Consider the following 70,070-nt stretch of genomic DNA (forward strand, 5'->3'; position numbering starts at 1 on the left):
AACATATGATTATCAGCAGCAGAATTACTTTTGATAAATGTCTGTTAAAAAACTGAAAGGTGTTTCCTCCTCCTCCATGTTTCTGCTTCTTTCAGTGCTTAAACCATTCCTATCCACATAAAAAATTAAGCTTATTTTTGGAAATGGAGCCTGATAGGGATGGGTGTCGAAAACCGGTTCTTGTTGAGAACCGGTTCCCACTGTTTCAATTCCTTGGAATTGTTTGCCATTTTTGCAAACGATTCCCTTAGCGATTCCAGTCACCCCGAATGACGTCACCACGTTGCGGAGCATCATTTATCTGGCACGGCGCCTAAGCAGCTCACACGCTCAAAAGTGTGATTATACTTTACGAGAACGGATGACAACAGGGCAACTTGCAATACTTGCAAAGTAGATATTTCATTTAAGGGAGGAAACACTACGAATATGCAAAAGCATTTGCTCACAAAACACACGATAACCTCAAATGAATGTCATGTTTTTAATTCCGCTCCGGACTCGTGAATCACAACCCAGCAGCAGCGGTAACGTTTGCACGTCCTCTCCCGTTAATGCGGCAGGTAAATAATCAAATAACAGTGCATATTATGTTAGCGCGATCGGCGTTATTACAAAATCTGCCATTACTGTGCGCTGCATTTGGGTGGCCATGATGAGAGAGACAGACAGAGTCTGGCTCAGATGCTGGCAGTTCTCGCTGCAGTCTACCGTTAGCGTCTCCTTTCAGGCCAGGATAGACGAATGTCACCGAGCAGTGACTAAGTTTGTGGTCAAAGGCTTGCACCCATTTGCCACAGCAGATGCCCCCAATTTTCGGTAAGTGAATGTGTTTAATTGTAGGCAGGGACATTACTGGATATTCTTGTGTAATTGCTACTGAATAATTTATGTTATACTTTGTTATTGCTACAGAAGAATATTTATTTTATTATTTTACAATTTTTTTTTGCTGGGGACCCTGTGACACCCCATTGAAGAGCCGTAGGCTGTAGATCTCTTAAGATCTCACTGTTGGGTTTGTAAGGCCATGTTACTCCTAAATTTCTATCTTGTTCAAAGAGAAGATATAAAACAAAGTTCTAAGCTAATCGACCTTAGTGTTCTCCTTTTTTAAAAAGAATCGATAAGAGAATCGAATCGTTAAACAGAATCAAAAATGGAATCGGAATCGTGAAAATCTTATCAATACCCAACCCTAGAGCCTGATGAGTTAACACTTTGCATCTCATACAAATACAATGCTCAAACTGATCGCCACACCCCCAAAAGAGGGTGGAGCTTTGGGTGCCAGAAACAGCATTTGTTCCTGTCACCTTCCCCTCACTGCCGTTGATTCCCCATTATCAGAACTTAACAGTGAGGCTCAGGAAGTGAAAATCCCATTCATATTGCCCATTAAGGATTTTGGATATGATCCATAATGCTGTGACCACTCGGAGGAGACTTAATGATGAGAGAATGTGAGAGAATATTTGCATGGCATTCATTTTCATTCAGGCTTTCTTACTCAGATAAAATTGTTCGAGGCATCTACACAGATGAGCTTCCCGGTTACGGAACAGTAGTAGCAACACTTGTGGTGCACAAAGACTGAGCATAAAATGTATGGCACTCTTGCAAGACGTGCATATATGACACTGCTGGTTTGGAATCATTGTGCATTGCCAGCACCTGCAGGCATTAGTAAAAGAATTGATGAGCTCAGACAAGTACAATTCCGATTCTTTGGAATATTTTTATCTACTTCTCAATTTGAAGGGATGAGGTATAACAATGCAGAGGCATTAACAATATAGATGGCACCATCAAAAACAATGGTTTGAAATCACAATTATTATTAAACCACATTATTAATTCAATATCATGAGAAACCAGTCAGTTAGCTAGATTTAGGCAATAAAAAACTTCTCATTAGGTTTGGTTTAACTCCACAGGTTAACATACATTTCAGTCTTTCCGCAGTCCTCTTAAATATTTTAGTTTCACAGTCATGCTGACTGTCAGGAAAGATGGAACAAATTAAGTCGATGAACATAAACAAGCATATATGGTATGAAGGTTGGGCTTTTATTGTGGAAGGAAGAAACCCATTTCGCACATGCATGCAACAGATTGATGTGTGATAAAGAAGGGACGGCTGCGAGATGTGATTTTCGACTTCTGCATATGCTTTGTCTTTATGTTTTTCACTACCTGACTCTTTATTAAAGACTCTCTATTAAAGAACAAACTGGAAAATGACCTGGTTATGGAGTATCTAGCGATACAATCAGTTTATCTAGTTTTAATTATTAAAGTGTAATATTTGAAGATTTTTGGCTAAAACTCAAAATAACTGAATTAACTGAATGTATGGTGAGCTTTGGGTTCGGTTTGTAAAAGCTCTTTAAAAACATGCATCAGAACCTTTGTGTCTATGCTTATAGAAGCTCCAGGTCGAAGAGTGATGCTTCAGTAAACACTCTTTACACTCCTCTTTTTCCTCTTCCTCCTCTGCTCCTCCATCACGTCTCTGCGCACAAACATGATCAAATACAGTCCTTTGTCCCATCTGTCTGCTCTTATGAATATCTTCCCCTCTCCTCACAGCCGTCTTGTTGTTCAGGAAGGTTTTAATGTAATGGAACGCCGCCGTGAATCAGGCGCATGAATGCTGCTGCCGCCAGCGCCGCGCGGCCTCCACCTCCATCAATCTGCTGATGCATTCTGGGAGCTGCTTCCCTTTCACTTGTCTGCAGGCTGTTTGCTCAGGGTTATAATTTACCTCTGCGTTAACAGCCACAAAGGGAAGCAGTTTGGATTTATCTGCGGCTGCCCGGCGTCATGACAACGTCACGACCAGAAAACACAGCACCTGAAAAGAGTCACCGGGTTGGACACCAACTCATCATGGAGCCTCCAATACAGAGTGTGAAGACTGCAGGTTTCCATAAAGAGAAGCCTTCATTTAGCATCCCAGCATCAATCAAACAGAAACACGTGAAAGAGATGTCTAATGGGTCAAACCGAAGCTCTGACGGTTATTTATAAAACCCAGTCTGCACCACACACATTATTCAAAGATGCACGCCAACACTCAGACGTCACCCTTTGGTTTGCGAAGCTTCAGTGGGAATATTTAAGCTGCACCCATGTTGGTTTTTTTCTGAAGCCAGAAGGGACCATAAGTAGAAAAGAGTGCAGACTGCTAAGTTAGCCCCACAATTACCTGTGATATATTATTTTAGCATGGGAGTCTAGGTGGACTGACTCACTCCTGGAGCCTCTAGTGGACATTTGAGGAATTGCAGTGTTTTACAAACGTGTTAATAAATTCTCAATGTCAAATTGTTTTCTCCAAAGTTTGAGTCAGTATGTTGAAATTTTGAGATAATAACCTGAAATTTCTAATTATGGATGGCAAAAAAATCCACAGTTTTGATTTTTTTATCCATTTGCACAATACTATGTCACTTTTAGAATCATCTGCACTGATAGCTAAGCTAAGCTATTTATTTCTCAGGATAGTTATATTGTTACTTGTTACAGTTATTTGATATTATATTTTGCACTATCCTACTGTATATTACTGTATACTTGTATTCTATTGTACATATTGTATATCTTATTCCTCTGCTCCTCTGTCTCTCTTGCTGCATTGAGCATGTGTATGACAAAAGAATTTGCCTCGGGATAAATAAAGTTCTTTTTATCTTATCTTATCTAATCTTATCTTTACCCTTTTTCATTTTTCATATTTATTTCCTATCTTATTCATAGCCTTTTCCTTTTTTGTTTTCTTTAGGTCACGAGCAGTTGTCCAAGCATTTCACTACATATCGTACTGTGTATGACTGTGTACGTGACAAATAAAATTTGAATTTGAATTTATCATGTGAAGTTAAAATGGATGAATCCAGTTGTAACTATAGCTGATAAAGTAATCTTACAATGGACAGCTAAGTGACTAAAACAGTTCCGGAGTTCTGAATGTTTACGCCAACCCTCATACACTCAAGATAACATTTTACTAATAAAACCTAATAAAATCTTACAGTTTGACCATGTTAGCAGGCAGGCTAGCATTAGCTTAGTTTAGCAAGAAGAAATATTCTTTCTTTGATCCTGAAAACAGAATAATTCCTCCACGACTTCAGTGTCCTGCTGATGTTGAACCCCGATGTACGGTCAGATGGTTTCACTGGATAGAACAACTTTTTCGTATTATTTCTGCTGCACAATTAATTAAATTTAAATCTTGATTATGATTTTCACTTGACACAGTTAAATTAGCATGACTGTGCAATATTTAAAGTGTGTGTTTTACCAATTAACACGCAAAGAAAAGCAAATCAACCGCTCCCCAAATCAATGCTTGATGGTGTGCCTGCATGAGCCAATCACAGCTGTTCTCTGCAAAAGTTTTATTTCCGGCATAGCTTTGATTTCGTTTTGGGTTTAGGTGCAATTTTTTTTTCAAATAACGTCTTTTAAAACCACAGCAGGTAGCTTCCCATACTGGAGTTGTCAGATTTTCTTAGGCCCATTTACCCTAAAAGAGATTTGTTTTTCCTTCCTTTTGCTCATTGGATGATTTAGGTGAATGAGGATGACCGATAATAAATGGAGTTAACATGAGCACTGAGCATCGCAATGTGCCGTCACTAGAGTCTTTCAAGAAACTTCTCAAAAGTCACCTCTGTGTATTCAGTACTCGTGCTCATTTTAAACTTCAAGTGCACTTGTTGTCAAATGCAGTGACCTGATTGGTCCGAAAAAGGTGAAAAATATTTTTAACGCATTAAATATTCTCAGGAATTTTAGGCGTCCGGTGTGTGAAGGCTATAAGAGTAATTGGAAAGCATGTAACATGAAAAAAGTAACTTAAACCATGTTTCAGTCTGGTCCACTAAAGTTTGATCTGTTTCGTGTTTTGGCTTTTTTGTGGCCCAGATCTGGAATGAGAACCACTCCTTCCATGCGGCGAAAAGGATCACGTCCAACGAATGTAAGAAAAGGTCTCATCGGGTGTTTCTTTGACCAAACCCAACCGCCACGGTTCCTGAACCTGAACCTTCGTCTCGGAGGTGAAGAACAAGCAGCATGATGTTCAGACTCCTCCTCCTCTTCTACCAGAGGAACAATGAGCCTCTGTTGAGGACTCCCAGTCGGACGCTCCGATGGAGATGATGCTGAAGGTGATCACATGCAGATGGATGGGTGGGGATTGGGCGTCCTGACACCAACACAGGGGTCATGACCTCGCAGCACTTTGCAGACATCTGTGCCTGTTGCACATTCCCCAACATCTCCCTCTGACCAATCAGCACTCGGCGAGAATGTGTGACCTGCCACCCCTGAGGCCACGCCTCCTTTGATACACACACCCTCATCAGCATGCATGGCTGCAGTCCTGGTCTGTATCTGACCTGTCGGGCAACAATGGGGGGCTGCGGCTGATCTATGGCCGCCGCTGCTTTGTGCCTCTGTCACAGAAGAAGAGAGAGCAGAGCAAGCAGGAGGAACTTCCTGTCAGATAAATTAGTCCTCGCTCTAAATTCCTGCTCAGAAAGCAGCTCAGGAGGTTAGAAACCCTGCTGAGGGCCTACAGGCTGGGCAGACTGTGTCGCCCCCTGCAGGTAGAGCTGCAAAACTCCCTTAAAACACAAGTTTTTAACTTTCAGTGAACTATTTGAGGTCAAGTGTCTAGCATATAAATAAAATATGTATATTTATTTTTAAAAATTAGTATTTAACAATTTTAAAGAACATTCTAAAAAACGTAAAAAATTATATATTTCTTACTTTATAAATGACCATACTTACATAAATCATATACTGCATCTCCATGTATGTTTATGTTTCGCTTGATCGCTGCACTTTTGGGGTGGTTCAAGACTTTTACCCAGTCCTTTTTGCTCTCCTAGCTGTGTGGATGCTTTTTATTAACAGACAAACACTTTTTTTTTCCTTTCATAAACATTTATTTCAAGTAGTATAAGAAAAAATAGATTTTTTTTACATTGTTTTTGTTTATATGACTTTTTATACAGTACTTTCTGTGCATTTAGAAAAAAAGTCAACACGAGTTATTTGATGTAGGCAGCAGAGCGAAGACAAGTCAGAGCTGACAGAAACGCCAAGGATGCTGGGAAAAAGAGCAAGAAACAGCAGAACAGCCAGCTAAACAAACCACGACCGGAAAAGTGCTTTTAGACGCCACGAGGCGGCGAAGGCGACCCTCTGAACAGGAAGTCGAATTAAAAAAAAAACCAAAAAAAAAACAAAGCCAAAAAAAACAAAACCAAAAAAAAAAAAAACAAGCACACAGTTTGATTTCAGGTTTTATAAAAGTGCCCCAAATAATAATTAAAGTGGAGACAGGAAGCAGTTTGTTCTGATTTAGAGTCATACAAACACTCCTCTCAGCTGATGTACATTCAGAGAGTTCACACACACACACACACACACACACACACACACACACACACACACACACACACACACACACACACCTGTAACTGTGAAGACATGCGAGCGCAGAACTTTGGCAACACGTCAGGCTGAAGGTCGAGTGGCAGCTGGAAAATACAGCAGACATCTTGGTGATGATGTCACAGTGCGGACTAGGGTTGGGGGGAGGGAGGAGCCTAGCCGGGTCACATGGCATGTTTCTGGATGCCTGGGGTGAACTCCTTGGCATTGGGGTTCAAGCTGCTGGTCACCTGAAGGAGAGAAGAAGAAAATCCGTCATTGTTATTTCTGTGAAGAAAATAAAGAAACAGCCACCTCTGCTGGACAGATGAGGGTCAACAGTCAGAGACTAATTTAATAATCAACTAATTGGGAAGAAAAAAAACCTGAGAAACCAATCAGTGTGGAGATTTTATCAGACACGTTCAGGCACTGTGCTGTGTCTCACTCAGCAGCTCTTTCTGTATTATTGATTTCATCCTTTTTTATTGCACTATTGTTGTATCATATTCAGCTTTACATTCAGATTAAACGTGTTTCAGTGTTTCAGATTTTTACTGAATTAAAGGTCCTTTGTCTTTTTCCATTTGGCTATACTAATTATTTGTGTAGTTTTTATTCTATTTTTCAAACTTTATTTTATTTTATTAGTGGTTGTTTTTAATGTTTTGGCTTTGGAGTATATTTGCTGTAATCCTACATTTTTTTTATAATGTGTTGGAATAATGTCAGCTGACAGGACGCCATCTTCTGTATGGAACGCCAGGACTGCCATAATGAATTAATTAAATACACCATTAAATAATTAATTAAATGTGTCAATAATTAATTAAAATTGGAATTAATTAATTAAATAAATAGTTATGACACATGTAATTAATTAATTATTGACACATTTAATTAATTATTTATGTATTTCACATTTTAATTAATTATTGACACATTTAATTAATTAATTATTGACACATTTAATTAATTATTTATGTATTTCACATTTTAATTAATTATTGACACATTTAATTAATTAATTTTTGACACATTTAATTAATTATTTAATGATATATTTATTTATTTCATTTTGGCAGTCCTGGCGCCTGGCTCTCGTCATGAAATAATTTTATCTGTCAGCCTCACCCATCAAACTCAGGGGGCGGGGTTAACGCTGCCCATGCAGCTTCTCTAACATTTGATTGGTTGCCGTGCAAAGTAAGTCAAAACAGGTCGATCCTAGATAATCGATTGCTTGTGTAGACTTGGGGCAGCCAGGTATCCCAGAATGCAGATCAAATCACAGGCAGCAATGGTGGTGGTGTAGTTTTAAAATACCCCGTTTTTCTGTCACCAGCTACACTTTTAACAGTGTTTTAGCCGCGAATGTCGCGCCGTATGTCTGGTCAGGTTGTCAACACAGAACATGTTTGCAAAAGTGCTCAGATGTTTTCAGAGATTTCACTAGCTCTGCTAACAATTAGCATGCAGAGTGCACCGAGGGGGTTACGTTAACCGGTTTGTTTACATATTCCACTCTCCGTGTTCCACATGTTGCATTCGCAGATTCTCATTTTCACCGAACGATCGTCTCTTTCCGCCTGGTCTTGTGTCTCTGTGCTTCTGTAACATAAAGAACGAGCTGACATTTTTCTCACGAAACCAGCGATCAGCTCAACAGACCCTCAGTTTACCTGCATGCATCCTCCTCCTCATCTGTCAGCTGTTTAACACCTGCTGCTAATTCAAGAAACACGCCTACGTTACCTGGTGATAGTCACAGTTTAACTGGGCAGCCGGTGCTCGATATAACGCAATGTCAGCGCATTTTTCTGCACAAGATAAGTAAATATAGTGTTTTCCCCGAGCGCAGAGCTGCTGGAGCTTGTTTCCTTACAGAGCACTTTATAGGCGAACCAGCTTCATCAGCGGCTGATGTCCAATCACCGGCACACAGCTTTCAAACCTCAGCTGAGTTTTAGCTCTCAGTGGTTAAACGCTGGACTTCATTCACTCAGGTTCTGTCTGTCGGGTCACGTTTACTTCGCTGTTTTATTTACAACTGAGCAAATCGGTTTGGCTGAGGTTAAAGTTACGTTTCATAACTGCATAGTTTCACAGACGTTTAATGGTTCACTGGCACATGTGTTAGACTGAACTATCATCTAAATATCATCTGTTTTTAATAGTTATTCAACTGTATTCTAAGCACCAGCTGTCTGTTAGAATGTGATTTTTTTTTTTCTCTCTCTGTTGGCAGAGGTATAAAAATGCGCAGGAAAATCTGACGTGCATGGCAAACTTCACCGACGATATTTAGGGAGGAATAAACACACATCAAACATAAATGAACCATTTGTCTGTCTCCATAATTGAGAGCATTTTCTCTTCTTATGTCAACACTCTCTCTCTCTCTCTCTTTTTTTTTTTTTTTTTGCTTTTTCGGTCATGTTATGTTTACCTGTCAAAGGCTTGTTACAAACTATGAAACACATCGTGCAGACTTCTGGATGTTAGAAGAAAACTAATACTGCTCATGAATGAGACTAAAGGCAGGAAGGTGTCCTTTAAAACTAAACATGTTAATAGGACCTCCCTATTTATATCATAGTTTATGATATAGCACGTGTATTTCAGTAATAGCCTGCTGAGGCCACTATACGTGCTGGCCTCATATCAAATGTGAAGGCAGACTGAGTCTATGTTTGACGTTTGTTTATATCTAATCTTCCTTTTCAAACATTTAAACAGCAGCGAGTCTGCAGCTGAGGGAATACAAACTCAAATTGTCGGAACAGGTTTGCTCGTTTCTTGGATTCATTTGGTGATTTATTAAATGTATAACTGTTATTCTAATCTGCTGCTGAGTCTCTTACACTTTTCTTTATGCAGTGATTATTACGGCTGTTGCAGTGATTATTACGGCTGTTTACATACCCCCACAAGCCGACACTGACCGTGCACTCAGGGAACTGTACAGCGCGATCAGCAGTGAGGAAACCGCACACCCAGAGGCAGCGTTTATCACAGCCGGAGACTTTAATAAGGGAAACCTGAAGAAAGTCTCACCAAAACTCCATCAACACATCCTTTTTAACACACGTGGAAACCGGCTACTCGACCACTGTTACACCTCTTTCCGGGATGCGTACAAAGCCCTCCCCCGCGCCCCATTCGGCCAATCAGATCACTGCTCCATCCTGCTCCTGCCCGCCTACAGGCAGAAGCTGAAACAGGAAGCTCCAACCCGGAGGGCGGTGCACTGTTGGACGGACCAATCGGAGTCTGCGCTGCGGGACTGTTTTGATCACGCGGACTGGGAAATGTTTCACGTGGCCGCCAGAGACATTGATGAGTACACAGACTCAGTCTGTGGATTTATCAGGAAATGCGTGGAAGATGTCGTCCCATCCAGAACAGTCAAATCCTTCCCAAATCAAAAACCCTGGATTAACGGAGATGTTCGCGCGGCACTGGCGGCACGGAACACCGCCTTTGTCTCCGCGAACACATCGGACTACAAACACACGCACATTACCAACTCCGGAAGACGATCAAAGCAGCCAAACGTGAGTACAGGGACAGGGTGGAACAACAGTTTGACAACCCTCGGAGTATGTGGCAGGGACTAAACACGATCACAGACTTTAGAGGGAAAACCAGCACACCGCAGACCACGGCCTCTCTGTGTGAGGATCTAAACGTATTCTACGCTAGATTCGACGCAGCGAACACCATGAGACCGGACAGTGTGCGCACCGCGGATGACGTCAGTGCGCACACTGTGTCTGAGGAGGATGTGCGGAAGTGCTTCAGGAAGGTGAACGCGCGCAAAGCTACTGGTCCGGACGGGATTCCCGGCCGCGTCCTCAAGTCATGCGCGGCTCAGCTGGCTGGAGTGTTCACGCACATCTTCAACCTTTCCCTCTCTCTGTCTGTAGTCCCAGCCTGCTTCAAAATGGCCACCGTCGTCCCTGTACCCAAATCCTCCACCATCTCCTCATTGAACGACTGGCGACCTGTAGCCCTGACCCCCATCGTAAGCAAATGCTTCGAGAAGCTGGTCAGGGACTTCATCTGCTCTGCACTACCCGACTCACTGGACCCTCTACAGTTCGCATACCGCCACAACAGGTCCACTGATGATGCCATATCCCTGACACTACACACTGCCCTGTCACACCTGGAGAAGAGAGACACGTATGTGAGAATGCTGTTTGTAGATTACAGCTCAGCATTCAATACCATCGTTCCCTCGAAGCTGGACAGGAAACTGCAGGATCTAGGACTGAGCAGCTCCCTCTGCAGCTGGATCCTTAGCTTCCTGTCTGACAGACGCCAGGTGGTCAGACTGGGCAGCATCACCTCATCCCCCATCACACTGAACACTGGTGCTCCACAGGGGTGTGTACTGAGCCCTCTCCTGTACTCACTCTACACCTACGACTGCACGGCCACTAACAGCTCCAACATCATTGTGAAGTTTGCGGACGACACTACAGTGGTGGGTCTTATCACCAACGGTGATGAGACGGCTTACAGGGAGGAGGTCAGCGCCCTGACCCACTGGTGTCAAGACAACCATCTCACCCTCAACGTCGCAAAGACAAAGGAGTTGATAGTGGACTTCCGGAGGTGCAGAGAAGTACACACCCCCATCACCATCAACGGCGCTGCTGTGGAGAGAGTGAGCAGCTTCCGGTTCCTTGGAGTACATCTGGCTGAGGATCTTACGTGGTCAGTACACACAAACAAAACAGTGAAGAAGGCGCAGTAGCGCCTCTTCTTTCTCAGGAGACTAAAAAGATTCGGCATGAGCCCCCGCATCCTCAGGACCTTCTATCGCTGTGCCATTGAGAGCATCCTCACTGGATGCATCACCACCTGGTATGGCAACAGCACCGCCTACAACTGCAAAGCTCTCCAGCGAGTAGTGCGGTGCTCTGAACGGATAATTGGAGGTGAGCTTCCCTCCCTCCAAGACATCTACAGGAAGCGCTGCCTGAGGAAAGCGGGGAGGATCATCAAGGACTCCAGTCACCCCAGCCATAAACTGTTCAGACTACTTCCATCAGGAAGGAGGTTCTGCAGCATCCGGTCCCGTACCAGCAGACTGAGAGACAGCTTTTTCCATCAGGCCATCAGACTGCTGAACACGTCATAGACACCTCAGCTTCACTACTGGAACTTCAACATTATGCACTCCATACTGTACAGTAATGCCACTTGTTTTGCACATATTCAACTCTGTATATTTTATATATTTTTTTATTATTATTATTATTATTATTATTATTATTATTATTATTATTATTATTTTTTTTTTTTTTTTTACTATTTAATTTGTAAAAATGTGTATACACACACACACACACACACACACACACACACACACACACACACACACACACGTAGGAAAATATTTAGTATACACATCCAGAAATGCATACACTATTATATATTGTACATATATTTATTAGTTTCAGGTTGGCCATTCTTGTATTTTGCTCGTTTGTGTTGTTGTGTTTGCACATCTCTGTTGCTTGTGGGGCTCGCACACAAGAATTTCACTCGCATGTGCTGTGCCAGTGTGCCTGCACATGTGATGTGACAATAAAAGTGATTTGATTTGATATATTTTCACGTCTCTGGAATAGTTGGAAGTTAGATAGTCAGCTGGGAAACTTTGTGTTAACTCATGGAGCTGAGGATATCGTGGATATCGTGGCTATGCTGACCTCGCTCCGTGGTGTACAGGGCCGTTTACCCTCATGATTAATATTCACAATAAAAATATTAGCCGAACATCATGAAGTCTGTATGTGTTTCATAGTGTCGAACAACCTTTGTACAGTTAAAGCCAGCAGTTACTACATGACGGAAACACCAACGTTATCTCTTTTATGTGTTTATACACAGGTCACGCTGATACTGAACAAAAACCCAAAGATCAGATGTTAAACAGATTTATTTGCTCTCTCTCCTCCTTAAACATGTTTTTAATGTTAGTTAGAATTCAGAATTGGCGACTGAAACACGTAGGACACATAAGAACATCAGGAAATAAAACACCGATAAATATAACCTCAGTAAAAGAACTCAGCGGGGGTTACTACAGCTGTGTACCGGGGTCTGCGCTTTGTCGGTGGGATTGCTTGCGAGGCGAGCGGGTCTATCCCACGCTTTGCCGTGAGACTGGGCAGACATCTCCGAAATCATCGAAACACTTTTGCAAAGAGGCTGTATCTTGACAAAACGACCAGACACATGAAGATTAAACCACTACATTCTCGGCTAAAAAAATATTAAAACGGTATTTGGTGACACACAAACAGGGTTTTTCAAAGCTCAGTTCTGTTAGCTTCCACATGCCGGTTGTTGTGTGCTAGAAACAATGGCCACCAGGCCAAAGCAATGGTTTTGACTCGATCAGCGTTAACCCCGCCCCCTGAGTTTGATGGGTGAGGCTGACAGATAAAATTATTTCATGATGAGAGCCAGGCGCAGGACTTTAAATAATTAATTAAATGTGTCAAAAATTAATTAAATGTGTCAATAATTAATTAAAATGTGAAATACATAAATAATTAATTAAATGTGTCAATAATTAATTAATTACATGTGTCATAACTATTTATTTAATTAATTAATTCCAATTTTAATTAATTATTGCCACATTTAATTAATTATTTAATGGTGTATTTAATTAATTCATTATGGCAGTCCTGGCGTTCCATACTTCTGGTGTCCTTTTATTCTTATGGCCAAAACACGAGTTTTCTCTGTAACCAATGGTAAAGGTGATAAACTCACCACCACATCCAGGTCTTTGTCGCCATCGAGGACCAGGAGGCTGATCTGCTCTTGCAGCTGGCTGACGCTTTGAGAAGGGAGATCTCTGGACGGGATGAACCACTCCCACTCCTCCTCCTCATCCAGCATCTCCTGGAAACAGCGCTCGATGAACTCCTCCTCCCACAGCTCCTCCTCCACCTGCCGAAAACACAGGCAGAGAAGCAGCAGTCACACTTTTGTTGGACCAACGAAGAACCAAAACTTTTAACATGTCGTCCAACCTGAGAGCGAACATCACACAGATAACACTTTAAGGAGAGATGCTACAATGTTCTTCGGGTGAATCTGCTCTGCACCCCCTTCTACTAATCCAGTTATCCTTGTTTCCTTCTCTGCCTAAGATGATGCTGGTTAGCAGCTCAATAAGTAAGCCCAGGCTTTCCTAATCTAGCAATGAGCGTGTTCACATGTCAGAGGCGGGGTTTGCAGCACCTGACCAATCACAACGAGACGACTACTCGAAACAGAGCGGCTGATTTTACAAATATAAATCGGAAACATTGAAAAGAGTTTAACACAGAACAGAGTTAAAGTAACACAGCAGCTGCAGTCCTCCTTCCTTTGTGAAACGTAACGCTCTCTAAAACACAGCTCCACAGACTGTTTCCTTTTTCCAAACAAAACATCCTTATGGAAATTTCCAACCGGACGCCTCCCACCTACTCCTCTGTTAACCGACTCCACACGCTGTCAGCTGATTGCATAATCAGGCCACTGCCTGACCTGAATTCCAGCTCAAGGAGCCACTGCTTTGTGGTGCACACAGGCTTCAGCTGCTCAGTGTAATTTTCCTTCAAACTGTAAATTTCCACCTTAAAATCACAGCTACTTTTAAGAATGCACAATTTCCAAATGTTAACCTTCCTTTAACCTGTAAACAAACCCCTAGATTTCCACCTTAAAAACGTGAATCTGTAGGCAATGACCTTTGTTTTCAGTTGAACAACACAGGTGTTGGAAATATTCTATTTAATCATACTTTCACCTTAAAGTGCACATTTTTTGCTGTAAAAATCACAATTTTTGACAAACAGATTTCCACCTTAAAAACCAAAATCAGCTGAGTTTGTACGTAAACATACAAAGTTTCTTTTTATCTTCAACTTAGAAGTCCAGATTTTTACCTTAAGATTTGTCATCTGTATATACAAGATGTACAACAGCACAATTTCTGGATTTAGCCTGTAAAGATAATTACAGATATCCACTTTAAAAAGTCACCCATCATGCTTTTGGATACTTTCCCTGCCTTCAAATCAAATCAACCTAATTTCACTTTATCTCTCTTAATCTCAATAAACTACAATTTAAAATTCACATTACCACCTTAAAAATATGTTTCTAGATACTTCTCAAATAAACAAGTCCAAGTTAAGGCTATTTTTTCTTGTAACATAAACCCCAGATTTGCACTTTAAAAGTCTATCTATGGAAACTGATCTTCCAAGCAAAGCAGATTGGAATTATACTGCAACACTATGACTAAAACAACAAAATTCTGACATGTAGTTTCCCTTAAACCTCCAATTCCAACCAGGAAAGTCTGTCTGCAGAAATCTACACCATAACATACTGCTTTATCCGCATATGGGAGCTTCACATTAGAGCAACGTGAGTGTAATCTATAAAAAAAAGAACAAATTTCCTCCTTAGAAGTTGACTGAGTCTGTTTGAAAATACTGATCTTTGCTTACAACTAAAAACAACCGTTTAGGTACAACTTATCTTAATCTGCAGATTTCCACCTTAGAAACAGAGCTCACTGAGCTCATATAAAAATGAACAAATCTGCAACTTCATGTGTTTATTCCCACCTTAAAAATTAATCTTGGAGTGTTTTTCAGATGCCTTGTCTGACTCCCAAAATAAATCACCCTCAAGTCAAACCTTAAAGCAGTCAGAGGAGATGTGCAGATGCTGATCTTTCATTTTAAGTAGACGAATACAGACTTGAGGTGTAATCTGTCTGGAAAATGACAGATTTCAATCTTAAAGGAGAAAGCTATATTTGTCTGCATACACAAGTTTTAGAGAACAATTTCTGGGTGTAAGGTGAAAAACAGATTTCCACCTTAAAAGTTATCTGAGTCCACCTTACATTGGACATAATGTATCTATAAAACAATAGTTAATAAAAAGATAATTAGTCTGTAATCTCAGGCAATAATTACTCTTTCAACATATTATTCAAACATTAGATTTCCACCTTAATAGTCAACTGAGTCTTTCTGTAGCTACTGATTTGAGGTATAACTTCTCTTTAAATGTGTTCTACCTGAAAAGATCAACCTGCTTTGTTTTGGATGACTTTTCCTCCTCCATAATAAACTTAATTTCAGACTCTTTAACCATTTTTCCGCCCTAAACGCAGATTTTTTCACTTGCAGTCCAGGTCATCCTCGTCCCAGCTCCTCACCTGCCTGTTGAACTCCTCCTCGTTCTCCATCCACATATACTCGGCGAACGGGTCGTCCTCGGCGTTGAACTGGCTGGTGAGGATCAACTCGGTGCCGGTGGTCATGTTCGGGCCCCCGCTGCTGATGCTCGGGTCTTTCATGTCTACAAGGAGAACCAGAGGACACAGTGAGGGAGAGGGACAGGGGTCAGCGGGAACAAACACGTAGCTTCGGCCGTTATAATGCTCGCTGTCATGGCCGCTGTCTGACGGACAACAATAGCAAGCAGCTAGCGAATAATTTTTGGCGAGAACACAACAGAAACAGAAAAATATCACCGCGAAAACACCACCGCGAGCACCCAGCCGCGTTAGAGGAGCACGGGGGGACGGGCATCTGTGTTCTTATGAAGCACAATACCTTCGGGGGTGATTTATTCGACGACAGAGAAGACAAACAGTCAACTCGCTGGAACTCGGTTGTTGCTGTAATGGCCGCGCTGCTTCTGTTTGTTTACATCTCCACCGTAACCGTCACCGTGCGCTCGCTCCTCATTGGTCGTTGACGTGTTGCCTTCACGGGCCTCGTGGTTTAACATCGGAAAATAGGAATCTGACAAGAGGACCACATAAGGTAAACGTTATTTATACCAGAGGTTAAGAATCTCCTCTGGGTCTCTGTTTCATTTTTTTATTCATTCACTAAATATCACAGTTGGGTACAGAACCTTATGTCTGGATACACATTATAATTGACGCTACACTTTAGCTTGTTATTTTTTTTTATATTTAGTCATCAATGTAAGTAGATCACTGGACATCATGAATAAATATCAGCTTAGGTATTTCTCTAAATTGATGTAGCTACAGTTTCCATTCGAGAGAACAGTCATGGGTCTCTGTTGATTATTATGTTTACAGATGACATTGTGAACTGCAGTGAGAGCAGAGAGCAGGTGGAGGAGAGGTAGTCTCTGGAGAGAAGAGAAGTAAAAGTCAGTAGAAGCAAGACAGAATACATGCATGTAAATGAGAAGGAAACAGGTGAAAAGGTGTACATGAAAAGAGCTCAGGTTGAAGGTTGATGAGTTTAATTAATTGGAGTCAACAATCTAAAGCAATAAACATTGCACAAGGGGAAGAAGAGCATGCACACTGGGTGAAGTGGAGTGGTTGGAGACGAGTGTTGCGGTGACCCATAAGGGGAGCAGCCAAAGTATAAAGGTTCAGTAGGTGTAGGTGTTGTGATTCTTTTATGTAGAACGGTTTCAGTGTTGTCTGGATTAAAAAGCAAACAGTGAGATAACTATTTTGTGTGGGTTTACAAGTAGAGTAAAATGTTTGTAGATCTTTTACACAACTATAATCTGCCTAGGATAAGAAAGTCCATGTTTGAGCAGTCCTTGTGTAGTTGTTTTTTATCTGGAAATCCACTCACACCCAGCATATTTGTTTGTTTTGTAAATTGATCTAATTCTTTCAATTTGAGAAGGGCTTTCATCACGTTAGGTGCTGGCACCTTTTCTGACCTTGAATGCAGCACTGTAGTCCAAACTGTAGTCCAAACTCTGAAAGCCCGCCTTCCTCCGAAAGTTTATAAAATCCACTGATTTAACAAGCCTAAACCCATTTTTTAAACCAAATACATATCCTCTATAGTGATAAGAGAACCTGAGAGAAATTATTAATATAGAGGAGCTAAGTGTGTGTTGTGTTAATAGCTATTTTCATAGAAAACGTTTAAGCAGCGAACAGAAACAAAAACACCGCCTGATGCAGGAGGAGAGGAAACATCGCGATACTTCACATGCTGTAGTTTGGTCACCCGTCTCGTGCTATTTACTAATCAGCTGCGATCGGGTGTTGGAGAAAGGGTAAGAGTGTCCGTAATTACAGATAAATCATATTATACACGTAAATGCACAGTTAACAGCTTCATCCACAGTTTGCACGTTAAATATCAGATAACTTAAGGCTGTTAGCTATGCCAGTGTTGGCAGGTAGGAGGACATGTATGTTAGCAAAGTTAGCTGCGCAGCTTATCTGAGTCGTTTTTGGTTTCATTTTTCTCATTAATGACAGCGTACTTAATCTTTTAGTTAACATGTCAGGTTAAACAACGTAGACATCATAGCGCTGTTAGCTCGACCCGTAAAGCGTGTTTGGTACACCTTTCCTTCTCCTCTCACTGTACCTGCAAAGATGTTACTCCTGGTCTGTGTCAGGCTGTGATTCACTCAGAGGCTCGTTGTAATCTCGCCTCTTGTCGATGTTTTCGTGGACTCAGAGTTTCTCTTCCTCAGTGAGGCGGTCTCCATCACTCTGTTTGCATCAGGTCATGTTCCTCCTGCTGGGCTGAGGTGAATCTTTCTCTCTCTCCTCCTTTAACCGCCTCCTATGTTCCCTTTGCAGTAAAGATCAGAGTCGTGCTCCTCCGTCTGTTGCTCAGGGCCTCCACTGGCTCCTGTTTTCTTAGGAGAGGCTTTGTTTGAAGCTTTTTCTACCTCATTGTGTCTCAGCAGAAATAAGACTTGCCACCACAGAAGAAAAGGAGCTCCTGCTCTCTTTGACCACATTAAGTTCCTGTCATCTTTGAAGACCTTTCCAGCGCCTGTTTCCTTCTTTATCTTGGCTCTCTGTGCTGAATCCAGAGAGCGGGACAGAATTTTTGATATCATGTCTCAGAAGACGCAGGCTGACGGCGCTCAGAAACACTTCGCTGTGGGTCGGGGGCTCCTGGCCACTGCAGAAACCTTGAACTTCAACATGAACGAGCAGCGTCCCAACAGACCAATGGGTGTGGGTGTGGGCATGGGCATGGAGGGCCAGGACGGCAGCGGGCAGATGCCCCGACGTGGCGGTGGCGGCAGCACCAGCAATCTTGGCAGCACCATGAAGCTGTTTGCCAGTTTGGGGCTGTCGCCCTCTGACCTGGACGCTCTGGCTGAAATCCCTGAGGAGGAGATCAGTGTGGAGACGCTGCCACACATCCTCAGACAGCTGAAGAGTCGCAAGGGGGAAGCAGGAGAGCGGCGGGCGGCCATGTCCTCTGATGCTGCGTATCGAGGAGGAAGCTGGGAAGAGGGACACGTGGGGAGGATGGGTGGTTCTTCTCTGGGACAAGGTTCAGCCAAGTCCTCCACAGACTTTGGGTACAGCTCCCTGCAGGACGTCTCCTCCGGCCGGGGCTACGGCTTAAATTACAGCGGTGGAGGTGGGAGCAGAGAGAGGCCATACTCTGAGCTTTCCCACCGCAGTGGGCTCGGCATGGGCCCGTCTGAGCCAGTCTTTATGCAGAGGAGGATGGGCTCCCCGTCAAACGGAAAAGTCCAAGACTTCTTGGGAGTCATGCCCCCCATGTTCCCCCACGTGTGTTCTCTTTGTGACTTTGACGTTCATTCCACCATGGTGAGTACGTCCAACCTGCTTCCTCTTTTCTTCTCGGACTAACTGTAATTGTTTGAGCTCCAGTCTTCCTTCAGTCAGTGACAGGCGCTGATTCAGGTCCGGTTTACTTCATATAATTTCCTTGTTGTATCTCCTCACAGCATGTTCCCTGTCTCCATTTTCTCAGCTGAAGCTCTCCAGCATTGACCAGTTAGATTTGGATCTTTCCAGCGGTCATCCAATTAAACCAAAAATCTCTTTTTATAATTAGTATCTGTTCACATGAGCTGGTAAAGCTGTTCATGTTACACATTCAGTCTGATATACTTGATCTTTTCACTTTTCACACTCACACATTCATGGACTTATCGAATTGGCGGCTTTTAAACCTGTGAGACTTTTGGCAGCAGGGGTCTTGTGTTTGTTTTTCTTTAGTTTGTGGTGTCAGGAGTGAGAAAGAAGGATTTAATCGATTATCACTCGAATTTGGAAATTTAAATTCTCTCTGAGAAGAAATGTACACTTTTTGGCTTTAAAGCAAAAATTTTTAACATGGTTCTTTTCAATGCTGACAAAAACATAATTTACCAAAAATCAACAGGAAGTTCGTAATCTACTGACCAAAGTCACACAGTGAGCAGGTTTGAAGATATGCGGGTGAGCTCTTCTTGCCTGTATGACTGTCACTGATGGCTTAAGAAAGCATCAAATACTGTCTGTTATAGTGATTATTGCACACAAAATATAATGAATTATTTGTTTTTGTAGGTCTTAAAAAGATCTTAATCATGAATTTTTGGTTTTAAAATGGAAACCTGATGAAGTGCATTTAAATTCTTAGTAAATCTGGTCCTAAGTGATTGTCTGGGTGACGCTATGAAGGTTAATAACTGTGTGAACTGTTCCTTTAATATACAGGTTGTATTTTAGGAGAAACGGCCTGTTGAGTGTCAGTAATGCTCTGTTTGTGTTTGTAGGAGTGGAACCAACACGTTAATGGACTCCGCCATGCTGAAAACAGACGGCACCTTCTGGACATGTGAGTTGCTCTTAATACACAACAGTGAGCCAAAACAGATTAAGTTATAAATCTGTTAACAGCATGTTCACATCAGAAGAAATTAGGTTGGTTTTTAGAGTTTCAGTACCCAAACCAACGCAAACGTGCTCCTGTGCAGCCCTCCAAAATCCCAGCGCTGGACGGGGATGACTCTGGCGTTAGTCAGATTCGTTTATGACGTACCTGGTACGAAGTAAACCGACCTTTGTAGTACAGAAAATTTAAGGTTAACCCTGAAGTTACACGAATGAGATGAAATCCTGTTCCGTAGTACCGATCTCTCTTTGACCTCAGCAGGAGGTTGTAATCATTCAGCTCATCGTTGTTGACTAAATGTTCCTTTGAGGTCTGTTCCTCTTTATCAGATGTGTAACACTGAATGTTGTTTTTCAGGTATCCAGAGTGGGACCCTGGTATGGGCCCAGGCAGAGGGTAAGAGATGCTAACATTAAGCTCCTCATTTAGTGTTTGAGATGTTAGATTTAGAGTCCTAAAGGACCTCGACCTAACCTCGGAAAAGTGTTATTACTGACAGCTGTGCCCAAACAGATTGTCCTGCACTGATTTGTCTTTCTGTTGTTTGCATTGTATGTCATGTATGGGCCACAGCAGCAGAGAGAGCAGCAAGCATACTGTACACCTGACAGGCAACTTCCTGTTTGGTCAGATGGGCTTCATTAGATTAGATAAAGATTCAGAAACTCTCCTGCCTCCAGAGGGTTCACACACTGTCTCTGTGGCCTGGTGTTAACAAAGCTTTGTGTTGTGTGTTAATAATCCAGGTGTCTGATAACTGACGATCTCATGTTTTTAATTCCAGTGGTCGTCCTTGGGAGACCCCCAACCTGTCTGCAGGACTGCTGGGACCAGCCCCCATGTCTTCAGGACCAATGGCAGGGATGTCCTCGAGCTGGGGTGGAGGTGAGGGACCCACAGATGTCTTATTTTATCACTATTAATACTATTAGTATTATTTTAAGTCATTTGTCACTTTCTCTCTGTGCGGGGAGTCACTATTTTATTCATAAAGATGGTTTCAGACAGCTGACGTCAAGTCTTTAACTTCCAACTGATCAAGTCTGGTTCTCCTGTGAGCTCAGTGTTACATTTATGTGCCACGCTTGCTGACTTTGGGATAAAAATGGTTAAAAAGCTCAGGTACAGTAAATACAGAGAGCCATTAGAAAGAGTGGGTGAGGGTTAAGAGACCCAGCTGTTTAGTGCCCTCAGAAAGCTGCAGACACCTTTTGAAATCTGTCTTTGGTCATGTGCGAACATCGGTGTGTTTGTGTGTCAGGAGTAGGTGGAGGACGTGGTTCCGGTTCATTGGGACAGAATAAGGTGAGTCTGACCTCCTCTGTCTCTCTGCTGTGTCTTCCTGTGGATCAGCTCATTTCTGCAGAGCTCAGCTCGTTTCAGTAAAGACTATGTGTCGTGTCCTCAGCTGAGGAGCAGGGTGGTGGTGGTGAAATATGAAAAGAAGCCTCTCAGCGACAAGACCCTGTTCGCCCTCGTTGAGCGCTTCGGCTGCCTGAGGGAGCACCTCATCCTCAAGAACAAGGTAGGAAAACTCACCTCGCTGTTTCCACCTCAGTTACTTCTAACTTAGATGTAGACATTAGTTAAACTTTCTTCTTCATAAATGTAACTGAACAATACAATCAGCTGCCTCACACTCTTTCATCCTGCACATGAACTTCATCTCCTCAATCTGAAACTGCAGCTGGTAGTACTCATTCTCCTTCGCAGCCTCGCTGAGCTGAACCCACTCACAGAGGATCTCCACACCAGGAGGAGGACTGCTGGCACCAGCTGCAGTCCAAGATGGTAGAAATGGAGTCAGACTGAGCTTGTGATAAGAGACTATAGATAGCTGGGGATTAAAGAAGTCTAAATATAATCCAGTAATAACAACATTAAATACGTGGTTGTGAAACTTAAAGCAAACCTCTCTGAGGAAAACTGAATTTCAGCATTGAAGTCTAATCTTTGTGACCATCAGGCTTTTCTGGAGATGAGCACACATGAAGAAGCTCTGGACGTGGTAAACTACTACCAGCAGCATCCACCGTTGTCGTACGGCAAACCCGTCACCCTGTACCTGTCCCAGACCCTCATGTTCATTGAGGTAACATCCCCTCGCTTGCTAAATAAAACTCACCGCTTCCCCACAGACTCAGATCCTCAGAAGTTTCTGTTTCTAACCTGCAGAAGGACGAGCGACCAATGGATCGACTGATGGACCGACTGACAAAGCGGCCGGTAGACCGACCAGGGGACCAACCGATGACCCGGCGGGTGGAGCGGCCGATAGACAAACCTGAGAAAGAGGTCAAAAGTCAAGGCAGCAAGGTGGTCTTCTTCTACCATCTGCCCCGAGAGGACGAGAAGAAACAGGAGCTGCTGACCCTCGCCGAATGCTTCGGTGTGGTTGAGAAACACCTCTTCTTAACCGACCGGGTAAATAAACCAGAGCAGGAAACTCCAAAAGTTGATTTTGTTCATCTGGACGTAGCGTTTTGAGGGAGAAACATTTCGTCACTCATCCAAGTGATTTCTTCAGTCTCAGCTGACTGCAGGTTTCCCCAGCCTTATAAACAGCCTTATACATCAGGGGAACCAAACAACCTCTGGCGAAGTGGATGGCACATCACAGAAGAGCTACCTCGTCAGGTCAGGACTCTGCAGTCTATTTACACCTACAGGCCATTGGACACTCTTTCAATGATGAGGATGTACACATCCTGGACAGGGAGGAACGCTGGTTTGAGTGCGGAGTCAAGGAGGCCATTTACGTGAAAAGGGAAAAACCATCTCTGAATCGAGGAGGGGGCCTAAGGGTACATCTTTCACCATCTTACAATGCTGTGATTGCAGCCATTCCCCAACTCTCTGTGAATGGTACTCATGGCCATTGATCAGTGGTCTTTGATCAGTGAGCTTTGGTCAGTGGTTGTAGATCAATGGTCATGAGAATTTGCATAATTAAGATTAAGGAACTGACCTCCCAGCCCATTGTTCCTTAAGTGGCCTGGTTTCAGTCATTATGCAAATGTACTGTTTATAAGACTGGGGAAACCTGCAGTCAGCTGAGACTGAAGAAGTCACTTGGATGAGTGACGAAACGTTTCTCCCACAAAACGCTACGTCCAGATGAACAGAATCAACTTTTGGAGATTTACTTACCTGGATGATTGACCATCATCAAGACAGAGCAAGAAACACTGCTACTCTTTGAGTGCTCATGTGATGCCAGCATTACTACAGAAAGTGTGGAGATCAGATTTGGCTGAGTATAGTCTGTGATAAGGTGAATAAGTTTGAATGATGGCTGCTTTTGTGTTCGTCTGTGTGTCCAGGCGTTTATTCAGCTGGCAACTGTGGAGGACGCAGAGATGCTGGTGAATCATTACACCGAGAACCCCCTCGTCTTCAATGGGAGAATAGTTCGTCTCAACATCTGCACCAAATACAAAACCCTCAAGTGAGTGCCCGGCTTCAGACACTGCTACCATGACATGGTGTAGGAACTGTAAACACATACATGAATGAAATGCAGTGAAAGGGACAGATACACCCTTTGACTGGAGGTTGTGGGAAATAAATGACATAAAAGACAGTTACCTGACCAGAACTCTCCTTTCTGCCGATGTGCAGAACCATAACTATGTATCTAATCCATGAGATATTTTAATATAAGAAAAATGGACGGGTATGGGGAGCATCTGTATCAGTAGTTAAAGCTGCAAAACTTATGAAAAGACACTTAAAGATCTTCCTCCAGATGTTCCAAAGCCATCCAGTGGGCCAGATTGGAGTGTTTGCCAGGCTGATTCTGGCCCCCAGGCCATATGTTTGACACCCCTGCTCTAAATTGTGGTGATACGAGCTGTGAAAATGTACCCAGAATGCATTTTTTCAAGTTCTGTCAAGTCAATTATAAGAAAACATGCAGGGTACCAATGGTTGTTCCTGTTCCTCTGTGTCACAGACTTTAAACTGGTGCAGCACAGCTGATCCATGATATTTCAGCTTTCGTAGATCATAGCAGACGTCATGTTGAAAACAGCAGGGTGTCAGCAGAAGTAGCTCCAGATTAGCCAGTGAGCAAACCCGACTCTTTATTAAAAGTTAGAAATTGAACATCATCTCTGACCTCGTTATGAGAGGTGGTGTTAGCTGGCTAACTGCTAACACAGTGTATATATGTCAGGATACACATGGAAGCTTAAACTCATACACACTCGTTCATACAGTGTGAAGCACAAACAGGGCGGAGGAGACAGTTCGAGCCAGAAGAATGGCAGAGCCGAGTCCTCCAACTCCAAAACCTCCTCATCCAGCTCCAGGAGCAGACAGGAAAATAAGGAAGAGAAGGACAAAGTGAAGATGGTAACAGAGGAGGAGGACGAGGAAGTGTCAGGAGTGATGGAAGGAAGGGAGGACGGAGAAGAGCAGCAGGCACCTGATGGCGAGGAGGAGGAGGAGCAGGCACCTGATGGCGAGGAGAAGGAGGAGCAGGTACCTGATGGCGAGGAGGAGCAGGAGCAGGCACCTGATGGCAAGGAGGAGCAGGAGCAGGCACCTGATGGCGAGGAGGAGCAGGAGCAGGCACCTGATGGCGAGGAGAAGCAGGAGCAGGTACCTGATGGCGAGGAGAAGGAGGATCAGGTACCTGATGGCGAGGAGAAGGAGGAGCAGGTACCTGATGGCAAGGAGAAGGAGGAGCAGGTACCTGATGGCAAGGAGAAGGAGGAGCAGGTACCTGATGGCAAGGAGAAGCAGGAGCAGGTACCTGATGGCAAGGAGAAGCAGGAGCAGGTACCTGATGGCAAGGAGAAGGACGACGAGCCTAAGGGAGAAGAGTCTGTGAAGGAGACGGTAGAGGAGTCTGAGGATGCTCGACAGGAGGAGGAGAAGGTGAGAAAACAAAAAAGTTGAAACAAATATTAAAGCCAAAAGTGATTCCTGGAATTAAACCGAACTGCACACAGGTTACCGATGATGTCACTAATGACACACCTGGAGACACGGGTGAGGTAAAGCAGGAGGCCGAGTCAGAGCCACAAGCAGAAACCTTGGCCGAGGAGCACAAGGGCAAAGGGGAGATGAACATGGAGGCGGCAGAGAGCTCGGAGGCTCCAGAGGCAGCGGAGGGAGATCTACCCGAAGAAGAGGTGATGCACCTGCTCTGTCCTTCAGTCTGTAATCCAGGAGTGGCACAGGTGTGTTAATGATGTCTCTTCCAGCAGGACTTCCCAGAGAACATGGAGGACTTTGTGACGCTGGACGAGCTGGAGGAAGACAACGACGAAGCCCATGGAGAGTCGGACAATATCGGTACCTGATCAGATCAATATTTAGAGATCAAAGTTAACACTTGTACCTGTAATGTGCTGCAGCACCAGCTTTTCCTTAAAAAAGTCATTTTCCTTCATGGATGTGAGGACGATGTCTTCAATCAACAAAAAGGTGTTTGAAATTAACGCACATCTTCCTCTCTGTTTGTGTCTCCTCTTCTCTGCAGACAACACGAGGCGAGGGGTACGTACCCGAGCGCCGTCGCTCTGATACCTTTAATATTTGACTTCATGTTTCTGTGGATCACTGCATCTCAAGAATCTCAGTTTTTCACTTTATTAATACATTTGAAATATTTTGACCTTTTCTGTGGTCTATTGTTTTACAACTGAAGGGTGGAGAGCTCATTGGTGAATTAATGACTCCCTCAAGTTGAATAGTTCAAATAGTTTGTGAGTGAGGGGAGATTGACAAAGTTCAACTGCAATTGAACTTTTGATTCACAATAACTTTAGTTTTATATGAAATTGCACTACTTTCGACATTTTATGAGATTTCCAACATAATCTGTGTTCAGAAACCTGTTTTCATTCACTCTGTTTCACTGGAATTCCTCAATTCTTGCTCCTCCCATCAGGGTATGAGGGTGGTGAACATCGTCGGCTTCAGGCGAGGGTACCAGTACCTCAACGAGCTGCTGAAACTCGCCCAGCCTTTCGGGAAGGTGGTCAAACACCTGGTGCTGGACCTGAGACCCGAGGTACTCTGTTCAGTGTTAAGTGAAAGTTTAATCCTGGACATTTGTATCACACCAGTAAAGCAACTTTTTCAAACATCAGTTGAAAAATGTTCCAAATGCAAATTTGGAGAAGTGGTAAATATAGAAGTGGTAAACGAACCTGCATCCAATTGAAGTAGTTGGATATTTCCTGAAAAGTATTTTTGAATATCGCATTGTCTCCTCTCCCTCGTCAGGCGTTCCTTCAGTTTGCCACAGAAGAAGAAGCACGGGCGATGGCCAACTTCTACAACGGGAACATCACGGCGTCAGTGTGCGGGCGGACGGTGAAGATCAGTCACTCCATGAGCTACCCCACCATCCAGGTGATTTATTTAAAATTTTTTTAACCTCCATGTTATGTTTTCATCTGATTTATTAATTTCTACAAAATTTGAAACCTGAGAATAAGGTTTGTGTCTAAAATGTTCTAAATACATACACCTTAGCCAGACTGCAGTGGTCATTGGTTAAAGCTAAAATATAAAAAATAAATAAGTAAAATTATCTTTGAGCAGTCATTTAAAACAAACCCCAGATTCAGCTGTTCCAATGTTTACGAGCTACAACCTCGAAGTGTGATCGGCTCTGGATTTACAATAAGATCATGGATCAATTAAAAGATTCTGATCAGATGATCAAACTGCTGTTTTAAGGTTTCAGCAGGTCTGCTACATAAGCAGATGCCTGGCTGTGTTGGGCTTTATGTTTATAGTAAAACTAAAATGAATTGTGACTTACACTGGAAATCGGTGACAGGAAGCAGGATCAGAGAAGATGTGGATGTTATTGTGGGCCAGTAAAAATGTGATATTTGTGACATTTGTCAGATAAAAGAAACACGACCGTATGAGGACAGTCGGTGTTTGTTTTCTTCTTTGTGGGCTCATTTTCTCTGTGTTTGCTGTTCAGTCCGGTTCCAGCAAGGTGGTGTACATCGGGCAGATCCCCAACAGCAAATACACGGACGAGGAGGTCCTGAAGCTCGCCGAACCATATGGGATGGTCAAGAAGTACTTCCTGAACAGGATCCGGAGAGAGGTACGGAACTGGGACAAATGCACGTCCTACCTGAATCCACATAACTCCTGCTGCTTTAAAGCCGTCTGATGCTTGTCCTCAGTGTTTCCTCGAGATGTGTAATGCCGAGGACGCAGAGAAGATGGCTGCCGATTATAAAGCGAAGCCACTGAGATTCAGCGGGAAGCGCCTGACCCTCTACGTGAGCAGGAAGTACAAGCAGCTCAAACACGGGTGAGTTTCTTCTTTTACTTCTTGTGTGCTCGCTGCACGAGTCTGATTTATTAGTTTCTCTTCACAGCAGCAGTCGTCTTCAGGCCTTTTATCTAAATGTAAACCTGGAGATGACACCTGTCTTTTACAGCTTGTGGATGTACTTTGCTTTAAGCTGAAGCCTCTGAACCCCTCAATCACGTCTGTCCATTAAGCCATAGAGTGCCGAACACCAAGAAGAGAGCGAGCGAGAGCCCGCCACTAAAATCCTCCCATGACAGCGAGGAGCCTCCAGGGAAGAAGCCCAAAGAGGAGGTCAAACAAGAGGAAGAGGAGAAAAAGGAGGAGGAAGTGCAGAGCTGTGAAGTCAGTGGTGAAGAGACGGTGATGGATGAAAATTTGGGTGCTGAGAAGCTGAAGGACAGCGAGGACGTGAGTCGTTTGTACAGCTCGTTATTGAAACGTTCAATCAAAGACGACTTCGGTGACATCGAATTCATTTAAACATCTTTCCATCAACTGACCAGAGATTTGAGCTAATTGCTAACATGCTAACAATGGGGAAACTTTGTTTTTAAATTTTGATTTGAAATAAAACAGGTAAACAAGACGAATCTTTTGTTTTTCTCTTTTATTTTCGCAGATGGAGACATCGACTAATCAGAATGAGCAGACAGAGGCTGTTCCTGTCGCTGCGAACAAAGCCAGCACAGCGTCTCTGCCCCTGCCGCTGTACGATCCCTCCACACCCATCGGTGAGAAAGCTTCGCCAGGTCATCGTCAGGTTCACGTAAAAAAAAACTTGCCGTCATCATCGTCATTGTTACTATTTCAGGTATCGAACACGTGAAGGCGGGGTTTTACTGCCGCATCTGTTTCCTGTTTTACTCCAACGAAGACACGGCGAAGAAGATGCACTGCAGCAGCCAAGCTCACTACAACAAGCTGCAGGTGCCCACATAATGATACACCTTAGACCTAGCCACATTATAACATACCTGAAGTACATATGCGACACTGCCCCGCCCACATTACAGCATATGTTTGTTTTCAGAAACACCTGGAGAAGGAGCAGAGCAAAGCAGAGAAGAAGGCGCTGCCGACCTGAGAACACCTGAAGCTGAGGAAGAGACGTGAATGTCAGATTTTTTTTTTAAGGTTTTAATTTTGTTTCTTTAGCCATGTGTGAAACACACATCTGAGTGACTTCCTGCTGCTGCTCTGTGGGCTTAAAGCCTCAAAGACTCTGTTATTGATTAGTTATGTTATTGATTAGACAAAACAAAATGTTGACCAAACAGTATAAAAACATTTTGCCTGTGCAGGTTTTTCCTTTGATTTTTGAAACATCTGGTTTTTCAAACTAACATCTGAACAATAAATTATTTTTTTAAGACTCATAGATGTGAATATTTGTTTAACGTCTGAAACGGACTTGATTTTGTTCTTGGTTTCTCAATAAAATGTGTTAGAATTTTGTTAAAATAGACATTTTTATCTTGTATTTTTATTTATTTAGGGTTAGCTTTTTGTAGTTTTTTGTTCCAAAAATAATAAAAAGATTTTTTTTTTTTTTTTCAAAGACATCAGTTTTTCTTTGATAATTTTCAGTTTCAGTACCACATAAAGGGCAAAAAATTTTACTTCTGCATGAGGCAGCATGTGGTTGGCTGGGCTTCCACTGTAATTTACCCGGTTGATCAGGTGATCCATCTACCTGGATTATTTTCTGCCAGGTAATCAACCTCATTCTCTCAACAGTTTTCCTCACTACCTTCCTCTAGTTTGACTGATGCTGCTGTTCAGAAAAACAAGATGTTTAAGCAAAAATAAGTAAACCTGTGAAGCTAAAATAAATGTGAACGAAGGAGATTTATTTCCTTTCTCCTCTTATTTTTTTATTATCCTAAAATTACAAAAAGATGACATTCAAGATGATGTATTTAAATGATGTATTTAAAACTGGCTGCAGATTTTTGAGCTTTCATACAAACTGAACAGACACCTTTTGTTTGATCGTTACATTCAGACACGTGATCGTACTGAGACGTACCATTAAACGGAGCACGGGGGGAGAGTCCATTGTTTAAACTTTATTCACAAGCCCTAACTGTCCTTCCAGCTCTTCGGTCTTGCTGATGATAAGAGTAGTTTAATTAACTAGTAATAAAGACAGAAGAACTTGCCGAGCCCTCTATTTGCACTAGAAAGAAGAAAAAGAACCGCGAAGAGCGGAGAAACCTCAGTAAAACCCGCTGTGAGTTGAGACGAAATATCGCGATACTTCGTAGTGTGCGGTTGTCTCTCACGCAGGCTCATAAATAACTGATCTAAAAGGTTTTGGAGAAAGGGTAAGAGCGTCTGTGTCTACAGATTAATCCTCATTATACACGTTATATATCAACAGCTTCATGTACAGTTTGCACGTTAAATATCAGATAATTGAAGGGTTTTACCTATTCTAGTGTTAGCATGTAGCAGGCGACGTGTGTTAGCAATGTTAGCTACCTTAGCTACACAGCTTGTCTGAGTCATTGTCGGTCTGCTTTTACTCACTTTTGGACGCCTAGTTTTAATTATCTATGCTTTTAGTTAAAACATGTCAGGCTAAACAGAGTAGTGTTTATGGATGATATTAGCGCATTTAGCTTAGTTTAGCTGTTAGCCCCTCCCCCGTAGGCGTGTTTGCTGCAGCTTTCCTTCTCCTCTCACTGTACCTGCACAGATGTTACTCCTGGTCTGTGTCAGGCTGTGATTCACTCAGAGGCTCGTTGTAATCTCGCCTCTTGTCGATGTTTTCGTGGACTCAGAGTTTCTCTTCCTCAGTGAGGCGGTCTCCATCACTCTGTTTGCATCAGGTCATGTTCCTCCTGCTGGGCTGAGGTGAATCTTTCTCTCTCTCCTCCTTTAACCGCCTCCTATGTTCCCTTTGCAGTAAAGATCAGAGTCGTGCTCCTCCGTCTGTTGCTCAGGGCCTCCACTGGCTCCTGTTTTCTTAGGAGAGGCTTTGTTTGAAGCTTTTTCTACCTCATTGTGTCTCAGCAGAAATAAGACTTGCCACCACAGAAGAAAAGGAGCTCCTGCTCTCTTTGACCACATTAAGTTCCTGTCATCTTTGAAGAACTTTCCAGCGCCTGTTTCCTTCTTTATCTTGGCTCTCTGTGCTGAATCCAGAGAGCGGGACAGACTTTTTGATATCATGTCTCAGAAGACGCAGGCTGACGGTGCTCAGAAACACTTCGCTGTGGGTCGGGGGCTCCTGGCCGCTGCAGAAACCTTGAACTTCAACATGAACGAGCAGCGTCCCAACAGACCAATGGGTGTGGGTGTGGGCATGGGCATGGAGGGCCAGGACGGCAGCGGGCAGATGTCCCGACGTGGCAGCGGCGGTGGCGGCAGCACCAGCAATCTTGGCAGCACCATGAAGCTGTTTGCCAGTTTGGGGCTGTCGCCCTCTGACCTGGACGCTCTGGCTGAAATCCCTGAGGAGGAGATCAGTGTGGAGACGCTGCCACACATCCTCAGACAGCTGAAGAGTCGCAAGGGGGAAGCAGGAGAGCGGCGGGCGGCCATGTCCTCTGATGCTGCGTATCGAGGAGGAAGCTGGGAAGAGGGACACGTGGGGAGGATGGGCGGTTCTTCTCTGGGACAAGGTTCAGCCAAGTCCTCCACAGACTTTGGGTACAGCTCCCTGCAGGACGTCTCCTCCGGCCGGAGCTACGGCTTAAATTACAGCGGTGGAGGTGGGAGCAGAGAGAGGCCATACTCTGAGCTTTCCCACCGCAGTGGGCTCGGCATGGGCCCGTCTGAGCCAGTCTTTATGCAGAGGAGGATGGGCTCCCCGTCAAACGGAAAAGTCCAAGACTTCTTGGGAGTCATGCCCCCCATGTTCCCCCACGTGTGTTCTCTTTGTGACTTTGACGTTCATTCCACCATGGTGAGTACGTCCAACCTGCTTCCTCTTTTCTTCTCGGACTAACTGTAATTGTTTGAGCTCCAGTCTTCCTTCAGTCAGTGACAGGCGCTGATTCAGGTCCGGTTTACTTCATATAATTTCCTTGTTGTATCTCCTCACAGCATGTTCCCTGTCTCCATTTTCTCAGCTGAAGCTCTCCAGCATTGACCAGTTAGATTTGGATCTTTCCAGCGGTCATCCAATTAAACCAAAAATCTCTTTTTATAATTAGTATCTGTTCACATGAGCTGGTAAAGCTGTTCATGTTACACATTCAGTCTGATATACTTGATCTTTTCACTTCATTAGCTTTAACAAAGTCCTGGGAGGATCTTGATTTGCTCCTTGTGTCTCCAACATGAAACATTTAAAGCTCCTCACACATTCATGGACTTATCGAATTGGCAGCTTTTAAACCTGTGAGACTTTTGGCAGCTGGGGTCTTGTGTTTGTTTTTCTTTAGTTTGTGGTGTCAGGGTTTCTTCTGGGGCATTAAGTATGAACTTTTAAAAAAGGAATTAAAATGGTCTTAAAATGTTCTATTTCCCAAGCCTTTGCTAAAGATTTGAGAAATATACACATGGTATTTTATAACCTTCTTAAAATCAGTGACTGTTACTGTTTTGTCTAGCCAGTTTAGAATCCAAAAAGATCCACATTACCCTTTTCTTTTCTTGGAAAAAAGGCATCAAATGCTGTTTTTCATTTCTTTTTTTAAGTCATTTCTAAAAGATCTTAAAAAGCACTCCTTTAATTTTTAAAACGGTACAGGAACCATTTTATCATACCCTTTAAGTAACAGGTGATAATATATATATATTTTTTACTTAGTTTAAAAAACAAAATAAAAACAATTCCCTGGGTGCTTTTCTGAATGAACCACTTAAGGTTAATAACTGTTTGAACTGGACCTTTAATATAGAGGTTCCATGTTAGGAAATGAAAGTGTTTGAGCGTCACTCATTCTCTAGATGTGTTTGTAGGAGTGGAATCAACACATTAATGGACTCCGCCATGCTGAAAACAGACGGCAGCTTCTTGACATGTGAGTCGCTCTTAATACACAACAGTGAGCCAAAACATTGAAACCATCTGCAGTCAGTCAAGATGTGTCACCTACTTGGTTTATGCTGGATTGAACTCGGAGGTCTTTCCCTCTTTAATAGATGTTTAATATTGTGTGAATGTTTTTTTGTTTGTTTGTTTTTTCTTTTAGGTATCCTGAGTGGGATCCCGGTATGGGCTCAGGCAGAGGGTAAGAGACACTGATACTGTTAGCAAAACAGTAATTATAGTGTAGAAAATAATTCATCTGCTGCTCTCTGTAATCATGACTGAATTGTGGACTCCATTTCTAAGCTAAGTGATAGCAATGATAGCACTAGCATTTCTAAGTTAGCTTGTGCTGTCATTGAAGAACTCAGAAGTGAAATCATGACATGGACTAGCAGAGTCGGCCCACATGCTGCTACAGGCAACTGAGGGGGACATTACACTTCAGTCTGTTCACACACTGGAAGTAAAAATACTTTAATACTTCAAATTAAAGTAAAATCTGTGATAGACTGCAGTTGAGAATCAGACATCATATCATAAAAAATCAAATTCTGGGGTTCACAGACTCTTTGCAGCTTCTATAGCTTGTTTGTGCTAATTGAGTAATTTTTATATTGTATTACATCATATTATATTTTGTTCTAATAATCCAGATGTTTGATAACTGACTCACACCCTAGTTCATTTATTTCCAGTGGAGGTCTGTCAGAGACCCCCAACCTGTCTGCAGGGCTGCTGGGTCCCGCCCCCATGTCTTCAGGACCAATGGGAGGGATGTCCTCGAGCTGGGGTAAGATACATGCAGATGCCTTTTTCTTCTTCTAATTATTACTGTTATCATTATTGCTGGAGGTTTTAGTCCACTCCAGGACATAAATCGTCTTAACTTGTCCTTATGTATTTTTTAAAATTCTAAAGGGCCGATCGTGATATTTTAAATCCATCATTTTTTTTAATATAATGAACATTTATTTGTTCATTTAATGTACTGACTTCACTTGCATCCTTAGCTTAGTCTTTTTACTCAATTTAATTTAGTTACTTTAGCTTATTATAATATACTCATTTAATTACTATACTTATGTAATTAAAGGAATTAAGTAAATTATCTTTAATTTTGTTTCAATACTTAGTTGTCTGTCTTATTTACTTTACTTATCTTACTGTACATACTGTACTTACTTTACTTACTTACCTAGTTCTTATTTTCCCTCATTTACTAGCGGTACTTGTTTTACATATCTTACTTTACCTTCTTTACTTACGCACATTCTTTTCTTACTACACCTAGTTTTGTTACCTACTTTACTTATCTGAATGAATCAGCCAGAGCTTTCTTATTTTTCTCATGGACTTGACTTAGGTTTGAACAATTTGAGAACAAGGTGATGCAGGATTTTGAAATTCATACCATAGGTGCATCTACTAGGAGGCTGAGAGGTGGCAGAGGCTGCTGCCAGTATTTTCTTTAATGTAGTTTTACTCTTACCGTCCTTTACTTACTGACTTATTTAACTCTCTGTACTTTGTTAACTTTACTTTCTTTGCTTACTTTTTTCAATGTACTCAGTGTACTCCTTTGTTTATTTAGTTTACTTGTCTTACTTAATGACTTCATTATTTAACTTTACTTTTACTATTTCTGTTTATTTACTGACTGTACATACTTACTCTATTTAAGTAAGATAAGTAGCAAAACTAAACATGTTTTACTTTTGCTTTTCTTCCTGTAATTTGTTTTCTTCCTTGTCAGACTTTACTCACTTTATTAGCTGTACTTACTTTACCATATTTTCTTTACTCTTCTCACTTCATTTACTGTTTATTGTACTCACTGTATTTAGTGTACTTTACTTACTGTGATCACTTTAGTGAGTAAAATAAATAAACTATAGTTGCTCTACTTGGCTTACTTTACTCAGCTTTCTTACTTTACTTGTTATACTTACCTTATTAATTTGGTTAGTGTACTTACTATACTTTTGTTACTGTACTTACTTATCTTACTTTATTTACTTGCTGACTTACATTACTTATTAAATAATTGCTCTGAAAATGTTCGGGCACAAAAACCATCACAGATAAAAAAGAGAAGTCAGGTGCTCAAAATAATCTTTAGACTCAAACATTAGAACAGGCTTTTCCCAGCAGCACGCCATGTAATAAATACTCACAATGAAAATGGCAGGCATTACAGCTTCTATCTAAAAATGTATAGATTCAGGCGTCGTGTGCTCCAGGTATACTTCACGCAAATCGAGTTGCCCGAGATTCACAGCATTTACAGAAAATGCGCTATTTTGTGATATAAAGTGTTATCAGGATGGGAAATGTTTTTGCGATATTTTGGTCATATCGCACAACCCTAATTTAATGTAATCAGAGCCTTTAAAAAGTTTATTTCTGTATAAAATAAAAACCCTGCATGGTCATTTTGGTCACTTAAAAGATCCTAAATTGGTGGCCTAAACATTGTGTTTTTCTGTGTCAGGTGGAGGTGGAGGTCCTGGACAGCTGGGTCTGAATAAGGTCAGTCTGAACGCTTGTGTCACCTGCTGTGTCTCTGACCCTGTGGATTTCAGAGGGTTTCAGTAAACATATTTCCTCCCTCTGTGCCAAACACATTGTTTAAAAGTTCACGTCATCCAGAATATCTTTGAAAAGCTTTGTGGTGCTTCAGTGACGGTGCAGCAGTGTTAAATGTCGTGTCCTCAGCTGAGGAGCAGGGTGGTGGTGGTGAAATACGACAGGAAGCCTCTCAGCAACAAGACCCTGTTCGCCTTCGCTGAGCGCTTCGGCTGCCTGAGGGAGCACCTCATCCTCAAGAACAAGGTAGGACAGCTCACCTCGCTGTTTCCACTTCATTCATTTCAAATCTGAGGAAGGGAAAAAATACCTTTTAATAATTTTTAAAAATCATAGGGAACAAAAAAACAAACAGATTTTGGCTTTAGATTGGGACACTCACATGAATTTGATGTGGAAACCAGCTGTACTCATGAAATTAAAGTAAAAATAATAACACAAATTAAAAGTGCAAAATTCTGAGCACCCCTATGAACTCTGAGGGCTGTAACTGGAAATATTCATTGTGTGAAGGTAAGATTTTGCTGGGCTTTGCGAGGTTAGCTGATTCTGTCGGGATTGGGTCGGAGGTAGCGATTGATTTTAAATGTGACGACTCATGTAATTTAATATAAATCAGAAAGGGAAGACTAATGAGTCATAGGAAGGTCAGTCAGTCGAAGATGTGTCAGATGTCTGGACTTTTTCTTTTTTCTTCTTCTTTTTAAGAAAATACAAATAATTTTTTTGATGTGTTGTTTGAAGTATTTGTGTTTTGCTCTGACTCAGAAGAACAATTTTCAAAATGTTTTTTAAAAAGGAGAGAAAAAGAAATATCACGTTAGCGCATCTTAAATAAAATGGTGTAATATAATAATAATAATAATAATAATAATAATATATGCTTCAATAAAACAAAGTGAGCTTAATAAAAATCAAACTAAAATTCAGTATAAGTTAATAACGTACTGACTGCAGCAAGTTAAAATCTACATAAATGGCAAAAAATGATGTCTGGATCAAATATAATCAAAGTTTAAAAAAGAACAAAATGTTAACTACAAATTTTATTTAAATTAAGCTGAATATGTCACATAACTCATAAAGTTAAACGGGTCAAATAAGGGTTGATTTTTCAGAAGGATTTTTAAACAAGCGCACCAAATAAACCAAAAAAGAGAAGGGTGACTTGAACTTAAGGAAAAACTTCCCCAGAAAGTCTGTATAGAGGAAAAACTTTGACCATCGCTCAGTCCAAGCCCTCACACTTTACAGAAACGAGCCAAGCTTCAGTATCGTCGTCCTAAAGATCACAAACCACAGGATCTGACCTGTTTCCTGTTTCACAGTAAGACCTGAAGTCTAATATCTGTGTCCATCAGGCTTTTCTGGAGATGAGCACTCATGAAGAAGCTCTGGATGTGGTGAACTACTACAAACAGCACCCGGCATCTCTGTACGGCAAATCCATCTCCTTCTACCTGTCCCAGACCCTCATGTTCATCGAGGTAATGTTGCCCTCGCCGGTTAAATAAAACTCACTGCTTTCTGACACACTCAGACCCTCACAGGTTTCCGTTTTTGACCCTCAGAAAGACGAGCGATCGATGGACCGACCGATGGATCGACTGATGGACAGACCTGTGAGGGAGGTCAAAGGTCAAGCCAGCAAGGTAGTTTTTTTCTCCAACCTGCCCCGCGAGGATGAGAAGAAGAAGGAGCTGCTGACCATTGCTGAGCGCTTTGGTGTTGTGGAGAAACACCTCTTCTTAACAGACCAGGTACTGGTGCCATCGCTGACTTTAAGCTTTAGCAAAAAGGAAAGTTTGAAGCCTTAAAAGTCGAGCAGGGATCTGTCTGGATCCAAACTTCTCATCCCTCGACCACCACCCCAAAATTTTTCAGACACCAGTGTTGCTTAAACCTGGCATGTCAGCCATGTGGTCTGGTAGTTCTAACTAACATTCAGTTATTCATTAATGTTTTTTTAATGCTGCTTTTCGTGATTGTGGATAGTGTGGAAAGTGTGTTTTTTTTTTTTTGTTTTTTTTTTATTGGTCACAAAATTGGCCTGTACGCCCTCCATGAGCTAAAATGAGTCTGACTTTCCATGTGTGCAGGCATTTATCCAGCTGGGAACTGCAGAGGATGCAGAGATGCTGGTGAAGTATTACACTGTGAACCCCCTCACCATCCGAGGAAGACGGATCCGCCTCAATGTCTGCACCAAGTACAAAACCCTCAAGTGAGTACCTCAGACGCGTGATGGCCGTGACATTGTCTGTGACCTGGTGCAGGACTCTTTCCTCTTCTGTGCAGTAGGAAACACTAACAGAATTTTGTAACTTGGATTAAGTTAACAAAAAGCAAGTAAAGAAAATAAAGTAAATTTGACCAAAAAAAAGTAATTATAGAAAGTAAATAAGTAATAAAGCTAACTTGAGTAAGAAAAGTTAAGTCAGTAATGCATTAATGCTTCTGTGCTTCACGCAGTGTGAACGCAAGGAAGGGCGGAGGAGACGCTTCGAACAGGAAGAGTGGCAAAGCCAACTCCACCTCCTCCGGCACTGGAACCAGGACCTCCTCCAAAACCACCTTATCCAAATCATCCACCTCCAGGTCCAAAGAAGACAAGAAGAGGGAGGAGAAGGAGGAGGAGAAGAAGGAGGAGGAAGAGAAAGAGGAGAAGAAAGTGAAGGCAGAGCCAGAGGAGGAGGAGGAAGAGGAGGAGGAGAAGGAAGTCTCAGGTGTGATGGAAGGAGGGGAGGATGGGGAGGGGGGGGAGCAGGCAGCAACTGATGGAGAGGGGGAGGAGTCAGAGGGAGCAGAGTCTGTGAATTTGACGGTAGAGGAGTCTGAGGATGCTCGACAGGAGGAGGAGGAGGAGAAGAAAGAGGAGGAGAAGGTGAGAAAACAAAAAAGATGAAGAAAAATATATTAAAGCCAAAAGTGATTCCTGGAATTAAACCGAACTGCACACAGGTTACTGATGATGTCACTGATGACACACCTGGAGACACGAGTGAGGTCAAGCAGGAGGCGGAGTCAGAGCCACAAACGGAAGCGGCAGAAACAGAAACTTCGGCCGAGGAGCACGAGAGCAAAGAGGAGGCGAACATGGAGGCGGCAGAGAGCTCAGAGGCGCCGGAGGCAGCGGAGGGAGATCTACCCGAAGAAGAGGTGATGCACCTGCTCTGTCCTTCAGTCTGTAATCCAGGAGTGGCACAGGTGTGTTAATGATGTCTCTTCCAGCAGGACTTCCCAGAGAACATGGAGGACTTTGTGACGCTGGACGAGCTGGAGGAAGACAACGACGAAGCCCATGGAGAGTCGGACAATATCGGTACCTGATCAGATCAATATTTAGAGATCAAAGTTAACACTTGTACCTGTAATGTGCTGCAGCACCAGCTTTTCCTTAAAAAGTCATTTTCCTTCATGGATGTGAGGACGATGTCTTCAATCAACAAAAAGGTGTTTGAAATTAACGCACATCTTCCTCTCTGTTTGTGTCTCCTCTTCTCTGCAGACAACACGAGGCGAGGGGTACGTACCCGAGCGCCGTCGCTCTGATACCTTTAATATTTGACTTCATGTTTCCGTGGATCACTGCATCTCAGCTGCATGACACTCCCTCTAAATCTGATCCTCTGAGGTCACACTGTCACTCTAACTCTATTTAGTGCTTCGTCAGACGCGTTTACTTTGATAAATACTCTGAGTTTATAATAATCAATATGTTTATAATGGTGTTTGCTCAAACCTCCACACAGAGGAAAATTTTGCATTAATAATGGTTTTTGATCCATAATATCCTTGCTTTTGTATGTAATTGCGCTAGCTTCAGACATTTTGAGATTTCCAACATAACTTTTGTTCAGAAACCTGTTTTCATTCACTCTGTTTCACTGGAATTCCTCAATTCTTGCTCCTCCCATCAGGGTATGAGGGTGGTGAACATCGTCGGCTTCAGGCGAGGGTACCAGTACCTCAACGAGCTGCTGAAACTCGCCCAGCCTTTCGGGAAGGTGGTCAAACACCTGGTGCTGGACCTGAGACCCGAGGTACTCCAGAACTCACTCACAGTATTTAAAATATTTAAAATTAGAGATTAATTTTGAAAATCAGTAAAACTGAGAGCTCCTTTCAGTCACTTGTGAAGCATCTTTTAAGGTTAAGGCGTACGCGTTACAGACATTTGTTCTGTGCCGTTTAAACCCCTCTTTGTTTGTCTCCTCTCCCTTGTAAGGCGTTCCTTCAGTTCGCCACAGAAGAAGAAGCACGGGCGATGGCCAACTTCTACAACGGGAACATCACGGCGTCGGTGTGCGGGCGGCCGGTGAGGATCAGTCACTCCATGAGCTACCCCACCATCCAGGTGAGCATTCGGCTGGTTTTATTTCATTACACCACGCGACTTTGTTTGACTTTGTCAGACATGTTTGAAACCTCTATTCATGTGTCTGAGTCTGCTCTGTCACAGAACTGAGCCACGAACAAATGAAATGCACCACGTGAAACATCGGCCATCTAAAATCCAAAAAACTGGTGAAGATAAAGGCAGCCCCCAGTTTTAATCTCCAGCGTATATTTCTGAGCTTCTCGTAGGGCTGTGCGATATGGCCAAAATCTCATATCCCCACAGAAGACAAAGGCTGTTAATGGTCCCACAATCTCCTTTTAACCCCAGATTGTGGAATGCCTTACCTCCATCTTTGCACTGTCTTGATTTTGTTGATTGTTTAAAGAAGCAGCGGAAGACTCATTTGCTCAGAGTCTCTTTTAACCAGTTTTAAACTACAAAAGCAGGCTGATGATCTGACTGTAACATGTTAGACTTTTAGTATGGAGTGAGAAAGTATTTAAGGGAACTGAACTCCTCATCTTGAGTTTTAAGGTCATTTCTGATCCCTGTAAATACAGACGAGGTCTGAAACATTGTGAACATCGAAGCGAGATGTTTGACCTTCTGCACGAGAGTCTGTATATTTCACACTCTTTCCCTCATAACATTTGAAACATGACAGCAACTACTCCAGTTTAGAAAAGGGCTTCAAGGATTACTCCCAGTATGCTTCATGTTGGTAACGATGGACAACAGGGCAGTGGATGAATAGTCAGTTTTGCTTAGGAAGTGTCTGAAGTTAAATTCTCCACATATCAAAAAAATAGCTTCAATGCTTCCTCAATAAATCTACGGTCACTCTGGATTAAGAGATTTATATAAATACTCTTAATCCAGATTATGAGCTAGATTAACTGATTCAGAGTGTATTTAAGGTTCTATAAAGCTCAGTTTGCATCAGTAACGTCTGTTTTACGGCAGCCTTTAGGATTATAATGAATTAATTTTGAGACCTTTTGAATTTCCCCCACTCCTTTCTTTGATTTGATCACGTTTTCTTTTCTGCTTGCTGTTCAGTCCGGTTCCAGCAAGGTGGTGTACATCGGTCAGCTCCCCAACAGCAAATACACAGACGAGGAAATCCTGAAGTTCGCCGAGCCATTTGGCAAGGTCAAAAAGTACTTCCTGAACAGGATCCGGAGAGAGGTACAGAACCAGGGCAACCGCACGCCTGAACTGAATCCGTTTAATTACTGCTGCTTTAAAACTGTCCAACATTTTTCCTCAGTGTTTCCTCGAGATGTACAATGCCGAGGATGCCGAGAAGATGGCTGCCGATTATAAAGCGAAGTCGCCAAAGTTAAACGGGAAGCGCCTGACCATCTACGTGAGCAGGAAGTACAAGCAACTGAAACACGGGTGAGCGTCATCGTCGTCTTCTGTGGCCCCTGGGTGCATGAGTCACCACTAACGGCTGTTCGACTGGCGACCAAATAAAAACTACAACCAATCTAGAAACACTCTTTTACCACAAGCAGCAGGAACTGTCGCTGGAACATGTTTCTGCCATTAACTGCTGGAAAATCCTGTATTTCCAGAATGATCTCCAGGCTGACATCTGAGTGCATGATGTCATCACTGTGCAGGAAACAAAAAAAATTATCACAAAACTTAAAAAACAATTCAGTCATGAAAACTTCGACTTGTTTAAACTTTAAATACTGTTTTTATGTTGAAGTGTCCCGAGAGCCTGCCCTCTAATGTCGGCCAGGGATTTTCACTCTTTGGTTTGCTAATTTTGAGAAAAACATTCGATGGTGAAAAGTCAAACAACTCTTTCTGATGTTTTATAAGCTTTGTTGAGGTTCTATGAAAGCCTTGGGACCAGCTGACTGTCGGGTCAGACGACTATTCTGTAGTGTTGATGAAACATCACATTTTAAAGCTTTGACCAAGGGTCACACCTTGTTAGTCCAAAGGTTCTGTTCAGTTTTATCTGCAGTCCTGTTTTTGAGGCTGTGGTGAAGAGCATACTGAGGTGCATGCTGGGAGTTTGTGTTTGTGTCACATTAAACGCTCTGTCTCATCTCACTGTGTTCACTCAGCCATCGAACGCCGAACACCGTGAAGAGAGCGAGTGACGACTCGCCACAAAAGTTCTCGAAAGATGCCGAGGAACCACCAGCCAAGAAACCTAAAGAGGAGGCCCAACCAGAGGTGGAGGAGGAGAAAAAGGAGGATGTGGAGAATCAGAAGGAGGAGAAGCAGCAGGAGGAGGAAATGGAGACCCCTGATGTGAGCGAAGAGACAGCGGTGGAAGAAAAGTCGGCCGCGGAGAAAGTTCCTGAAGTTTCTGCTGAGAGGAGCAGCGAGGACGTGAGTCGTTTCTGAAGATCTTTAATGACCGATAACGGCGTGATTATTGATTACTTAAAATACAGTTGGATTAAACAAATTCTCTCCTCTCAGGAGAAACAGGAGGAGCTGGTGGAGCAGATGGAGACATCGACCAATCAGAGCGGGGAGACCGAGGCTCCTCCTCCTGCTGAGAACAAACCCAGCGTGGCGTCTATGCCGCTTCCACCGTACGACCCCAACACGCCCATTGGTGAGGACACTTTCTGATCACCAGGCAGTTGGCTGGTTTATGTTTTAAAAAAAAAAAAAAAAAAAAAAAGGCGTCATCATCAATACGATTGTTGTTTTCCTGCAGGTGTCGAACATGTGAAAGCAGGTTTTTACTGCCGCATCTGTTTCCTGTTTTACTCCAACGAAGACACAGCGAAGAAGACGCACTGCAGCAGCCAGGCGCACTACGACAAGCTCCAGGTGAGAACCCGCCCCACTCATAGCTCCACCCACACATGACCTTTGAGCCTGAATCAGCTCCACACATCTGACACACGGTTCCACCAAACAAACTGAAGTTTGTTTTGTTTTTCAGAAATACCTGGAGAAGGAGCAAAGCAAAGCGGAGAAGAAGGTGAAGACGACAACGCCGTGAGAACATCTGAAACTGAGGAAGAAGTGTGGATGGACTTTTTTAAAAATCTTTGTTTCTATAGCAACGTTTGAAGCACACATCGGAGCGACTTTCTGCTGCCGCTCTGTGGCATTGAACCCTGAAGGACTCGCTGTTTGTAGCCACGCCTCCTTTTTTTTTTTTTGCTTCATTTCTGCAGGTATTGATTAGCTCTTTTATTGGTTCTTCTTCTGTCTAAACGGTCAGGAAAAGGAATACTGTGTTTAAGATCCCAATTTTAAAACTAAACAAAAAATTGATACCGTACAGGTGTTTACACAGCTGTCAATCACTTTCTTTATTCATCTAAAAACATCGGATCAACAGAATCATCAGGCGACCCCAACTCCCCCTCTGCTCAGATCTTTCCCATGATTAAGCTACAGCGTCCTGAAGATGGACTCTCCTTACACGTCACCTGAGTTCACGCAGGTCACATAAAAATGTGATTTTACTCCAGATTACCTCCGTGATCTTAAAATAATCTGGTTATTTTCAAAATAAAAGACCCAGTGTTTTGTGCTGTCACCATTGGTCTCGTGCCATTTAGTCACGGCTCGATTTTCATCTCTTTACCGCAGTCTCACCGCTACATCAGTGTTACGTTTGTAAACAATGAAGCGACAGATCAATGGCTGTGATCGTGAACTAGTCTTTGATCTATGACGGCGTCACGACTTCCTGGGTTGACATGTTGAACTGTAAGTCTCACTTTTTTTGGAGTTTTCTGTTGATGTTTTAGAAAAATAAAATAATAAAACCACTGTTGTTCATGTGAGATTATTTATTTGACAACACCACAGATTCTTAAATTACATAGCTTCTGTGAAGGTGCGGCATGAGTACAATTAGACAAAAACTGATTAGAGCCCAGGGAGCAGTTAATATTCTGACAGCACTAGAACCTGGTATTTGTTTCTAAATTTTCTGGGTTGACCAATCAACACCTTTTAGGACTAGAGCACTCGAGTAGGAGAGAGCCTGGAGCTTAACAGAAATGTAGGCAAGTGGCTTTTTACAGTCACATCTCACCCTTTCTCAAACATACAGTTGCTGTTCTGCATGACATAAAACTTAAATATTTATACATTTTTGGATTTTTCAGCAGAAGCTTTTTAAAAAACAATCTTTGTACAGAAACTCAAAGTCCAGTGGAGAACAGACAGAAATCAAATCATGTTTAGGATCTCAATCCCGTTTCAGCTCTGATAAAGTCAATTAATAAAATCTGAAGGTAACCAATTTCTCTGCAGATGTTCAGCTCGTCCACGGATCCCTCCCAGTCTTCTCCTGAAAAACCAAACAAAACAAGGACTTAATTTAAATTCAGCTGAAAAATAAAAACTTAACATTAAAACCTTTTTTCCCTCCACCTGGTATTTGCTGTAATGCGACAGGCTGCTGCAGTGCTGCTGTTTGGCTTCATCCTCTTCAGCGAAGATCTGCTGACACAGGTTACAGAAATAACCGACGACCGGTCGCACGAACTCCGTCCCTACAAAACAAACAAGCGACAGTGAATGCACCGCTGCACGTGTTTAAACTTCCTTATTATGCAACAGGAAGCAACAAACTAAACTGTAACTAAATGGGATTTCAAATAAGCTCAGAGGCTTTCTTACCAACAGGTTTGGTGGGTTTCTGAGGTTCAGCAGCGCCCTCTGCAGGTTCAAACTGGGGCTTCGCGTCCTGAAAGTAACAAATCAGTCATGAGCTTTAATCCTGCACTTCAGGGCAGATTTTCATTTATTTATGGCCAAAAATCTTTTTCCATCATTAACTGTGTTAACTGCTGTGCAATATATTTACATTTAAAGTCTATTCATCGCACAGGTAATTTTAATAAGAAATATTTCATGGCTGAGGCAATTTGAACAAAACTACATATTTAAGACTGAACTGCAGATAAAATGAATGGAGCTATTTTAACAGCTGATTCAACATTTGAGATCTGTCAAACACAATGGGAATGCCTTTTTAGAAATTTTGTTTCTAAAAAGGCCGTTTTGTTTTGGCGTTTTGAAACTATGTGAAATGGCATTTAAGACTTTGATGTTATCCTGGGGAAACTAATATTTCTGTTGAGCTGGGATCACAGCACCTTCGCTTTCAGTTATACCTGTTCAGGTGGTGGTTTTGAGGGCTCTGTAGAGGAGACTGGTGGATCTGGACTCTCTGCATCTTTCACATTTGGTCCTGCTTCCATACAAACGTCTATTGGTGTTTCCTCCTCCTCCTGCTTGAATGTGCGTGGTGTTTCCTTTTTGATATAATCTTTTTCAGATGGCGCTTTATCAGCTGCTGGTTCCTCATTTTGTTGAGTATTTTCTTTCTTTAGTTCTTTCTTCACAGTTGTCTGAGGCACTGAATTATTGTCAGGAGCTCCTTTTGGTTCCAGCGTCTCGCTGTCTGGAATCTCTGCACACGATGACCCTTTCTCAGGAGTCTTTCTCCCTGCGGATTCCTTCTCCGGGCCGTTTTTAAGGACCTTTTCTGGAGGCTCTTTGTCCAACGATTCCCTCTTTGGAGACTTTTTGGACTCTTCTGCTGAAGTTTCTCTGAATGTAGACTTGGTTTCCAGAGTCTTTCTGGATGCGGACTTTTTCGCTGGAGTCTTTTTTGTTGTAGAATCCTTACCTGAAGTTTTTTTAGATGGCAAATCTTTCGCTGGAGTCTTTTTCCCAGTGGATTTCGTTTCCAAGATGTTTTTGGCATCCTTTTCTGGAGACGTTTTGGATGTGGACTCTTTCTTTGGGGTCTTTTTCCCTGATGAGTCTTTCTCTGGAGGCTTTTTTGACCCAGAATCTTTTTCTGGAGTCTTTTTGCCTGATTTCTCTGATGTCTTCTTCGGGGACTCCTTCCTCCCTTTAGACCTCCTGTCGGTCTCGTCCTGGTCTGAGGTCTTGGATTTGCTTCGTTTCTCGCGCTTCCTGCCTCGACTGTCCTTGTCATTGCTGCCGTCCGAGTGAACAACCCATCTGCAAGAAAGGGGTAAAGTATGAATTTCATGATTAAAAGTTCACAGAAAAGAAATTAGGAAGAGTGAAGAGGCGGTTTCGGACCCGTTGTCAAGTCTGTAGTATTTGGTGGAGATGCGGGCTTTGAGTTTGGGGCAGTTGTGGATGGCTGGTTTGCTGACGAGCTCTTCAACAGCTTTCAGGGCCGCTGAAGAACTCGACATCTCAATGAAACCCTGAAACACAAAAAGAGTCTGAAAATGGTCCCAAAGGTAAAGAATCCACTCAACTCTGAACTCTAAGGGTCACAACATAAACAGGATCAACGCAATTACTATAACTCTTACTGCTAGTAGCAAATACCAAAGCCAACATACACAAACACAGCAATGTAAGATAGCCTCAAGCCAACTTGGCTGGCTAATCAATTTCCATATTATTATTTTTTTTATCCAATAGGATGGAGGAGCCTGATGATGCACAGGGATTATAATCATCATTCCTATTGCTGGGCTGAATCAACACAGTTTGGATTCCTCTATCAGCTGACAGAGGTCATGAAAATGACTGTGATGAATGATGTATATGATCAATGTATCCTTTATGCAGTTTGTATTCAGGCTAATAACTGTATCAAATTTGATTTTCATTTACAAAGATATTCCCTTTGTATCATGTATTTATAATCGGTATTTAAATTTTAAAAAGCTAAAAAAAAAAAAAAAAATTTAATCTCATCTCATTTTCTTACTGACCTCTCGTCGATTGCCAATCAGGTAATAGCGCACCACCTTCCCAAAATTTCGCAGCAGTTGGAAGAAGTCAAAGAGGGCGTAATTAGGTGGCAGGTGGCCGAAGTAAAAAACCCTGCTGGATTTCGATGTTGACTACAAGCAAAGAAAGAACAAACTGTTAAATCAGCAACATATCAGACAAAAACTCAGCCGTTATATTAAAGGTAACACTTACCTTGGGCTCATCTGCTGATTCTCCACCTGCAACAAAATCAAACAGGAAGAATATCAGAAACTGAACAGTGAGCTTTAAAAGTCAACCAAACGTGCTGGTACAACAATATGTTTTGTGTTCAGCATCACAAGACTTCCAGGTATACCTTGGTCGTCAGAGTCATCTTCTTCCAGTTCATCCAGAGTGATGCAGTTTTCCAGGTCTACAGGGAAGTCCTCCTGAAAAAGCACATCGCTCCAACTGAATCCCTTTTTTCCACTTTAAAGCTTAAAATATGTCCACACTAACATGTTCATCTAAAAGTCTTTACCAAATCCTCCTGTAGAGGAGTCTCTGTTGCTTCCTTTGACTCCTCTACTTCCTCCTTCTCTTCCTTCTTTATCTCCTTCTCCGACGCAGGTTTCTCCTCATTGCCAGGCTCTCCACCTATCACCTCCTTTACTTCATCTGTAAGGGAGTTTTTTTTTTTTAACAAAGTCAAGCATTTCCTTTGTTTTCCTTTAAAGCCAGCTTTGCTGTGAAAGCTCAGCTCTCATTTTCTACCTTTTTCAGGTGCTCTCTCTTTAGGACTCTCTTTTTTCTCTTCCTCTTGCAGAGCCTCCTCATCGTCATCTGCCAGATTCTCTCCATCCTCAGCAATCACCTCCATCCCCTCGATGTCGCTCTCCTCTCCAGGCAACCTGAAGTGGCATCTTTAGTTAAGACTGTTCTAGTTTCACTTGCAGAGGCTTTTCTGCAAACAAAAAAAAACCTAAAACAAAAAACAGCAACATGAGGAACTCACGCTGCCTCCCCCTCCACTTCTTCTGTGTTTGAAACTTCAGGTTTGGAGTCTTCGAGAGGAGACGGTTGTCCTTTGGATGTGGACTCTGCATCTGTGTAGAAAAGAAGATTTCACACCAGCCTGTCTGGAGCGACTGGTCCTGGCATCGTGTTGCGTTTTCTTACCTGGTTTCTCTGGTTCTGCCGTCTTTTCTCCGTCCCGTCTGGAGGACTTGTTGCTGGATCTCTCTCTAGACCTGGATTTCTTATCTCTGCTGGATTTTTCCACGGATCTAGATTTGCTCCTGCTTTTTCTTTCTTTGCTTGACTTTTCTTGGGTTGTAGACTTGGCTTTTGTCTCTCTGCTGGACTTGTCTCTGGATGCGGACCTGGTCTTCTGGTCTCTGTTGGATTTTTCTCTCGATTCGTCTGGCTTCTTCGCTTGGGACCCTTTCTTGCTTTCCTTGTTGGATTTTTCTTTTGTTTTTTCTCTGGACCCTGACTTAGACCTGGTCCTGGTCCGCTTCTCACTAGTGGACTTATCTCTGGACCGGGTTCTGCTCTTCCTTTTTCTATCCAACTTGTCTTGGGACCTAGATCTAGTTTTGGCATCTCTGCTGGATTTTTCTTTAGATTTATCCCTGGACCTGGACCTTGTTCTGGTCCGTTCCTCTTTGCTGGCCTTGTCTCTGGATCTGGACCTTCTTTTCTTATTTTCTGTCGTTCTGTCTCGGCTTGAGCTCCTTGTCCTCTTGGTGGTACTCTTCTTTGTACTTTCGTTTTCTTCTTCGTACCTCTTGGCTTTTGAAACCCGCCTACAGGACAGACCAGACAAAAGCAGGACCATTATCACTGATCACCCCTGGATGATAATCCGCCAGTTACCTTCCTATCGGGTCGGTCGTACTCACATGAGAGTCTTGTACTCTCCAGAGAAGGAGACACAAATCAAGTCACTGTTGATCCTCAGAGTGTTGGACAGATAATAATCCACCAGCTTCTGAGCATCAGGGGCGTTCTTCATCTCAACGAACACCTGAAAACAACACCTTGTATGTGTTTTCTAAAGTCTTTTAAAGTGATTATTTAAGAAAAACAAAGAAACTGTCTTCCTCTCCGGTATAGTTTTTTAAATGGGCTGAGCCTTACCATTGATGGCAGGAACAGGGTGTAGAGCGGCGGGCCGAAGCGTTTGATGATATTGATCAGGTCGGATTTTCCGTCTTCTCCCGATGGAGCGGGCGTGAAACTCACCACCCGGGAGCTCTGAGGAGACATCAAAGTGTGAAGAGACTTTATCAACAATGAAAACAGACGTTTTTCTAAATACTGAACTGTACAACGTCACAAAGAGGGAATACTCTCATATGGCCCGGCTGTAACACAGAAGCCCCACCTGCCTGCAAGCAGGGATTTCCCTGCATGTAAAAAAAAAATAAAATAAATGTTGACACCTCTCGCTGTGTTTGTGAGACGGGAGCTTTTCCAGACTGAGATATTTTTCTCAGTAATAACCAAACGTTTGACACTGGGACTTTCTGTACTTTTCGTATGCAGGAAAAACTGGACACTGGAAGTGTTTCTCTTCTACCTGGAGAAAGTTGAAGGCGCTGGAGACGCTGAACACGAGCTGCTCTCCGTTCACAGTTGGAGGATAATTGCTGTGAAACTTCACCAAGTCTTTGGCCTGATCAACCGAGCCCATCTCCACGAAGCCCTGCAGGGTTTAAACCCACTTTAATAATGCTCATGTGCAAAAAAGAGAAAGAAAGCTGCTGCTCGTCTTTAAATGAACGAACATGCAAATATCATCGGTGTGATGATGAAGAACCTCGCAGACTCACCAGAGACGGAAACATGATGACCTTGATGATCTTCCCGAACGGTTCTGCAAGCTTCCTGAGGTATTTCTCATCGACAGACTGAGACGGAAACTTGATGCACACTACCTTCCCTTTCTCCAAATTCTGACAGGAAACAAACACAAAGACTTTCAGCTGATTCAGGAGGGGCTAAAGCGAACCTCATCGAGATCTTAGACACGTGTCTCTACCTTCTTTACCTTCTTCTGCTTCCACTTGCTATTCGACTGCGATGCTGCCGAACAGAAAGAACAAGTTTAAGCAGAAAAACCTAAACGTGTAAACACAAAGGCACAGCCGAGTGAGGCAGACTTACTTTGACTAGCTGCCGGGGCGCCTTTTCCTCCATCTTTCTTCTTCTCAGATTTATCGTCCCTAAAAATGACAAAAAGAGGACGATCAAACAAATTAAAAACAGAGCCACTGAATGAAAAACAAACATCTTATCAATTAAAAAAAAAAAAAAAGCTGATCACAGCAGCTTTGGATCAATATCAGGACCGCTAACATCTGGACCAAAAACCCGTCCTTCAATTATTAGAAAAATAAAAAATTGATTGATTTTTGGCAGGGTCACAGCTTTTTATTAATTTTTTTCCCAGACTTAGTTGGCTGTGCTGAATGAACATCGCTCATATTTGCCATTCTTTCTTTTTTTTAATTTTAGAATTGTTCTCTCAGTTCCTTAAATTAGTTTAAAATAGCTAAGCTACACAAAAATGGCCACATTTCATCCTGGAGCCAAAAAATGCTCAATTGAAAATCACTGATCCCACATTTATCTTGACATCAACCAAAGCATTTCTTTAATGTTGGATCACTCGCCTTCAATTTGAAATTTTTATTTTATTTGTCCGCCAGATGGCACTACTTTTTACTATTCAAAGCATGGACACAGTAATTCGGTGGTCATTTTCGGTGGTCACAAGTCAAAAAGTTAATCAATTCAAATCTGCTGGCTGCTGCTGCTGCTGCAAGCCCCTCTCCTCAGCATGCGTAAGGGCGGTGTGAGTTTTGCACGAACAGAAGAAGAGCCAGCAGTGCCACGTGGGAAGCTTACACGCAATAACCAGTCTGTCCATTTGCAGCCTCTGCTCCACCTCAGCTGGGGTCCCTATTCTTTAAAGAACTATATCATTGATACTTGACATTTATATTTCAGGCTGAAGTAGTTTTAAAAGATCGAGCAATTTAAAATGGGAAACTTACTAAAAAATATTTTTACAGTCGTTTGTTGAAATGTGGCGCTTTGGTTAAATGTCATATCCTTGTAAATTGGTCAACGTTTTTCAGGGTTCATTAACATCCACGTTGTTCAGTTGATCCATGTTTTTTTGGCTCGCTGATTATTTATTCACATCAAAAAAACAACATTTCATCTTTGAAACATGCCAAAGTTTTCCACTTTGATAAAATTCAGATCTCTGTTCAGAGGCGTGAGAATGATGATGTGGTTTCGGTCACTGACCTTCGGACCGTCTGCATGCGGCAGTCCCAGTTAGGAAACCTGTGGAGGAGATGGGAGAGTGTTATTAAACCCTGCAAGCAGTAGATGGAGAAACTTGGCGTTGATGTGAAGTAAACTCACTGCTGCAGGAGGCTGAGCTGTCCATCTGCATGGTGCCTGCCAGTCACGTGCTGAATCCAAACCTAAAAACAACAGGAAGTAAACCCGTTACCATCTCTCTTTGTGGCACTCCGGTCTCATAGGACACGTGCAGCTCCCATCATCCTTTGTTGCTGAATGTAGACCCTCACACCACCCACACAGACTGCAGAGAGAGATTCGAGGACAGGTGCACTTACCTTCTGCGACAGTACAGTGATATCACACAGCGAGCACGAGTACGGGAACGACGGCGGGACCTTCCCGTGGAAATCCAGAGCTTCTTTCCGTGTAGGCATTGAGGGCGAGGACTGACTGCTCCTCGTGGAGGACGTGTCACGGCGGCTTGCCAGAGGTTTGGACTGGTGCTCGCTAGGAAGAGGAGAAGCCGTCACCAGCGCTGATGACCTGTAATCAGCTGGTCCAGCCTCAGAGAATCGAGATGACGGCGCTCTATCTCCTCGCCTCGCTGGGCTGTAAGAAGGAACTGGACCAGCCTTACCATAATCAGAGGGGCCCTGCCTGCGGTGGAAGTCCACCGTGTACCCCAACGACGACGATGATAAGGATGACGATGGTGGCAGCTCTGCTCGGCCGGAGCTCACGGTAATCGGATTATTCCAGCGATCCATGAGCTGCTCCGAGGGAGGAGGTGGTGGTGGCAGGTGGTCCAGCGGGTACTGGACCGACGTGCGATGGAGCTGGTCCCAGTCTCTAGAGGAGGAGGAGCTGGGAGGGTAGGAGGAAGAGGAGGAGGGAGACGGAGCCCGGGGAGGGAAAGGTTTGACGGTCCCTTTCTTGCATTTGATCTGTCTGAGGATGTGTGGCAGAGACTCAATAGTGAGGACGTCTTCGGGCAGCTCAGCTAGCAGCGCCAGATCACTGGGCTCCAGACCGCAGCTGCTCAGGATGCTCAGAACATTGTCCTGCGATGACTGCAGCACTCCAGAGCCCCTGGACGAGGACGGGCAGGAGGAGGAGACAGAGAAGGAGTCTTGTGGCTGCCTGTAAAAGTCACGGTCCGCTGAGGAGTGGCGGTAGTCCACAGATCTGTAAGGCCCGGGATCAGTTCTGAGGTCGGTGTCAGGCGGCGGCTTTCTGTACGGGTAATTCTGAGACATGATGGCGAGCTGTGGAGAAACGCTCTGGGCGTTTCCTGCAGACAGAAGGTGTCAGGGAAGACAGAAGACGTAAAAGGTGATGTGAAGGTGGAGGACGAGTTGCCCTGAGAGAAAACACTTAAGAGTGAACACCACGTGCTCAGGAAGTGAAGAAGGAAAAAAAACATTATTTTCTAGATTGTGTCACGTCTGCCTCGGCTACTTTATGATAGGAAATTGCTGATAATGTAAACAAAAACATAAAAAGTGTTCATCCTGATACAGTTTTGGTGAAAGATGAAGTACACCCTCTGTCAGATGTAAGGTTTTAAGTATGAGGACATGCAGAAGCAGCGTGTGAAAAACGACAAACCCAGCAGCAATAACTGAGTTATCGCAGTGGAGGAGTTCTGGTCAAACTCTTCTTGCTTCAGTTCATTGAGGTTTGCAGCAATCACTCATGCACAGCTCTGTGAATGTCCCACCCACAGCATCTCAGTCAGGCTGAGGTCTGGACCATTGCAGCATTGGGATTATTTTCTTTTTCAGCCACTGGTGGAGATTTGCTTCTGTGCTTTGGATCACCGTCCTGCTGGACAACTGAACATCAGCTGAGCTTTAGCTGTGGGACAGGTGGTCTCACGTTTGACTCAAGAATACTTTAGTAGAGAAAAGAGTTCACTGTTCACTCAGGGACTGCAAGGTACCCAAAACATGAACCTTCCACCACCGTGCCGACAGCTCGTTTGAGGCGATTGTGCTTTGCAAACCTATGTTGTGCTGCCATGTTCTTCTCAGAGAGAAGAGGCTTTCTCCTGGAAAACCTTCCAAACAAGCCACACCTGTTATTCTAATTGTGCTGTCATGAACTTTAACATGCTAACTGAGGCCTGTAGTCTGACACGGAGCTCTTGGGTTTTCTTGTAGTTGATCATTGCACGGGCTGAGCTCGGGTGAATTTGCTGGGATGTCCCCTCCTGGGAAGATTGTTCTGTTAACACACCTGAGTAATCCAGACCACCATAATTCCGCTTCGATGAAGATCAACTAATCAATGCGTTTGATTACCAGCACCCGGCTGCTACTTACCCTCTTCATTCCCATGTAAGCCGTAAGGATGAACTTTGTTTTTCACACTCTGCTTCTGTCTAGGTTTTTGTGAAATAAATAATGACACATGTAATATGTCATCTGTTGCTGTTCATCTGAGGTTGTATTTAAATGATTTTAAGGCCTGCTAAGAATCAGATGATTTTCATTACATCCTGATACTGAAAACCTTTGAATTTGAAGCAGGTGTACTTTTCTTTTTAACCATAGTTGTACACAGTTAACGTAAAATTACGGCTGTTCATATAACGATATATATCGGATGACGATATAAAAACGTCTATCTTTCATTTTATGCTATTGTTTGTTTCGGCAATATTTTTTTCATCGTTTTGATGGTCACCGTAGTGGCTATATTAATTTCTTAAAGTTCTCTCTTTCTCTTATATTTAATATAACCACACTACAGACGGACAAGCGCCTGCTTTATGCGTTGTTAACGACGGTAAAACCATCGCGTGTCCGCTGGTTTACTTTGCACATAAACCTTTCACAATAAAGCTCAAGATCCTGTTGAGACTTTTCAAAATAAACCGAATCACGTGAAAGAGTATGCAGAGTATTTACGGATGAGAAGCCAAAAAGAGCCGCCAGGTGCTAAAAAATAAACCTTGGACTCAAACGTTAGAACAGGCTTTTCCCCGCAGAACGTGGTGTAATAAATACTCACAGAGCAAACGGCGGCTGTTACAACTTATGTCTAAAAATGCATCGTTTCATGCATCAGTTAAAACACTCGACTCCAAGTACTAGAAACGCTTCACGCAGGTCGAGCTGCCCGAGATTCACAGAATTTACAGAAAATTTTAAATTTTGTGATTTGTATCGTTATCGGGATGATAGATGTCTTATATCAGGTTATGAGATTTTGGTCATATCGCACAGCCCTACGTAACATTATAGAAAACCAGAAAAGTGATAAGAATATCCTGCTGATCCCTAAATGCTGTTAGTTTAAGCTTCAATAAAATAAAGAAGAAATTAATAAAAAATAAACACAGTTCTTCTTTAAACTGCTAGCTTTAGAGGTCTGTACAACAGATTATCTGCCATCATCTTCTCCTATCCCAGCACCCTCCTCTGTCACACCAGACCATGTCCTCCTTCATTAAATCCATGAACATCTTCTGACGTCTTCCTCTTTTCATCCTGCCTCGCAGCTCCGATACATCCACTCTCCGTCCTCTGCAAATGTCCATGATACCAGATATTCAAACCTATCTAAACGTTTACTCTCTCTGCTCTTCACATGTCCACCTCCCCACCTCTCATTCACACATATATTCTGTCTTGCTTCTACTGACTTTCATTGCTCTCCTCACCAGAGCATATATTCACCTCTCCACACTTTTGCTAGAGATCACAGTGTCGTCAGTAAACATTAAAGTAAACAGAGACTCCTCCCTGAACTCATCTGTCAGCCTGTCCAAACACGAAGGAGCTCAGAGCAGGGGCCTGTTCTTCGTACCTCGCTAAGTAAGTTAGCTGGATTAGATTGTTGACGATTTCGCGTGATCCTGGATCGTTCGGTTCCCCGAAGCCCATCCGGGACTTGCTGTCATAGCAACAGAGCCGTAAGCGTAAACCTGCTGGGGAGCAGGTTTACTTTATGTAAACAGGATTAGATCGCGGCCACGCAGGTATGCCCGCGTCATTCATACGAAAGCAACAGCGATATTCCACCACTGTTTCACCATAAATAAATAACATAAATGTAACTAAAGACAATGCAGCACCTGATCCATTTATTGATTTCACACAGGTCATTTCCTAAAAAAGGGAAATGTACTATTAACATTCTATTATGTGATTATTACAGATTTAATTCGTATTTCAGAGTAGCAATTGTAAATTACTTCGTGTAATCAAGATGAGAGACCACGGCTATAAAAGCGAAGGTGGATTTGGGAAGTCTGTCGCAGTCATATCCTGTCCGTTTACGCGAGCCACCCATTGCGGAAGGTGCAAGATTGATAAGGAGAGTTTTCAGAATTCAGCGTATATTGCGGGACAGACAGGATCCTTTAGCTCAGCGCGACAGTGTGCTCATAGAGAGATATCGATTTTCCCGTGAGGGTATTATTCACTTAACCAACTTGTTGACGAGGGGGTGCAGGACCACCACCTGTCTTTTGTTGCTCTGCCCTTTTCTTGGTTGCTGTTATAAACAAACAGATTATTCCAGGGTCTCTTTCCAAGAGACTAAAAGCAATATAAGTGATAAATATTACCATTCTGTAGAATATTCTTATATTTCACTTTTACCTGTTCCCATGTTCTAGTGGGTCCTGTCGTGGCTCTAATGTGACAGAGGATAAAATATAACATATTATAATATAATGTAATATAATATTGGATAATATAGTGTAATATAATAAATCTACCCTACCGCCTACTGGTGTTGGCCAGAGGGGCCGATGGCGCAATATGGCAGCCTGGCTTCTGTCAGTCTGCCCCAGGGCAGCTGTGGCTACAACCGTAGCTGCCTCCACCAGTGTGTGAATGTGAGAGTGAATGAATAGTGGCATTGTAAAGCGCTTTGGGTGCCTTGAAAAGCGCTATATAAATCCACTCCATTATTATTGTTATTATTGAATTACTTACGAGTTTGATTTGTCAGCAACTTTCTGCCAGCCCTCTCTCCTTGCTTTTGCAGCCTTTGCAGTGTTCCCTTGCGTTTTAATTAAACTCTGAAACTCCTGAAATCCCTCACTCAAGGGTTCTTGCTCTGCTGCCGAAAAATACCGAGCGCGCTCCTTCGACATTTTCGCCGACCAATCAAAGGGTTGCCGATCAATGTTTCTACTATCGATGCGTAGCCCCTGTTGGGCCACCCAGTGATCTCACATTACTTCATCCAGCTATACTAATCGTCAACAACAGGTGTGTTCGGGGAACCGGAATAGCGAGCTCAGAGTTAGCGCGATGATTTGGTCTTGGATGTTTCATTTGATCTTGGATGTAGTAAGCGACGTACGAAGCACAGGGCCCTGATCCCTGATGCAATCCCACCTTGAAACCATCTCGCTGTCCTCATTTATATCCTGCCCTTATACCTTCACTTCTCAACCACTCCTGACTTCCTCATGCAGCATCAGTTTCTCCTCTGCCTACCATATTCTTTTGACCATTTTTTATTATCAGTGTTTTGTTTTTGTTTTGTTATTTATTTATTTTTATTTTTTTTGGGGGGGGGGAGGGGGGGGGGAGTATCAGTTTAACCAGCTGTTTAAATATAGAGACACTGACGCAGGTAGACTGTGTTTTACAGGTGGAACTATAACGCGACACAGAAACATAGAAACATAGAAAATGTTGGCCAATGTAATTTTCATTAATGTAGAGCAGGGTTTGTGCAGGATTGGTGTGACCCGAATTAATCCTCTCTGATCAGAGATGTGTTGAACGTTCAGAGAAAGAGGCTTCTAGGAAATTCAGCGCGCAGTGGTTTCATTGTGGTCGAACTGAAAGTGTGATCTAAGAAAATGCCGAGTTTCAATCAGAAACATCGTCGAACAAAACCGAACCAAAAAACCCGTCTAATTTCTAACCTGTGTAGAAAACAACTCCGCTAACAGTTAGCTAGCGGCTAAACGTAGAGGAGGAAATAAAATCAGCGGCTCACCTCAAATCACCGCTGCACCCTCTCAGGTGATCCACGCAGCTCCAGGCAAAAAAAAAACAACTCGTGGACCTTGGACCTGCCGCTGGCTTCGTTTTCCACGAAAACAGATGCAGAAAGTCGACGATTGAAAGCCGCAAGCAACCTAGCTGTTTCGTCGTCGTCTTCTTCTTCTTCTTCTTCGGTTTACAGGGGTCTGTACATCGACGCATTCTCGCCCTCTGCTGGTGGGGAAAAACAAGTTGAAACAAAATAGATCAATTAAAAATTTTGTCAAATTAAATTAAACCAAAATAAAAAAAATTTGGAGGAAAACACATTTATTATTAAAATATAAAATAAGCTAATATATTAATATATTACACTTGAAATTATTTATTAAAGAAAACATTAATAAACATGAAAATAATGCATAATATATACATAAATTTAAAATTCATAAAAAATATATTAGGTTAGTAATATATTATATATATATTGAATATTATATTAATTTAAAGTACAATCTAAATTAATACAATACAATATTTTCAGAGATAAAAGTAACAAACACTAAAATTTATAAATAATGAATAAAATTAAGACATATTTATAGATTAAATGTAAAATGACATGATGTAAAAAATGTAAGTAATAAAATACAGTCCATTCAAAAATGTATGTACTAAAATAATAAAGTAATAATAAAAATAACAAAACAATCATTTGAGATAAAATTAATGGAAATTAAATAAAATGTATATAATAAAAATATTAGAGAATATGGATGTAAATAAATGCTAATTAATCAAAATAACTAAAGTTACTTTATAGCTTATCAACATTTTCACACATGTCACACATAATGTCTGAATTAACTATTTTAAAAAATAATGAAAAACAAGGAAGCTGAATAGTATCAGAAAACTAATTTTAGTGGACGCAAATCATGTTTTGATTGCCCCACTTGGCCTCTGTTTGAGAAGCACTGGTCTATAGAAATATATTTATTGTATTTTACTGACCTTTTCACTCAGTGTTTTACTGACCTGCTATATTTTACTAAAGTGAACGCTTAATTTGTTGTAATTTTATGTGTTGAGATACTTTATTTGTTAGAGGGACTTATTCTTTTATATTCTTATGGCTTGTGTTTACTGTTTATATACAGTAAAAGTGTATATGATCATATATGATGTATATTATCAAATCTACCCAAAGTGATTCAGCATTTTGCTTTTAAGTACTTTTAATGTACTTTGTTTTTGTTTTGTTTTTTAGTTTATTTAATTAATTTGTTTAGTTTCAATTTCTGTCCTCCAAACTTAAAATCTTAACTTGTTTTTTCTCCTACTGGTGCTCATCTGATAGATAAATGAAATGTTTTGGGATAAATTTGTGGAATTATGTTAGAGAAGTTCATTTGCAGTAATTTTTTTGTTGTGTTGTTGTGTGTAACCACAAGGTGGCGATCTAAGACTTCGGTGTGCTTGTTAAACGTTTACCTCTCCTCCTCCTCCCTGTGTGGATTGGAAAGCTGAGGCAGATGAAGAAGACAACATTCAGATTCAGAGCAGACAGTAAAAAAAATAAAAACACGATATACTTTACATATGACGCTCGCACTAAATATAACAAATTTAACTAATAACAAAAACATTTATTCACAAAAAGGATAAAAAAAAACAAAGTGATGTTAATAAATGTATACTAATATACTGATAACCAGGCGGTCTCTAACGAAACACACCAAAAATTTAAAATCATTTTTAAAAGCTAAATTAAAAAAGAAATCAAGAAATAAACCATAAATAAATAATAAAATAATAATAATAATAATAAAGGAAATTTGTTTTAATGCAGTAAATATATGACAGTTACAAAATATAAATAATTGCAAAATACTGCAATTAAAAATAAAATGATCACTGGGTAAATTAATATAAATAAATATTTAAATATTAAAACACGTTACATGTTTTACAAGTTAAAAAGGAACAAAACAAGGATCTATACATTTTTGATAAAACAGTAAAATATTTTAATAAAAGGTTAACATGATAAAAAATCAAAATGAAAATAAAATATAAACAAAAACGTAATACAATAAATATAGTAACAGCAGAATAACATAACTGGTTTAAATACATTGAATTAATAAACTATATAATATATAATAATATATATATGTGTGTGTATTGTAATGATCCAAGACAAATCTAGATTTCACTTCACTTTCACTTCAAGATTTCAAACCAGGAGAAGAAATACATGAAAATTATAACACTTACAAAAAAAAGGAAGAATCGTAAAAAGGAGAGAAAGAAAGAAGAAACTGAGCCTGTCTCATTTTTGTTGCCTTAAAATCAAAAATAGAAAATTTACTGTTAAAGACACAAATATCATAAGAATAAGGACACTTTATTCAGCAACATATACCGTACATTAAAAATATGACAGTAAATTATGTTTCAGCTGAAACAAATGAAGGTGAAACACAATAAAAACAAAAACATCTCACTGAAAAATTGCTGAAATAAAAGTAAACTTGTTATTATTAGTAGGAGTCATACAGCAGGTGGAGCCACAGACCACATGTTGTACATCACTGAGGCCGCTATCAGAGCTGTGAGTACAGCAGAATGTGTACTGCAAGTACCATAAGTATTTGTACTGTTTCAAATAACTCAGTAAAATACTCTTCTTGAACTACGCAATAAATTCATACACAACCTCAATAAATTTCACAATCAGTTCATTTATCAGCGCTGCTGATAAAATCGACAAAATCGGAACAATTTGTAATTTGTAAAATTTGTAACAATTTGTAAATGTAACATAAAACATGCAGTATTTAAAACATTTCAGTCACAAAACTTTGCATTCAAACATTCAAACAAAGGGAAAAATCTGTCTTTAATATATTCAGGTTTTCAGGATGCATTACTGCTAAATTAATACCAGTCTACATATGCATTTATACATAAATGATACATCAAGAAATTCTTCATTCATGGAAATGGTGATGATATAAACAGTATTGATACTAGTCATAATAGCTGTAATAATTTTAATGATAGCACATACAATTTCAACGATTATTATTATTATTATTATTATAAAAATTCTTCCTTTGATACAAATCCTTTCCTGTGTATATATATATCACTGTGCAGCAGTGCTGCGGGTGTAGTTTAGTTGTGTGTTGGTTCCATGCAGAGCCGTCAGCCCATCAGTTACATGTTGTAACTGTTTATTGTCACCAGGTGGAAGCATGACAAACAGCCATCCTTCAGCTGCTGGAAATTTATACAAAGAGCTTTAATTAAGTACACACTGTAATGAACTCTAATTCCAATTTTGATAGCAAAGTACTCTGAGGTACCTTTCTACAGGAGCCTCGTCTTCTTAAGTCATTATCGGTTTCAGCAAATGAAAGTATTTTTTTAAAGAATATAATATAATATAATATAATATAATATAATATAATATAATATAATATAATATAATAGTTAGTAGTTTTTTATGTAATATTCTTGCATTCTTTAAATAAAGTAAACAGGGATAAAACTTTTTTTTTTCTAATTATACAGCAGCTAAGTATATATTTGTCCTTCTCTTCAACTGAACGCTAACTGGAGGTAAACAGTTGTGCTTAAATGAGCTGTTAGCCAGTGTAGGCAGCTTACCGAGCTAAAGCTACATCTGCTTGGTGTTTGCCAGCCTAATGTGTTTTAAAGCTTGAAGCTGTTTTTTCCGACTGAAATAAAGTGATTATTACAGCGTTTAGCTTTTCTAAGTGTTTTATGTTATTTTTGGTGTGTAATGATGTATTCAGCTGTTATTCAAGGGGAAAATGTTGGAGCCCACAGTGAAGGCTTACGCTTACTTGAAGTTTAATTTATTTATAATGTAAAAGAAAAGAAGCTGAAAAATCTCCACAGTCAGCCTCATACATGGAAAGAGATAAAAATATCCAGTAGACACTCGTCCATTGACTGATTACAAGAAGTTTGTGTCTTTAATCAGCTGATGGGGTCCAACATTTGGTCCTGAGGGGATAATTAAGATCCTGCTTCTCTGTTAGTGGGAGTCATATCTGACAGCAGGTGCTTTTAAAGGAACAATCCCTCCAAAATTAAAGCTGACTGTGGGACCATGTTGTGCCCTCTCCAAACCTCCCTTTAGATTTTTATTCTGTGATAATGACAGTAATGAGGTGATCTTTGTTTCTGCTCCCTGTCACACTCAGAGATGACAAATGGATGTTTCTACATTATGCATGGCTGTTTTGTTCGTCGGAGCACTTACTGTCCAAACCTGATGAGATCCTCTCCTTCAGGTTTCTGCCCCATTTCCCTCCTCTGGATATACATCTGCAGCGGCATTAATGTTTAAATCAAGTGTTTTGTCATTAAAATGGAGGAGCAGCTCACATCACTTCTCTCAAACACAATCCTGCTAAGTGAAATTAAAGTAAAATATTCATCAGTGAAGTTAATCTGCATTTGTGTAACAACAGCTCGAGCTAAAGTGGCTCCTGAACATCGAGGCGAGTTTTTAAACTGCTCCGAAAACCATAAAACACTGTTCAATGATCCATATTTTATAAAAATAAATTAGTTTAGTTTAGCTATTACAAAAGCAAGCCAGCAAACAAAATGAAAGTGCTACTTCAATAACTTTGCCTGGACATCCTTGTTAAGAGTTTAAGAATTGTTTTATACGAGCTTCTAACTAATTGGAAGAACCCCCCCCCCCTCAACCTACAACTTTCAGGCCCATATTTAGGTTCACCATGCAACACATGAGTCAGAATTCACAATAAATAAAAATAAATGGCCTGAAACTAATTTAAAAATCATGCTGCACTGTGACCGGTGTTAAAACAAAGACACATGCATTCATCTCGTTTTTGCAATAATCTCGTTAATGTTTGGACCTCTACTACATGTTAAAACATCAGCATCTGTCCAGTGTAGTTTGCGCTGTTATACCGCACGAGATTACGCTGCTAGTTCAACCGGGTTTCCTCAGAAAGCTGATTTAAGAAATTTAATTAACCATAATAGACTTTAGACAAACTTACAAACAACCCTTGTGCTCTAAGAACTCACCCTGAAAGTTAAATCACGGTAAAAATAAATGTTAATCAGAAGTCATCTGAGGAGTTCTTATCGCTTAAAGGTCGTTTATGAGCTTCGTAAGGAGCAGAGACCTGAAATTACATGACATAACATCCTGTTAATCTTCACCTTTAAGCTCCAGGGGATCCAATCATGACATCCAAGAGAACCAATAAAAACAAACTGACTGAACAAGGCGGAGATATTCAAGGTGGGTTAAGAAACAATGGAGAGATGGCGACTGTTTCTTGACTGCAGTAACTACATTTGCAGCCTAACTTTGATTGTTTTCTGTTTTCATTGATTCCATTACTGTAGAAAGGAGTCGGATTGTGCATGCAGGTCTCCGCTGATTTTAATGTCATATCATACTCAATGACAGGTTCAGCCACACTGGATTCTAGTCTTTTTAAACCACTGTGAAGGGGCGTCCACACAAGAAGCAACCAGCAGCGAGGTGATGACCAGAGACCACAGAGAGTCACTGACATGTCTGCTGAATGCTTCCCATGTGGGCAGAGCTTTGAGCTGGGAGTGCTTGTTGATATTTTTAGGGTAAGCTACAAGTTCTCTGAAAGTTTGTAAATGCAGGACCAGGTGATTTTATTTCAACTTGGCAGGTGCGATGATTTTGCAACAAAAATATGACTATCAAGGCAAAGTCATGCTCCTCCCACACCTCCCTTGACCCCACCTTTCCATCCTTTTTTAAAAGCACTTCTAACTGTTAATCTAAGAAGATTTTAACGATTGTAACTGCCTCTCTACACTTTGTTAAATGTCATACCTCACTTTAATCTGCTAGCTTTAAACCACCATCGAAGGAGGCCCTCTTAGAGAGGTCTCTTATTAGCTGCTACAGAAGAATCTCCAATCCCACTGTGTTCAGCAAAACCACTAAAGAAGCTGTTCACAAGCAGTTAATGGAGTCAGAACAGGGCTCGTTTCTAGCTCAATATTTAGTAAACAATCCCTCTATGACGTCACACAGAGCCAAAATAAACAAACAGTGAAACAGTGAAGTCTGAAGGCTGAGCTTTCAACTGTTGGATCTGTATGATGCCATCAGTGATGTCAGGCACAGAAGCCCCACCCACCTGATGTTTAAACAATCAGTTTCAGAAGGGCAACCAATCAGAAGGAAGTTGACTGAGAGGAGGGAGGAGCTAAAACAGCATTTTTCATATAGATAATGAACCAAAACCTGATGTAAGGCAAAGAAAGAACTGAAAATCATAGTTGAAATGTCAGCTATTAAGCACTGAGGCGCTATACTGAACAACAGTGCTGATATGTAAAGTGTAACATGACAAAAATGATATTGCATCAAAACATAAAAGCAGAATTAAATACAAATGTAAGTGGATTCTCTGCTGTTTAAACACTGTGACATTTACCCAGCAGCAGCAGCTTCTACCCGACAACAGGCGAGTCATCAGCGAACAGATTTACTGTCGCCCAAAGTTTTTACAGTGCGACATAAAAACACGCTAAGGTCATGTTTTATTTATTTGTTCCATCATAATTAGCAATTTAAATAACCCTGCTACATTCAGGAGGACTATTACACTGAATCCATCCTCTGGGACCCATCAGGCCTCAGAGAGCCCAGCAAAGGGGTCCAAACTGAGGTCTGCAGCCCTCCAGGAGGTCACAAAGGACTGATGGAGCTGTTTCCTTATCCCTCTGTTTGATAAGTGTAGTTAGTTTTATTTTAATACCAGATAACAGAATGAATGAGCCCTATGAAAACTTGCATCATAAAAAAGCTTCAACTTTTAACAATCAGTCCACCTTAACACGGATTAATTTAGTCTGATCTTCATCAACAGGGTCGCGATCAAAGTCACGTCTTCATCACTTTGAGCCGGCGTGAAACAAGCTCAGCATCATCCCCTTTGCAGTGTGACACTCTGCGGGACGGCGGCAGATCCGCCAGCGTCACCGCTCGTCCCGCAGGACCACAGACGCTCCGAACACAAAGACGACTGTAATCACAGTGAGTCTCAAGGGTGAGCCAGCGCTGACCTGACAGGAAGGTTATTAATAATTTTATAATGAGAGGCATCAAAAAATGCCACCTGCTCTTATATCAGTGTCATTTAACTCATAATATTTACAAAGGAAAATACAGGTATAAACATACTTCAGACTACAGCTGATTTTAAAGGCCTGGAGAACATGTCAAAGCGAGACGTAACCAACAAAACGAGCACAAAATTAATAAAATGTCCTGAACCTGCACTTTTTTAATGACCAGCAGGGGGCGACACACCCGCTGATCAAAGAAGTCTGATTCTATAGAAGTCTATGAGAAAATGACCCTACTGCTCACTTGATTAATGTTTTCAGTGAATGTTTTAGTGATGACTTTATGGTCTCAGTTGCTGTTTTTAACTCTTATTAAATAAAAAATAGTTTTCATTTTGTAAATTTTGACATCACTAGAGTAAAAAAAGACGATAAAGCCGGGGACGAGCTACAGTGTCAATAAAAGGTCACTGCCATGCTCAGTTTCTCAGTCAGAGAAACTGTTCATCACATCCTGTTTAAAAACACATAGCTGACAGCACAGTACTCTGTCCAACTTTTATAGTCAGTCTGTCGTGGGTTTTTACCTTTTTAATAAGGTAGCGACACTGCAAACAGGTACAAAATGAACTGTAGCAACTGTGAAGTGCAGTGGTTTCTTTATCTTCAGTTGGATTTTATCAGGGGAAATGAGTGCACATAAAAACACACAGATTTAAAAAATAAATATATCTTCATACAGAACAGAACTTTTACATGGAGTATTAAAAGTTAAGGAGCTGAGCTTCTACACGTCAAACAGGAAATCTTTCTTCTTCTTTCAGCTGCTCCCTTCAGGGTCATCTTCTGCCATCTCCTCTTATCCCGGCATCCTCCTTTGTCACACCTCCTTCACTACATCCATGAACCTCCTCTAAGGTCTTCCTCCTCTCCTCCTGCCTGGCAGCTCCGGTATATCCACTCTTCCTCCTCTGCACATATCCAAACCATCTCCACTTTCTTTGACTCTGAGCTCTCTCTGACGGATGATCTTCAACTCTTCCACCTCCATCTCAGTCTTCATAGCAGGTCTTCTAAACATTCATGGTTGTATGAGTGAAACCTATGGAAGCCCGTTTCCGCCACTAAAAAAAAAAAAAAAGCTAGTATCCATAACTCGAAATTTCGAGTTATTTTCTCGAAATTTCGAGTTATTTTCTCGAAATTTCGAGTTAGCTCTGCCAATCAAAAATATACGTGAATGAGGTCGCTTTCTTGTTACCCGGAAGCATATGGCGCAGGACCGCGCACTCAAAAACGGATCCCAACAAATTAAAGTATGTTTGCTGATAGTAACACCATGCGATTCAGCTAATAACACAGGGATTTCATCATTTGTGAAGCCAGGCTGAAAACACTCAGCAATCTGTGCATTCACGACTGGATGTAATACCGGTAGCTTAGCTGTAGCATTTGTAGCTGAGGGCTTCAGCTTCCGGGTAACATGGAAATGATGTCATTCACGTAGATTACTGATTGGCAGCGCTAACTCGAAATTTTGAGTTGCTTTTCTCAAAATTTCGAGTTAATATGTCGAAATTTCGAGTTAATATGTCGAAATTTCGAGATAATAACTCGAAATTTCGAGATAATAGCTCGAAATTTCGAGATAATAACTCGAAATTTCGAGTTATGGATCCTTTTTTTTTTTTTAGTGGCGGAAACGGGCTTCCATAGAAACCCACTTTTGATTCTTAGTTAGCTTTAATTATGTGACAGATCTGAACCCTACAGGCTTCATCCCTCATCTTCTGCTTATTGATTATCTTTGCAGCTCATAACTTCAGTGTTGTCTGCTGAGTCCATCTGCATTTACAGAGAAAAAAAATCCACCATCATGGAAAATTAAAAAAAATGATAGATCAAATAAAGGATAATTTTATACACTATAGTAAACAATTGACTCTAATTTGATGACTTTTGGCGCTACAACACAAAACCCTGCATGCAAAAACAGCCATGCAGGAAAACTGTACTGGAGTCTGAAGTCCTGCAGAGGAAAGTTTTGTCTTTTTTTTTTCTTTTTCCAGCAGCGGAGAGGTGTACTGAGGATAAACTCTTTCTTCTCTTCAAACTTTCCTAAATTTCCATGAAACAAAGAGCAGAAATAAAAGAGTGAAGCGAGGCAGTCAATGTGGCGCTCTGATGTAATATTGATGACCCTCCTCCTCTCCTGACGACCTCTGTTTGGTCGTCTCATGTTTTATCAAATATTCATGAAGCTCTGCGTCCCCTCGCCCTCCTCCCTCAGACCCCATAATGCATCTGTAATGTTCTGTCAGGTGAGGCATGATGGGAGAAAGGATGATGGAGCAGAGATCCTGGAGGGATGGAGGAGGCTAATTCCTGATCACAGGCAGTTTTTTCTGTCTTTTCTTCTCTCAGTTTAAAATTGCAGAAGTTTGAGGAGCTCGATGTTGAACCCAGAGGAACTCTGAGCTTCTTTTTATTCTTTTCTCTCCATTTCTCTGTCTCTGGTTTTAATCGCCGTCTCACTCTTTCTTTCTGCCTCTCCAGCTTGGGCTTTCTGAAAAAAAAAACAAAAAACAAAAAACATTTTTCATCTGCTGTCATCTCTCAGAACCACCAATGGGAGGAAACCTAACTGTGACCAGATGAGGAAAGGTTGGTAATGATTTGTTTGGAAACATGTTCACGCTGAAATTAAATGTTGGCACTTCATACTTGGAAATTCTGAGTTCCCAGTCAGAATTTTAATCAGGAACAAATCCTGTTTTGTGTTTTTCGCAATTCCAAATGTATTAGTTCAACTAATGAATCTTTAGCACCAAAACCATAATGAGTAGTTGTTAGCACCTAAACATGAGTGGTTTAGGTGCTCTTTTCAGGACCTAAACTAATCAAGTAGTATTTATTGCCTAAAACTTTCAGAATAGTTTATAGCATCTAATTCTGTGTAGCTTTAAGTACATAATCTTAATCTGAACATAATCCTAACTGATACGTTTTTAGCGCCCAAAGCTAACCGAGTAGATTTTAAACACCAAAACCTTTCCAAGTAGTTTATATCAACTAAAGCTAACTCGTAGATCGTTGCATGTAAATTTCCACAAGTAGTTTTTAGCCAAATTTATTTATATAGCACATTTAAAACAACAACCGTTGACCAAGGTGCTGTACAATTAAGATAATTGAAAGAAATGAAAACATAGGGAGATATGACAAGAGTTAACAAAAAGAATCATAAAATTAGAAGATTTGAGTGAGATATAAGACAAATAAAAGTAATTCAAACTCATTCTGATTTAAAGCCAAGGAATAAAAGTGGGTTTTCAGACAGGTTTTAAAAGTGTCCAATGTTGGGGAGGTCCTGATGTGAAGGGGAAGTTCATTCCACACTTTAGGAGCAGTTACATCAAAGGCCCGATCTCCTCTGGACCTCGGGACAGCCAGGAGCATTTGATCTGTAGACCTCAGTGATCTTGCAGGAGTCTACCAATTTAAAAGATCAGAAAGGTATGAGGGTGCTAACCCGTACAATGCCTTAAAAACAAATAATAAAATCTTAAAATTAATTCTAAAACTAACTGGCAGCCAGTGTAATGATGCCAGTATGGGGGATATGTGGTCTTGCCTGCGTGTGCCAGTTAGTAACCGTGCTGCAGTATTTTGGACCGGCTGCAGGCGGCTAACTGATGACAGACTAACACCAGAGTAAAGGTTAGGTTAAGGAAGTTTAAAACCATCCATGCCTTAATATGTAAACTTAATGGAGAAGTTTTAAGCACCTAAAGCTGTGTAGTAACAAAGTAGGCTAGATATCAGTACGTCAAGTTAACAACTGTTTTTAGCCTGTAAAGCTAACCAAGCAAGTTTTACCGTGTAAACCTTTTGAGCATTTTTTAGAACACAGACCTAACTTGGAAGTTTTTAGCACCAAAACCTAATTAAATATTTGTTAGTGCCTAAAATTAACCAATTTGTTTTTAGCACCTAAACCTAACATTGGCTTTCAGTGCCTACAGCTAATCGAGTAGCATTGATAGCCTCAACCAAAAGAACGCTAGTTTTTAGTACCTAAATCTGAGCAGTTTTTCGTGATAAAACCCAACTGTGTACTATGTGGAGTCCAAACATAACCAATATTTGATTTCATTGTGTAAAAATAACCAAGTAATTTCTAATTCCTAAACCTGATTTTGTGGGTTTGTTAGTGTGAAAACGAAAAAGAAAAAAACCTAAATGGCTAAATTAGGTGTAATGAAGCCAAACAAAGGAAAAACATGAAGGTCCAAAGGCCATGGAAGCCGCAATAATTCGGTAACTTCCACCACCCCTTTAACCTGCCTACTAGCATTGATTATGTTGGACAAGAGCATGATACTCCCACAGATACAGCAAAGACACCTTGTGTTTAATGCAGAGATGCAGGCAGAGTCTGACAAAACGGCATTATGGGATGAGAATTCGTTAGGTTTTGGCTTTTTATGGGCAGATTAGCAGAACTTTGGGGGCAATAAAATCCACAGAAGAGAAATACCAATAAATGAAAAGGAAGGTGAGAGTATGATAATTAAGCACTAGCACTCTCTTATAATTGTTCGTGTACAGGTGGTGTTTAATGAGGAAGTTTGGGTGCACATGCAAACAAACTGAACAAAACAAAGCAGGAGAGATGTCCAGGAGGAGAAAATAAAAATGTTCCTGGGGGTTTGGTGAGAAATACAGATCATAAAAATTTGAAGGTTTTATTGGTTTTTATTAAATACATGTTGGGAGGATTGTGCAGCCTGGTGGAGGTCTGCATGGTTCAGTCTCTCTCGTCTTCTTACTTTCTTCTCTTGCTCGTCTTGCTGCATCATCCCTTCTCTCTGCCTCCTGTTGTTTTCTTATTTATCACCATCACTATTATCTCTCACCTTGCTCCCCCTCGACGCCCCCTTGAGCCTCACCTCACTCCCTCACTCGCCCTCATCTCCTCATTAACGGCGAGCCCTGACGGATGTCGAGGCGAGGCCGGGCTCACCCTCATTCTCGCCCCTGTTGCTCAGTGCCGGAAACCCCTCACCTCTCAGCGGGGGCTGGCACTCGAAGTGGCCGTTTGGTTCCCTGTGGGGCCGTCGGCCATCTGCCGCCACACACCTCACCGCAGCCGCCGCCACAGAGCCCGGTGACTCTTGATGCAGCCGCCACACCGAGGTGATGATGGGAGGAAGACCTGCTGCTGCATTCAGGGCCCACTGGGAAGATCGTAAAAAATAGTTTTCTAAGCTAAGAGACGCTAAAGAGCAGAAACACAGTTACAGATGTATTGTGACATATTTACTAATAGTGTGTACTAACCCAGAAAGCCTATTTAGGCGTTAAAAGCTACTGTTGGGATTTACTTTGTCGACTTTACAGCTGAAAAGAGTGGACATGAGTATTTATCTGGCTAGCTCTTATTTACAATGTATGTATTTGTACAAGTTTCCCTTTCAGCGTGTGATATTTTGGAGAAGCCTCTTTAAAAGAATCACAGAGACATGAATTTATGAGTTTTGCAGCATTAAATTTACTGCAAATTGTGCTCAATTTATTATAGACAGAAAGCTTGCCTTGCTTTGTACCCGATGTGGCTGGGGTGCCGATCTATTTGGAACGACGGGGGAGATGTTATTAGTTTGGTTGCGTAATTGGCACGGGTGGATGGCTCAAAGCTGTGAGCGTGATGCCAAAACTTTGTCCTGTAGCTGTTCAGTGAGTTCTCACTTTGCATGTTAGAGTTGAACGCCGTGTATTTCAGGTCCTCAGTGATACTCGTATATACTTTGTTTATAAATGAGCTCATGGTTAGCAGAACTTTCTGCTCTAATAGGCACATTTTCACAATGGTGGTATCACACAGATGTGGTCCTAAGCTGGCCCTCAGTGTGTTTTATGTTGTGTATTGTAGATTCAGCGTGTTGTGTATTTAGTGTAGTGTGAGTATGTTGTATGTTCAGGGTCTTGAATAAAGCGTCTGAGTCTGGTTGTTCTTTCCTCTCTCAGTGTTCAGCGGCAGCTTTTTCGGGTGCTGATCATACCAATGATGATGATGATGATGATGATGCAGATGACCACGCAGTCATTATCATTCACTTCACTCCCACAATCCTCTGCTCCAACTCCAATTAACGTGTGATTGTATGCTTGGCATGGAAAACATAATTAACAACCTGCGTCTCTGCCAAACTAAGCAGCCAACACGCTGTGTGTGCAGCGCATCGTCGATCTGAACGCAGCAAAGCAAACGCAACAACAACAACACAAGCAGCTCCGTGTTTTCGGGTTCAGAGCGCCGGCTCAGCGTCCCGCGAGAAAACCACCATTCACCATAATGGTGGCGGCGGCGGCTCGGCGCTCTTCTCTCTGATGGACTGCAGGCTGCTGGGGGATGGCGCTTTGTGGTGTGGACAAGAGGAATTATGGGAAAGCGCGCCAAGAAAGGCCCGAGGGGGGGAGGATGGATGTGTGTGTGTGTTGTTAATTCAGCCTCTTTAAAAAAACACTGAAGATTATCAGTGAATCA

At 41.8% G+C, this 70,070-nt stretch overlaps 4 protein-coding genes across 8 annotated transcripts; 2 read left to right on the forward strand and 2 right to left on the reverse strand.

Annotated features, from left to right (window-relative positions):
* Positions 1-5,954: 5,954 nt before the first annotated feature.
* Positions 5,955-16,203, reverse strand: LOC146638242 (polyadenylate-binding protein-interacting protein 2-like). The gene is made up of 4 exons (XM_085367028.1): positions 16,116-16,203; positions 15,716-15,858; positions 13,258-13,437; positions 5,955-6,707 (listed from the first exon to the last, which is right to left on the reverse strand). The coding sequence occupies exons 2-4, from the start codon at positions 15,854-15,856 to the stop codon at positions 6,642-6,644; spliced, it is 387 nt and encodes a 128-aa protein (XP_085223154.1). The 5' UTR covers positions 15,857-15,858; positions 16,116-16,203; the 3' UTR covers positions 5,955-6,641.
* Positions 16,204-17,467: 1,264 nt separating this feature from the next.
* On the forward strand, positions 17,468-28,823 carry LOC146638243 (uncharacterized). Of its 2 annotated transcripts, none has more exons than XM_085367041.1 (22): positions 17,468-17,568; positions 18,217-19,102; positions 20,059-20,120; positions 20,535-20,573; positions 20,962-21,062; positions 21,439-21,482; positions 21,586-21,702; positions 22,144-22,269; positions 22,353-22,601; positions 23,501-23,625; positions 24,398-25,061; positions 25,136-25,318; positions 25,394-25,481; positions 25,669-25,685; positions 26,080-26,202; positions 26,418-26,546; positions 27,133-27,261; positions 27,344-27,474; positions 27,669-27,885; positions 28,097-28,208; positions 28,289-28,404; positions 28,508-28,823. In XM_085367041.1, exons 1-22 carry the CDS (start codon positions 17,468-17,470, stop codon positions 28,559-28,561), a joined length of 3,813 nt encoding a protein of 1,270 aa, XP_085223167.1. In that variant the 3' UTR covers positions 28,562-28,823. The 2 variants fall into 2 exon arrangements, with proteins under 2 accessions (XP_085223167.1, XP_085223175.1); XM_085367049.1 differs by lacking the exon at positions 17,468-17,568 and adding an exon at positions 17,927-18,054.
* Positions 28,824-30,590: 1,767 nt separating this feature from the next.
* LOC146638244 (uncharacterized) lies at positions 30,591-42,532 on the forward strand. The gene is made up of 21 exons (XM_085360639.1): positions 30,591-31,390; positions 32,392-32,453; positions 32,625-32,663; positions 33,160-33,254; positions 34,956-34,993; positions 35,180-35,296; positions 36,412-36,537; positions 36,622-36,810; positions 37,150-37,274; positions 37,523-37,934; positions 38,012-38,209; positions 38,285-38,372; positions 38,559-38,575; positions 38,971-39,093; positions 39,279-39,407; positions 40,452-40,580; positions 40,663-40,793; positions 41,480-41,750; positions 41,844-41,982; positions 42,088-42,203; positions 42,319-42,532. Exons 1-21 carry the CDS (start codon positions 30,653-30,655, stop codon positions 42,376-42,378), a joined length of 3,342 nt encoding a protein of 1,113 aa, XP_085216765.1. The 5' UTR covers positions 30,591-30,652; the 3' UTR covers positions 42,379-42,532.
* Positions 42,533-43,170: 638 nt separating this feature from the next.
* Positions 43,171-56,549, reverse strand: LOC146638245 (uncharacterized). Of its 4 annotated transcripts, none has more exons than XM_085360618.1 (22): positions 56,388-56,549; positions 50,753-51,708; positions 50,535-50,596; positions 50,415-50,453; positions 49,263-49,321; positions 49,147-49,181; positions 48,929-49,051; positions 48,676-48,801; positions 48,234-48,350; positions 47,996-48,120; positions 47,271-47,899; positions 47,107-47,197; positions 46,866-47,002; positions 46,633-46,769; positions 46,468-46,540; positions 46,323-46,348; positions 46,109-46,240; positions 45,459-45,589; positions 44,516-45,374; positions 44,019-44,085; positions 43,770-43,891; positions 43,171-43,686 (listed from the first exon to the last, which is right to left on the reverse strand). In XM_085360618.1, the coding sequence occupies exons 2-22, from the start codon at positions 51,671-51,673 to the stop codon at positions 43,654-43,656; spliced, it is 4,044 nt and encodes a 1,347-aa protein (XP_085216744.1). In that variant the 5' UTR covers positions 51,674-51,708; positions 56,388-56,549; the 3' UTR covers positions 43,171-43,653. The 4 variants fall into 4 exon arrangements, with proteins under 4 accessions (XP_085216744.1, XP_085216729.1, XP_085216736.1 ...); XM_085360603.1 differs by having other exon boundaries at positions 49,138-49,181; XM_085360610.1 differs by lacking the exon at positions 56,388-56,549 and having other exon boundaries at positions 49,138-49,181; positions 50,753-52,149.
* Positions 56,550-70,070: the final 13,521 nt, after the last annotated feature.

This window comes from Diplotaxodon limnothrissa, linkage group LG2 (assembly GCF_057381915.1).
Source record: "Diplotaxodon limnothrissa isolate DT_005_m linkage group LG2, D_limnothrissa_male_GT1.1, whole genome shotgun sequence".
Classification (NCBI taxonomy): domain Eukaryota; kingdom Metazoa; phylum Chordata; class Actinopteri; order Cichliformes; family Cichlidae; genus Diplotaxodon; species Diplotaxodon limnothrissa.

Coding starts and splice junctions, on each gene's coding strand:
- LOC146638243 (XM_085367041.1), top strand. CDS start 17,468: ATGCAGGAGGAGAGGAAACATCGCGATACTTCACATGCTGTAGTTTGG. Junction 21,483..21,585: donor GTTCATTGGGACAGAATAAG/GTGAGTCTGACC, acceptor TCGTGTCCTCAG/CTGAGGAGCAGGGTGGTGGT. Junction 25,062..25,135: donor CTCGACAGGAGGAGGAGAAG/GTGAGAAAACAA, acceptor AACTGCACACAG/GTTACCGATGATGTCACTAA.
- LOC146638245 (XM_085360603.1), bottom strand. CDS start 51,673: ATGTCTCAGAATTACCCGTACAGAAAGCCGCCGCCTGACACCGACCTC. Junction 49,182..49,262: donor CGCCCCGGCAGCTAGTCAAA/GTAAGTCTGCCT, acceptor TCTGTTCGGCAG/CATCGCAGTCGAATAGCAAG. Junction 48,351..48,675: donor GCGCCTTCAACTTTCTCCAG/GTAGAAGAGAAA, acceptor ATGTCTCCTCAG/AGCTCCCGGGTGGTGAGTTT.
- LOC146638242 (XM_085367028.1), bottom strand. CDS start 15,856: ATGAAAGACCCGAGCATCAGCAGCGGGGGCCCGAACATGACCACCGGC. Junction 13,438..15,715: donor AGGAGGAGTTCAACAGGCAG/GTGAGGAGCTGG, acceptor TGTTTTCGGCAG/GTGGAGGAGGAGCTGTGGGA. Junction 6,708..13,257: donor ACAAAGACCTGGATGTGGTG/GTGAGTTTATCA, acceptor TCTCTCCTTCAG/GTGACCAGCAGCTTGAACCC.
- LOC146638244 (XM_085360639.1), top strand. CDS start 30,653: ATGTCTCAGAAGACGCAGGCTGACGGTGCTCAGAAACACTTCGCTGTG. Junction 35,297..36,411: donor ACCTCATCCTCAAGAACAAG/GTAGGACAGCTC, acceptor TGTGTCCATCAG/GCTTTTCTGGAGATGAGCAC. Junction 36,811..37,149: donor ACCTCTTCTTAACAGACCAG/GTACTGGTGCCA, acceptor CCATGTGTGCAG/GCATTTATCCAGCTGGGAAC.